Source organism: Bactrocera oleae, chromosome 4 (genome assembly GCF_042242935.1).
Source record: "Bactrocera oleae isolate idBacOlea1 chromosome 4, idBacOlea1, whole genome shotgun sequence".
Classification (NCBI taxonomy): domain Eukaryota; kingdom Metazoa; phylum Arthropoda; class Insecta; order Diptera; family Tephritidae; genus Bactrocera; species Bactrocera oleae.
Window position 1 is genome coordinate 13,265,662 of NC_091538.1, and position 72,089 is coordinate 13,337,750.

At 31.6% G+C, this 72,089-nt stretch overlaps 4 protein-coding genes and 1 long non-coding RNA gene across 9 annotated transcripts in view; 2 read left to right on the forward strand and 3 right to left on the reverse strand.

Moving 5' to 3' along the window:
* LOC106614431 (alpha-amylase-related protein) overlaps positions 1–945 on the reverse strand; it is a 6,252-nt gene extending 5,307 nt beyond the window's left edge. The window contains exons 1-2 of the mRNA XM_014230180.3: positions 509–945; positions 1–435 (exon numbers count right to left, since the gene is read on the reverse strand). The exon at positions 1–435 is cut by the window's left edge and continues 72 nt beyond it. Coding sequence (XP_014085655.2) covers positions 1–435; positions 509–808 — 735 coding nt within the window. The 5' untranslated portion in view covers positions 809–945. The remainder of the gene's footprint in view (positions 436–508) is intronic.
* An 11,839-nt stretch (positions 946–12,784) lies between these two features.
* LOC106614488 (tol-Pal system protein TolA) lies at positions 12,785–56,421 on the reverse strand. 5 transcript variants are annotated; one of them, XM_036375228.2, is made up of 6 exons: positions 56,251–56,421; positions 56,003–56,181; positions 15,645–15,827; positions 15,261–15,451; positions 14,422–14,631; positions 12,785–14,360 (listed from the first exon to the last, which is right to left on the reverse strand). In XM_036375228.2, exons 2-6 carry the CDS (start codon positions 56,019–56,021, stop codon positions 14,274–14,276), a joined length of 690 nt encoding a protein of 229 aa, XP_036231121.1. In that variant the 5' UTR covers positions 56,022–56,181; positions 56,251–56,421; the 3' UTR covers positions 12,785–14,273. The 5 variants fall into 5 exon arrangements, with proteins under 5 accessions (XP_036231121.1, XP_014085746.1, XP_069963900.1 ...); XM_014230271.3 differs by having other exon boundaries at positions 56,003–56,421; XM_070107799.1 differs by lacking the exons at positions 56,003–56,181; positions 56,251–56,421 and adding an exon at positions 45,173–45,245.
* Positions 26,454–27,799, forward strand: LOC138856951 (uncharacterized). The gene is made up of 2 exons (XR_011395912.1): positions 26,454–26,579; positions 26,655–27,799. It is a non-coding gene; the product is annotated as an uncharacterized lncRNA (long non-coding RNA).
* On the forward strand, positions 36,503–37,468 carry LOC106614429 (uncharacterized). The gene is made up of 3 exons (XM_014230178.3): positions 36,503–36,626; positions 36,683–36,780; positions 36,854–37,468. Exons 1-3 carry the CDS (start codon positions 36,548–36,550, stop codon positions 37,217–37,219), a joined length of 543 nt encoding a protein of 180 aa, XP_014085653.1. The 5' UTR covers positions 36,503–36,547; the 3' UTR covers positions 37,220–37,468.
* A 10,399-nt stretch (positions 56,422–66,820) lies between the features above and the next one.
* dila (centrosomal protein dilatory) overlaps positions 66,821–72,089 on the reverse strand; it is a 6,991-nt gene continuing 1,722 nt past the window's right edge. Inside the window, exons 3-14 of the mRNA XM_014230190.3 lie at positions 71,993–72,089; positions 70,390–71,930; positions 70,205–70,331; positions 69,986–70,123; positions 69,674–69,911; positions 69,424–69,606; positions 69,139–69,356; positions 68,855–69,080; positions 68,579–68,790; positions 68,353–68,524; positions 67,359–67,480; positions 66,821–67,295 (exon numbers count right to left, since the gene is read on the reverse strand). The exon at positions 71,993–72,089 is cut by the window's right edge and continues 151 nt beyond it. Coding sequence (XP_014085665.2) covers positions 67,163–67,295; positions 67,359–67,480; positions 68,353–68,524; positions 68,579–68,790; positions 68,855–69,080; positions 69,139–69,356; positions 69,424–69,606; positions 69,674–69,911; positions 69,986–70,123; positions 70,205–70,331; positions 70,390–71,930; positions 71,993–72,089 — 3,407 coding nt within the window. The 3' untranslated portion in view covers positions 66,821–67,162. The remainder of the gene's footprint in view (positions 67,296–67,358; positions 67,481–68,352; positions 68,525–68,578; positions 68,791–68,854; positions 69,081–69,138; positions 69,357–69,423; positions 69,607–69,673; positions 69,912–69,985; positions 70,124–70,204; positions 70,332–70,389; positions 71,931–71,992) is intronic.

Genomic DNA, 72,089 nt, shown 5'->3' on the forward strand with positions numbered 1-72,089 from the left:
ATTCAGAAAATCCGTCAAATTTGCGCGTACATCCAGACGATAATGATTCAGATCGGGCCAACCATTCAGCTCGCAATTGCGCACTACATGCGCATCCAGATAATTCGTCAACGTACATGGTTTATGAAAGTGACGACTAGAAAATGACAACGCAGTAAATTCATACGAACTGGCATTGGCAGTCGAACCGGCAAAACCCTCAAGCAACTGCTGACCACTAGCTGTCGCCTCATTGTAAGCGCCTGCCATATGATTGAGCACTACATCGACATAGACGCGCACACCGGCGGCATTACAAGCTTGTGTCATTTGTTGAAACTCCGCTTCGCCGCCAGAGCGCGACACAATTTGTAATGAGACCGATTGATAGCGTTCCCACCACGGTTGCTGCAGAGACTCAGAACGCACAACCAAATGCTCCGCAACGGGAGAAACCTGTAAGTGCACGCGAGGCATTAGCGGCATACAGTAAACCTAATAGGAATAATAAATTGAAAGCGCGCCACACCTGTACACCCGCATAACCATGCGGACCCAAAAACTGTTCACACTCGGTCGCTATATCGGCGAACTTCCATTCGAAGAGTTGCACAATTCCCGTGCGATTTGGCAAAAAATACGTCTGCGTGTGATCCTGCAGCGGTTGAGCTGGCTGCTCAAACTGTAGCTTACTGCTGCCACCATCCGCCGTATCTACAGCTATAGCAACGCACACGCTGAAGCGCTGCAGCATAAATGCCGCCAGCAATAGAGCGGCGGTGGGCATTCGCGCGCTCAGAACGCGTTGCGCGTTACATTCCACATGCATTGCGTTCGCTTTGCACTCTTACGGCGTGGGGAAAGTGAAATTATTTTTATTGCAAACGGAAATTGTTGTGCGTGACGCGTTGCACTAAAGCGCGCTGTTACCGCGTTTCAACTTCCGCTTGACTGACCGCGCTGAATGAGTCCACTGACGACACTGACCGTACGCTGTGACTTTAGGCCACTCGCTTGGTGTGCGCCACCCGTAACGCGAAGTGTCATTTTTTTTCACGCGCATTGTCTGATTGTCATCAGCGCGCAATACACCGCTTGTTGTTGCTTTTATGCATGGTTTCTGCAGTTATAATCCATTGGCTGCACGCAAATGCACAACATTTAGATTGACAATCGCGGCGCGACCCCAAACATTTCCTCTTTTACGCCGTTATTTCAAAATACTTGCGCTTAATGAATCAAAACATTGTAAACCTGCTTATAACCTCGTATAACCAACAACAAACATGGTTACTGGTTGCATGCAACGCCAGCGTATTCATTAAGCTTTTAAGCCAACCCGCGCCTGCTTCGCCTCACCGTTCCTACAACATACTCAACTCCTCTTGACAGTATCTAACTTTTGTGCTCCCCAACCGCTTTTGACGTGTGTGGCACGTAAAACCGCTTTTAACTTATCCGCTGTCGGCTGTCCACTTGTTTTCCGCTGCTCGTCAGTTCATTACTCATAACTTGGCAGTATTTATACAATTTTCTATTCCATCTAACTTGTGTGCAGTAATCTTATTTGTATTCGCCCCTCTCTCCAGCAATAATCGTGCTTGTTGCATGCCACATAATGTATGACTCTCCTGGTTTTTATTGGACTAACAACAAAAGTATACTAAGCACATACTAATCGCCATCGTTGTGGGACATTTTTAAATGTGAAATTGCAATTTATGTAGAAAATTTGAATAAATACTTAATGCAATTCCTGGGAGATTTCTGCGCCAAATTGGGTTATAATTGCGTTAGTGGAACTTGTTTGGAGCACTGTCATGAAACTGCGGTAAAATGTGTGCTTTTCGATGCTATGGAAAATGTAACAGTACATAAAGAGTTGTTCATTTTACAAGTGATTAATTTTATAGATTAGTATTTGATATTCTCATATTTTCTTAATTAATTTTTCATACAATATATTTAAATATTGTTGACTTCACTTAAAATACTTCTAAATAGGCAACACTATGAAGACCCACTTAACTACTTTCCAGCAAACAAATAAAGACAATTGGCACATTATTAAGTATTGTAACCCTATATCCCTTTCTCTCTCTCACTAATATCACTAATATAAATCAAATATAAAGTAGTGTAACTGTATCTTTCTCACTTATCCATATCACTACCTCTCTTTTTTCTACTCTCTCATTTCTTTCCTAAACCCTTTACTAAGTGTATTGACTATATATTTTATACCCTCCTCTGTTTTTTTATTTATCTTTTTTCTTCTCTCTACTTTATTTTTTTCCATATTTTCTATTATCTCTACTTTATATTTTGTTCCAACTTTCCTTTTCTAAACTCTGTCCTTCTTCTTTTCTTTATTTTTTTCTATACTCAATCTTTGCTTTTCTCTTTTCTTCCCCATCTTCATAATCCGCGCTAGAATATAAGCTCTGCTGTTGATGTTGCTCTTCGCCTTCTCCGCACTTCGGCTTCTCAATTTTGGCTTAACGGAAAGTAAATGATTGGATTTAAAAATACGGACGACGACGAACTGAGATGAGAAAGCATTTGAAAGTCCCGCAGGGTTTTAGGAGCCGTTCGCGTGATCGATGAATATCAAAGAAGATGGATCTACTGAAGAGCTGTATGAGCTTTACGGCGACATGGATATACAATAGTTAAGCGCATGTCATTCACATGGAAGATGAAGCTCCATGGCTGGAGAAGGAAAGCAACGGCGCCCTCGCGTCCAATGGAAGGACCAAATGGATTGTACAACTGGAGTGGCCTCGCAAAGAATGGAGGCAAATGGTGAAGTTTGTGTCTCGGCCCAGACCGACCCACGATTGTAGTGTCAAAGATAAGATAAATACGATTTTCTACATCTACTCAATAAGCGTCTCAGTAATCTAGCTGCAGATTTCGAGCTATGCAGAAATGCGAAGTCCGAAGTGCAGTTACAATATTACTAAACACACTTGATGATAACAGTTTACAGTCAGTTTGCGACTGTCATGTTAGCGGCTGTTTCTTGCTAATTTTGGATTGCTAAAACCGAAAATGATAATAAAAATTTCCTAACACGTGGGACTTTTGTGTTTTATCAAACCACCACCATCTACTAAAATGACCAAAAATATCTGTACGTGCTGGAACATTTTTAAACTTAAATTCGTAATCAGGACTCCTCAAGTACCCCACATGGCTCTTAGCACATCAGGTGCACATGTTTACATCAGATTTGTTGAGTAATGTAATCGCATCTCCGCGGAAAGAACAAATTATGTAGAGAATAGTTCTTTTGCGACCATCCCTACAAAGAAAACAGGTAGCTCAGCCACAATAGTTCCACATTTCAGCAAGAGCTTTTAGACAAAGCCAGATGTATCAAGTGTGAATTCTCTTTATGCTGACAGATTTTCCTGAAGATAAGCAATCGACCAGAAATACAAGAAGTAACATAAAAATTCGGAAGGCTATGTGAAGAAGCAATCATTTTAATTTTATTGAGAAATATGGTGGATTCTATTGGTTCTTCATTTATATAGAAATGTCTAGTACAACTAGCGGCAAACTCCTTTTTCTTCTTTGAATAATGACAGCAACATATATATTGCCGCAAATCCTAAGGCCCATTGGGTATCACAAAATGGTTTTATATAATTTGCAATAGTATAATTGTAGTATAATATAGAATACTATATCGTACTCGTTTAGTAGTTATTATCAAAGCGCATTTACCTCTGGAGAAGTACAAAATAAGCTTAGTTTAGGAACCTGCCATAAACATTGACATCTCAAACATTTAATTGTATCTTATTTATTCATTTTCAACTTTGCATTTGAGAGATTCTCTGCTGATGGTACGTATACGCACTGTTGAACAGTTGCCCACCTACAAGTCAAGTATATAATATTGCTTAAAAGAGCTCAAATCGATCTGAAACTTTGCATACAACTTTTTCTCCCAAAGAAGCTACAGATTTATTGAAACGTTAATATCGGCTCACTATAACATATACCTGCCATACAAACCGGACGATCAAAATAATGTCCTTGTATTGGAAACTTTTTTATTTGACAAAATATCTTCACGAAAATTGGCATGGATTATTTGTTTCAGACAGCAGTACAATCTTTGAACCAATTATTTAGATTGGAAAACTGTATCGTAGGGTTGCCCTACAAACTGAACGATCCAAATCCACTGCTTCTGTGGAAAACTTATTTATTTGACGAGATATCTTTCTGAAATTTGGTATGCATTATTATCCAAGCCAACGCTATAATCTCCATAAATACTACTTAGATCGAGCCACTATTGTATATAGCTGCCATACAAACTGATCTATCAAAATCGAGATAAGATCTGTTTATCCCCTTTTAGCTTTAAGAACATGTATTCAATATTTACATCAAAAGTGATTTGATTATAAAATCAAATGGAGTTTTAGCTGAAATATTCATAAATTTAAATTTTTGAGTAACTAAACAATTTCGTGAGCACATAAAAGCATACCAAACATGCTAACAAAAATATACGAGTATTGAACAGGAATCTACTTTATAGAGAACGCACACACACACATCAGCGCTTGAGAATTTACGTTGGCTAAATCACAATATTATAACTTCTCTACAGAAACACCGTGTGTGCCTGTGTATATATATGTGTGTAGTTGCAAGGCTGTTTGTGTGCGCTGCAGCATTGTTTCAGTTTCAGCAACACCTAGCGATTAATTAAAATAACTTGTTTATCAACGAGTATTAATCGGAATTGCACATGTCGCCGGGCATTAGTTGCGGTTCGTTCGTTCGCTCGCTGGCTCGTCTCGCCACGTTCGTTTCGTTTCAATTCGCTTTATGGCCGGGCCGCTGGTAGCTGCCTGCACTGCCATTATTCACTCGAGGCGCTTTCATGCGAAAATAACGAGTGAAAACTACAACAAAATCAAATGGCAAACAACAACAACACGCAGCACAATGGCAAGGATAACAATAAAAACAAAAATATTGTGTATAAATAAACCGTATACTACAACTGAGTCATGCAACAGCGAATCTGGATAAAAGTTATTTTATGGATATATGATATACAGGCGCCGTTTGTATGTATGCACCCCCTACGTGATCTACGTGAGTTTGTATTGTATGTATTTGTATTGTATGACCAATGCTCGTAACCCTGGGACGCGTGTCAAGCTTAACCGGAAAGGCGTTTCAATAGCAGTAACAAGCATCACCTTTTGGCTGTACAACAAGTGGGCGTTGAATGTTGAGGGGTTGTCGTATGGTGGACTCAATTACGAGGAATTTTATTTAGGACCATTAAAGAAATTAAAAGAAACCTTAATTTCAAGTACGCAATGTAAGGTCTTGTGATTAATAATATAAATGCGTAAAGATTTACAATATTTTTTAACTACTGCAGACACCTTTTATAGCAAAAGTGCGTGCTATTCAGGTTTTAGGCACCCAGCAGAAGTTATTGCCTTAAATGATTTTATACAATTACTTGATCTCAAGCGTTTCTAAAGAGCAGTTACAACTAGAACCTGTGTGTTTTCATAGACTTATCTGAATAATGAGTGGCTCTTAGGGTAAGGGACCGTTGTAACGATAATATTAACTTAGCAACATTTTGCGATTGTTTTTGTTATGTCTGGAGAATATTTTCCAGATTCCGAAACTATAGATCATAGGTTATAGGTTACAGATTATTGATTATTGATTATAGATTATAGATTATAAATTATAGATTATAGATGATAGATTATAGATTATAGATTATAGATTATGAATTAAAAAGAATAGGTTATAGTTTATAGAATATATATTATAGATTATAGATTATAGATTATAGATTATAGATTATAGATTATAGATTATAGATTATAGATTATAGATTATAGATTATAGATTATAGATTATAGATTATAGATTATAGATTATAGATTATAGATTATAGATTATAGATTATAGATTATAGATTATAGATTATAGATTATAGATTATAGATTATAGATTATAGATTATAGATTATAGATTATAGATTATAGATTATAGATTATAGATTATAGATTATAGATTATAGATTATAGATTATAGATTATAGATTATAGATTATAGATTATAGATTATAGATTATAGATTATAGATTATAGATTATAGATTATAGATTATAGATTATAGATTATAGATTATAGATTATAGATTATAGATTATAGATTATAGATTATAGATTATAGATTATAGATTATAGATTATAGATTATAGATTATAGATTATAGATTATAGATTATAGATTATAGATTATAGATTATAGATTATAGATTATAGATTATAGATTATAGATTATAGATTATAGTTTATAGATTATAGATTATAGATTATAGATTATAGATTATAGATTATAGATTATAGATTATAGATTATAGATTATAGATTATAGATTATAGATTATAGATTATAGATTATAGATTATAGATTATAGATTATAGATTATAGATTATAGATTATAGATTATAGGTTATAGATTATAGATTATAGATTATAGATTATAGATTATAGATTATAGATTATAGATTAGATTATAGATTATAGTTTATAGATTATAGATTATAGATTATAGATTATAGATTATAGATTATAGATTATAGATTATAGATTATAGATTATAGATTATAGATTATATATTATAGATTGTAGATTATAGATTGAGGACTATAGATAATAAATTATAGATTATAGAAGGTATTTTCAAGGAGCTTTGTCTTGTGTTCCAAGAACAGTAAAAAGTAGTTGGTGACCAGATACATATGTCAGAATTTGAGAAAGCGGAAACAGTTCGAAGTTCATGCAGGTGCCTTCTAATGGAAATAATATGAACTAAGCCAGTTGCATAATTCTATCTGAAGTTCCTATTAGACGTTTGACTGAGTTATCCTACCTACTTGCATATTGTCTCTCGATATAGTCTAATAAATGGCGATGAGGTTAAGAGGTTGGAATGATTTTCCAAGGTAAAATTATGTTTACATATTTGCTATTGTCTACCCGAGGGGTGACTACCATTCGAAAGGAAATGTTTGTTGTGGATCTAAAATTTTTTAGAACCTAGACTACAAGTATTACCTGACGGCGACCGCCATATTCTCATTCCTATTCAAAAATGCAACACTGCAACCTAATATGAAAATCTCAATTAGAAAGTGTAGTTTTTTTTTAAATTATATATTGTACTAAATATGCTTTATCTCTTGAATTTATCAATTTTTGATCTTGTTAAAATCCATAATACTGATTGTCTAAATAATGGTTGCCTCTTTTTTCTTATGTAATTTTTTTTTTAGTTAAACGATATTTTAGGTAGTTTTAATGAAAGGAATCCCTTTATAAACACTTCACTCGTGTATAATACATGTATGTAGTTATATATAATCATTCATAAATCAGATCCTTAACGATTTTAATGTAGTTGAAAGCGATTTTTAACGCGTTTAAAGACCATTAATGCTATTAAAAGTGTTACAACAAAAGCAATAATAATGGATTAACATGAAGTGAGCAGCGCGTGGCAATAAATTACAATTTTATAAGCTAAAAGGCGAAAACGTAACAAAAGTGCAACAAAGAAATGAAAACAAAACCATTACAATAAAAGAAACAACACATACACACACCGAAACACAACGAAACTCACCGAAACCACACCGCAAATCGCTGACAATATCGCTTAAGTTGGTGTCGGCGGCGGAACGAAAGTTGCCTGGAGCGCGCTCGCTGTGCTCACGCAATTCAGAGGCGTGCATTGATAGCGTGCGTTTATTTACGTATGGATTTATATAAATATATATATATTTATGTGTGTACGTGTGTGTGTGTGTGCGTTCGGTTGCCCATATTTCACAATTCGCTTGATTTATACAACACATTTACCCGCCTTCGCTGATGTACTAAGGACTCCAATGGCTGCTTTCATACACTTCCAATCATCAAAGCTTCGCTGCCACTCTCCAAAGGGCACAATTTTAAATTCTTTTTTACAACGTTAGTTGAACTTTCATTTCATGTTTACATATGTATTCAACATAAATACTTGAATGTGTCTGTTCATCCGCATGTTATGTGTCATGTAAAAATATGTTATCAGATTAAAAGTACTAATTAAAATGTTCAACTTTTATAAATGTTGGGAAATTATTCAAAAAATGCGCAATGCAAGCGCCTTCTGACCTGTATACCAAGGTCTTGCCAATGCACACACACATAGACTCAAATTTACATACATACATATGTATGTACTTATGTGATTTCATCGGATTTGGCACGGTACTCGCCTGCAAGGACACATGTGAAATATATTAGCAGCAAACTAATGACCTTAAAATAATATTTCAAAAAAATATCCAGAACAAGAGAAATGATATTGAAATGATGTCAGTGGACAAAGACAAATATTAATAGGTATCATGCAATGCGCAGTAGCCTTGACAGAGGCAATTAAAAGTATGCTAGTGAATATTTTAGTATACTTAGCGTTTGATGAATATCATAGAATGACAAGTCAGTACTTAATTACATATTATAATATATAATTCAAACAAAATATTAAATAGCACAAAATATATCGAGTGTTATCGATTAACTGATATCGATAGCTGAAAACGATAATCGTCTATAATTTTTATTAATGATACATCATTTATATGTATAAAGACAGTTCATAAATGTTGAGTTAATCGATCATCGATTACAAATTGTAAATTATCGATTATAATTTATAAATTATGAAATGCGTAAATGTTGAATTTATGAATTACTAATTCTTAATGATCGATTCTCGTTTATGTATTATAGATTGTAGATAATAGATTATATATTACAGTTTATAAATTATAGATTATAGATTAAAAATTATATATTATAGATATTATTATAGATTATAGACTATAGATTATAGATTATAGATTATAGATTATAGATTATAGATATAGATTATAAATAATAGATTATAGATAAAGATTAAAAATTATAAATTATAGGTTATAAATTATTGATTATAGATTATAGATATAGATTTTAGATATAGATTATAGATTATAGATTATAGATATAGATTATAGATTATAGATTATAGATTATAGATTATAGATTATAGATTATAGATTATAGATTATAGATTATAGATTATAGATTATAGATTATAGATTATAGATTATAGATTATAGATTATAGATTATAGATTATAGATTACAGATTATAGATTATAGATTATAGATTATATGTTATAGATTATAGATTATAGATTATAGATTATAGATTATAGATTATATATTATAGATTATAAATTATAGATTATAGATTATAGATAAAACATTATATATTATAGATAACAGATTATAGATTATGGATTATAGACTATAGATTATAGATTATAGATTATAGATTATAGATTATAGATTATAGATTATAGATTATAGATTATAGATTATAGATTATAGGTTATAGATTATAGATTATAGATTATAGATTATAGATTATAGATTATAGATTATAGATTATAGATTATAGATTAAAGATTACAGATTAAAGATTATAGATTATAGATTATAGATATAGATTACGAATAATAGATTATATATATAGATTACAGATTATAAAATATAGATTATAGATTAAAGATTATAGATTATAGATTATAGATATTGATTATGAATAATAGATTATATATATAGATTATAGATTATAGATTATAGATATAGATTATAGATATAGATTATAGATTATATATTATAGATTATAGATTATAGATTATAGATTGTAGATTATAGATTATAAATTATTGATTATAGATTATAGATTATAGATTATAGATTATAGATTATAGATTATAGATTATAGATTATAGATTATGGATTATAGATTATAGATTTTAGATTATAGATTATAGATTATAGATTATAGATTATAGATTATAGATTATAGATTATAGATTATGGATTATAGATTATAGATTTTAGATTATAGATTATAGATTATAGATTATAAATTATCGATTATATATTATAGACTTGCTCTTCTGTCCGAACATGAAAAAGTCACTCCGTGGACAAATTTGGTGTCGAATAAGGCCTTTTTGGTAGACCTCTAAGAAATCTAAGTATTTGTGAAACGGGTTCAAGAAGTTGAAGCATTACCGGTTCAAGTGTATCGAACTAAAATGACAATATGTTGAGAATATATGGTAATTTTAACAAGCAGCACATTTTTCATTTTTAGAAAAACTACCTAGCGGACCTCCCTCATATGCTCCTCTCAAAAATTAAAACCACATGCTTCACACAACTTCCTACTGTAAAGTTTTTTCATTTAGTTGCCATCAAACGATGCAACAGAAGCACCAATAAAACCAATAGAGAACATGTGGGAAGTGAGCGCCACAGTGCTGAGATGACAGTGAAGAGTAATTAAACTGCCAATGAGATGAAAAGTCAATGCATCCGATGCAGCTGATATTTATTTACGTCACTTGAACTGTCTTACCTAGCAACTACTTTGAAACTTATTTTTCACCTAAAAGTAGACTAAAGCAAATAAGGTTCAATGGAGGCAGTAATTTACTGCACAGTAGTGCAGCATACTATCGGGGTGAGTGGTCTGAGGCGCTTTGATTTATTAGATTGTGTGCTGATAATATATTTTAGACTTTACTTTAAAAAGATAAAATAAGTGATATTAGAAAAAAGAAACTAAATGAGAAATAGCAAAGCTTTTATTAAAAATGTTTATTGGGTAAGTGAAAAGTACTAAAAAATAATTTCAACCGCGCTCAGATGTATACTTTGTGTTTACTACTTGATCACTTCTTGCTTGAAAATTATTTTATTCTAAGTGTCTTTTTTTAACCGTCCATTTTCCAATTGCAAACCATTTTCATTTTGGTTCGCAGCTCATTCGCACCTTTCGCCTTGTGTCGTATATTTCTTAACGGAATTAAAAACGAAAAAAATAATAAAATTTCTAAACTGCTGCACAAACAAGATTTCAATTTTAGATAGCAATTGATAAGCGATTATTAGATGTCAATGCCATAACACCAACACTATCACCACTTGCTGGTATTTTATTTGCCCTGCAACGCCTATAACTATGCAATACGCAAGCATTGAATATGAAAAGAGTTAGAAAGGCTATGATATGCATACGCTCTACTTATAGATACAGTGGCGGTGCGAATAGTAGTGAATGCGTTAAGAAAATATATATTTTTAGAACCACAAATTTTATAAGAATATTTATAATAAAACAGCTAGAGTTTCAAAACGGATAATTCGGGCACCGATCGTTATATTCACTTCCGTTCACACCAATTTACTTTCCTTAAACATAAATAATAGAAAATGGTGCTGGAACTATCTCCGTCGTAGATTTTAGACACTTCATGGGATGAATAAAGGAAGTTCATGAGGAACATAACCATTGAATGTAGCACTAGCTACACAATTAAGATACCTCGTCTCTCAGAAATTGTGCTAATGACGATAAGACATTTCTAAATTGGAACTTCTCTCCAAATTAAAGATACAGATTCATTTCCTGCTTGTTGCAGGAACTTTACGAGATATTGAAATTCAAAGAGTATCCCTGAACTTTAACTCTCATATGGCAGTTTTGACCCAGACCAATCTCCAGATTAATTTAGTTTCCAATCCTAGAGTTAACATGCTCATCATATTATATTTTGTCAAGTTGAACTGTGTCTTAATTATGTGCGACGGTTCGTCGTAATTGGCTCAACTGATACGGTCACACTCTCAAGGGTTCCTCCAGATCAGCTCAATCAGTTGTCTATTATGTTTATGTCAATAGCATTTTAATTAGCACGTTTTTTTATTGATTTGTTACTCGAAATTTTCTAAAATAGAAAAATGTGGATCGTTTACCATATATGATGGTTAAACGGTCAATGGCAAATTATCAGTGGACAAAAAGCTGTACAAGGGCATCCAATGTTATATATGTAAGATTCTTAAACAGATTTTTAAACATTGAATTCTTTATTTAACATTGTTAGAATGATCTGATTTGGTTCAAATATGAATCGTTTTGTTCGATAACTTTTTGTCATTTTGAAAATAAATTTGCCACAGCAAAAAAAATTTCGACAGTCGAATTTCACAAACTTCTCTTGATGCGAACTTTTCACTAGCTAAATCCTAAAATGTCTTAGCGTTGTCCTGAGGAAACACTAATCCGTTTCTACTGGACAAAGCTGGTCGCTTCTAGGCGATTGCTTCGTTCAGATGGTACAATTGATGACAGTACATATTCGAATGAAGTGATTGGCCGTAGGAGTATCCTTAGCAGATGCTTATATGGCCATTCCACCTAAAACATAGCAAAGCCTTCCTGACCATTAATCCGCGCTTGGACACAGTTTGCGCCGACTCACCGTGATTCGACGCCGGCCGTTGTCATTTGACGTTGCCATAAGTGAACCACTTTTTATCAACAGCAACCATTCGCTTCAGAATTGGTCGATTTGTTGCGATTGAAGACATTGACGGCGCTAGACATAACATTCTTATACATCAAAAGGATACAAACCTGCAAGCTACTAATATGGCACCTAGTACTCATAGTAAATAAAAATGGAGTCCCTGCACCAAAGTGACAACTTCCCGTTAACTTAGTGCTTAAAATTGTGGCCTACTTGTGAAACGAACGCTCATGCTAGCGTCGCGAAAATCACTTAAAATGTTAGCGCGTCGCAATTTCGAAATAGTCAAACTATATTAGACGATTCATATTTCTTTTTTTGGTTTTTAGAGTTTTATCGATTTATTTTTTTTAATAATTTTTCACATTTACAATATTAATGGCTCTTTTATATTTAATTTTACATTTAAAATATATTCTTGCTTTTAATATCATTTTATGCTCTGTGTTCACTGTTGTTTATATATATATATATATATATATATTTTTTTTTTTTTTTTATACAAAAGAAATTCGTAAATATATATAATGTACAAAATAAACTATATACTAGCAGAATTTTACAAGAACGAAGAAAAAAGAAAATGAATTGGAAGGCAAAGTTACGACTGTGTGCGTGCGTGTGCGGAGATTGAAGTTGTGATCCGCTATATTTAAGCGCTAGTTGCTGCTCTGAATTTACTTGTTGTATTTGCTTAAGCAATTTTTTATACCAAAGCGCTTGGCTTTATTCGAGTAATTTCACTTTGTTCGAGCATTCATTTAGGTTTTGAGATTCAAAGCGGTTTATGTGCAAATATTTCACATGAAATTCATTTTCGAAAATAAATTTTGAAATACTATTTTTGAAACACTAGTTTTTGCTGGTTTTCTTATAGTAAAATACGAAAATATTAAAATATCTTTATGCTTTAGCTTAAAAAATAGATATTAATTTTTTTGTTTTGCTTCCAAATTATTCAGTTTTTAAAATTATTATTCTTTTTTTTTGAAAATATTTAGTTTTGAATTTTTTTTTTGCAAAATATTTGAGTTCGAATCGTCGTTCGTTTTTTTTAATATTAATCGACCTACACACATATATGGTATATGGACAGCTTAGCTTTCACATTTAAAATTTCAAATTTTTTCATAATTATTTTTAACTTTTTTTTTTGAATTGCTAATTAAAGAGCAGTGCTTGTTGTATTTATGTATATATATAATTCCCATTTTTTAATGTTACCAAGTTGAATATATGCGTTTACTCACTATATTGTTTACATTTTATATTTTTTTGTTTTTGTAAATAGTTTAATGTCATCTTTTCTGTTCCTGTTCACTAGTTTCATAACTGTAAATATGTATTTTCCATATATTTAACTATGTAGGCATTTTTAAAAGTTTCTTTCGATTTTACGATCACAAAACTGGCACTTGTTACATCATTTTCATCTTTTTTACGCAAAATTTCAGAATATCCTTCAGGCTGCGCGCTCTTCAACACTCAAGCTTCGCAAAATTCTAAGTATTTAAGCGCGTTCTTTAACAAATTTTACTTGAGCTTGATATTTCTGTGTAAACTTGTATTTAACTTTGTTATATAGTGCTTGCTTGTAAGTAGCGGTCATTCTTCTTAAATATATACGATAATATTTTCTTCATTTTCTTTCTTCTGCTTAATTAAAAACTGCCACATATTACAAATTATATAACTAAACTTCTAACGGCTTCTATCCAATGCTCGTACCACCAACTTGTTCGCTCCGCGCTCCTTCCTGCTTGCCGACGTATAAAAAATAAATTGCTTACGCTCCGCTCTACTTGCCGATGTGGAGCTTGCCGAGCAGATTGGCAGCCTGATTACCGGCTGACTCCTGTGCGTTCACAGCGCCATCATGGAGGGTCTGTAAGAGTATACGTTTTATAAGTTTTGTATCACTAAGCTCAAGGCGCATTTCTTCATACCTTCTCCAAATCCTCGCGCTTATGACTGACAAATTGGTTGGCTTCGTTCATCTTCTGGTCGACCGTTTGGCTGGTCTGCTTTACAGCGCCATCGATAGCTTGCTCGGCTTCCTTCATTTTCGTTTCGACTGTTTGTTCGGCAGCCTTGACACTCTTGTTGATCGCATCGTTAGCGGCCTTTTTGGTCTGATCGACGGCGTTGGCAGCAGCCTGAGAGAGGGAGAGAGAGAGAGATAGAGAGAAAATGTAGTGTTTTATTAAAACTGAAGTCGTAAATATTTTAACGTTTTTCAGTACTTATTTTTAGCCTTTGTTTTAAAGAAATTGTTCTGAATTATGTACTAAAAGTTAAGCCATATTTTTTGTACTAAAACCGTTTTTAACCGTGCTTAAAACTTAGACATTCAACCATTTTTGGAAAAACTGAGTACTAAAATCTAATATTACGAATTTAGTACTAGAAAATTTAGTGGCATAATTTTTATTACTAAAAAAGTGGTACGAACAAAATAGTACAATACAAAAATTCAAATATATTAAATTCAGTAATAGAAACGTTAATGAGTAAAGCTTTAGTACTTAAAAATTAATAAGTACAAAATTAGTACTAAAATATTAATAATAATAAAAATTAATTTAAATATATAGTTCCTAGAAAAGCAAGTAGCAAACATTTGAATACCAAAAAAATTTCGTACTAGAAATTCAATACTCTAGATATAGTACTAAAAAAATGAGAATTTGTTTTATTAAAAATATAGCAATACAAACTTACTAAATATTAAATACTAAAAAATTACTAAAAGTTTAAATATATTTACCCAAAAAACCCCACTTACCTTTTGTGAAGCCTCAGCCACGTTGGCGGCCACTTGCTTTGCATTTGCGGCCACAGCATTGGCTTGTTGCACAGTGTTATCGATGGCGTGTTTAGAGTTGTCAACGGCGGCCTGAGCTTGGCTTACGCCAGCATTAACGGCCTGGCCGGCCTTTTGAGCTTCAGCAGCGGCCAAATCGGCGGCTTCCTTGGCTATAAAAAAAGAATGGAATTAAAGGAATTTTCCAGATATTGCCTAAGGATAAAAAAGCTTTCGGAAGCTTAATTAGTTTTCAGAAACCGGTAAAAAGTATTAAAACCTCTTAAATGCCTTTGAATCTTCCTTTAGTCATCGTTTTCATGACTATTTTTTACAGACTTCTTCGTCATTAGTTGTACTACTCACCAGCACTAGCCGCCAAGTTCTCCGCTTCACTCTTAGTCTGTTGCACCGATTGTCCTACAGCCTTAGCCTGGTCCTCAGCCATTTTGGCAGCATTGTCAGCTTTCTCCTTGGCCAATTTCTCAACATCTTCCTTCTTGCGACTGAAAAGATTGGCGGTCTTGTCGCCCAAACTCTTGAGGGATGCTAAAAAGTTATTAAGGAAATAAATTTAAATTATATTTTTGTTTACAAAAATTTAAATCTAGTTTCTAATCTAATGGTTTATACAAGTATGCTTAGTTTTTTATTTTTAGGGGTACTAAAGCTCTTTAAATAGTGCAAGAATATGAACATTCGACGAATTTCAAAATCACTACTAAGAGTAACACGAGTATACTTAGAACTAGGAAAAAAAAATTTTAAATTCATAATTGTAAAAATTTACAGTTGCGTATTTTTTTGAAAATTATAGGCCAAGTTATATTAACTCATTGTACTAAAATGTTTATAAAAATTAATACAAACTTTTTTAGTACTTTGAATACATAATTTCGTAGTTAGTACTAAAAATGTTTAACGCTCAGTCTTCCAGTACCTATAATGTTTCTCTTCTACAATAAAAGATATAAATTAGAAAAAACAAGGTCGTCTACCTACAGTACTAGAAATGTGTACTAAATTTTTTTTATTACTTTTATTAAATTAATGACTAAATTTCCAAACATTTAACGTTAAGTACTAAATTTTAGATTTTTTCGCATATTTTACTGAATTTAAACTCTTTTTATTTTTTAAAAAGCGACTTTGGAAGCCAGCCATTATTGTGCTAAAAAATTAACAAACAATAATTGAATATTCATAGTAAATTGCTGCTACTATATATTTGTACTAAAACTGTTTTCAAGATACTATTGAACCATACAAAACTCATTATTAATTTTAAATATATATAATGTTATTATCTGGAATTTTTGTACTAAAAAAAATTAATATATATTTATTATATAGTAAAATACTCACAAGTTCTATTTCATACAAAACATAAATGACGGTGATTGCAAATTAAAAAAATTTAGTACTAAGAACTTTCAAATCTGTCTCTACAATTATTAAAATAAACAATTACTTAATTATTTAAATTATTTGGCAATGCTGGATGTTTGTAATAAACATATTTATGTACTAAAAATAGCGTAATACTTTTTTTTTTTGAGAAAAGCATTAGAAACACAATACGGAAAAGAGTGAAGAAAATTGTACTAAAAATAGCATAAATTCCAAGACAAATGGATATAGTGTAGACTAGTAGTACTAAAAACAGCATAAGTTCCAAGACAAAACGAAATATATATGAACGCTCATACAAACCACCAATTTTTCTACAAACATCTCATATATACTTCATCCAACTTTTAGTACTCCAGATATTTCATATTAACCTAAACTTAGTATTAAAATGTGTATATAAAAAAAATTTTTTAGAACATGCGTACTAAAAAGTTTAGAAAAGGAAATTTCGAATTTCAAAACTAAGTTCAGAAACACCGAATGCAAATGACCAGCAAAAACCAATAAAAAATGCGAAAAAATTTTAGTAAATTTGTACTAAAAAATGTATGAAGTGAATTTGGGAATCTTAAAGCTAACTTCAGTAGCACCGAACGCAAATGACAAGCAAAAATCAGTAAAATATATGAAAACATTACTTTTTGGTAATATTTCTAGGGTATTTAACATATTGAAAGTATTATCCCCATTAATTATATGCTCATCGAAGCCTTCTTATTATCGCAGCGTTCTCATGTCCGGTTTTATTTGTTATTTATTTGAGCACATAATTTATATTTATTTTCGCCGCGCTAGTGGTCTTTTGAGCATTTTTTAATCTTATAACTATTATCCTTCAATAACGGCATTGAGTCATCACTTAGAAAAATGTTGTGCGCACGCTCAGTAGTGACGTTGCTAGAAAATTATACACTCGACCTTCTGTACTTTTTTATGCTCACTCACTAGAGTTAAAAATCGATAATTGAGAAAGGCAAGGCGATCAACAGTTTGCGTGAAAAATATAGGCACTAAAATTAATTTCTATATTTTTTTCTTTTCTTTTATATGTTCAAAGTTAATAATTTTTTAGTATAATAAAATTATTAGTTTATTTTGTATTTATACAAATTCAAATAATTTAATATTTTTTTGTTTTTAATTTATATAAAATTTTTTTCAATTTAAGTGCAAGTTAAAAAATATAAAAATGAATATTTTTTATTTTAATTTTATTTTTTATATTTTAATGTTTAAATATTTTTTCTATAATTCATTTTTAATATTTGCTCATTTAGAATTAAAAAAAAAGGTTGAATTAAAAACTTCACTGTTTTCTAATTTTTTTCCCAACTTTTTTGTTTTTACGCTCTTATAACATTTTATTTACCCGTACAACCGCTGAAAGCCATTTTTCACTACTTTGACGTATTCTTTACAGCAATAAATCACAAAACTTCGTCACTATATAGTATAAAATATAATACAGTTATGTATGGAGAATTTCACGGAATTCCTTTAACGTCCTCAATGACCGAACCAACTTCGATAGCGGTTAAACGCGAACTAAATCGTTGCTTTCTAACTTGATTTGCCACAACAATGGGGAAACAAGGCGAAACTTGATTCTAAATGCTTACTTAGTTACTACATGCTATGCTGTGGCTACCACAACGACGCAAAGGTGGAGCGCGGTTAAATTACAATTTTTTTGTTACTTTTATATATATTTTTTTTTCGCTACTTTTATATGTGTTTTCAATATACATATGTACATAATATGTTTGTCTATTATATGAAATGGCAATTTAGCGCACCAATGAGACGGACGATGCGCGCTGGAGCATGAGAGATTGACTTAATTAGCTAAGAAATGTGGCGACGACACAGACGCACGAACACAACGCGTTGCATTAAAGGAGACGACAGGTTATCTTTGGGCGAACAATTAAGTAAATAACAGGCAATGTCAAGAGTCGTGTAATAAGTCAAATAATTCATAAAAAAAATATAAACTTAAAACTTATCTAAAATCGAAATCAGAAAATAATTACTTTTAAAATTAATATTTTATAAAAAAGAAGCTTAATGTTGTTGTAAGCAACAAAGTTAGGTAATTTGTATTTGAATTTCCGCTTGAGTAATAAACAAACCGTAATGCGATATGAAATGCAAAAAAAAATCTGTTTTTTTTTTCTACTTGAAGTAATAAAAAACAAATAAAAAAAAAACAAAACACGTCATATTATAATTCATTCGATAAATTTTTATATAATTTTGAATTGACAAATGTAAAAATGTATACTATTTATAAAAAAATACTTCAACTAAAAAAAATTAAAACAATTTATAATAATAATTAAAACAATTTATTTTTTAAATAAATGTTTAAAATAATTTTTAATATAAAAAATTTAAACATAAGTTCAAATTTAAACTCACTAAAAATGAATAAGTTTTAAAAATTAATTTAAAAAATTAATAAGTTTAAAAAGTTAATTTCACAAACTAATAACATTTAAAAATGTATTTAAAAAATTAATAACTTTTAAAAATTACATATTAATAAAAAAATATAGTTATAATTAAAAAATATATTTTTATTAAATTGTATTTAAGTTTTTTTAATTAAAATGAATTTCGAAAAATAAATTATTGCATAATTTAATTAAAAAATTTAATTTAAATATATATTTAAACAATTAAGTTTAAAAGTCATATAATTATATAAAATATTAAAAAATATGTTTTAAAAATTTTATTTACAGCTAATTTAATTTTTGTCACTTAAAAAAATTTATTTATTTTTTCAACGTTGAGAGCGTAAATCTATGTATATACTTTCAAGTCCGAGGGCAAGAAATTTGTATAAAATATGTTGTAAATACATAATATAAGAATAACTTTCAACATGGCGTATGAGAAGCTTTTTTTGTAAATTCCTGAGACGTAAAAACTTGTTGTATTTACAGTGATCTTCGAGAAAATGAAAATTTGTTTGTATTTCTAAGAAGGATTATTTTGATAAATTATGAAAAATCTCCGACTCTAACACATTCATCATTAAAAATGCGAACTACACACTATTTCTTTATTAAAATTTTATAGTTTACATATTATCATATATGGTCGAAAACTGCTTTGAAAAAAATTTCCTCTGAAGTAAATTCCTTCGGTCTAAACTTTTCAACTGATTTTCAAAGCAAAACTCTCCTGAGAATGCTGCAAAAGGACAATATAGTTATAGTGGAAAGTATGAAGGAAAAATTAGCCTAGTATTATAAACTGTGTTCGATTCACTATTTCTCTTAACGATATCTTTGCTGGCTTGTCCCTTGCCAAAATAATTCGAGTGTAAAAGCAACAATAAAGTTATCCTACCGAATTTATACAAGAAAGTATACTACAAGGCTTTGAGCACATTTAAGAATGGGTTTAACATTGTGAATGACTCACATGACAAATTACTTTCAAAATTTTATTATTTGATTTATTATTAATTTTCAAAACTTAAGGCTAAAGAAATATAAAAAATTACCCTCTTGGGCAACGAATTTTGGTTACACCGAAAAAATTATGTCTGCAGCAAAAGAGAAGACTTGCAACTTTATACCAGATTTTATAGTTCCAGTTTTAATATTGCTTATGTTGGTTACTTAGAATGGTATAAATCAGTATAAGACTCCCAACTCTATACCAGACTTTTTATGTTGTATAACCGGTTGCTATTACCGTTATATTTTTTATGCTAGTAAATCAAAGTGCTATAAACCAGTATAAGACTTGCAACATTATACCAGATTTTTAAATTGGTATAACCGGTTCCTACCATTATTATATTTGCTTATGCCGGTTAATAATACTGGTATAAAACAGTATTAGACTTTAAACTTTATACCAGACATTTAAAGTGGTATAACCGCTTGCTATTACCGTTATATTTGCTTAGGCCCGCCAATTAGACTGGCATAAAATAGTTTTTGTACGAATTATCAGTCTTGAGAGCTACATATGTATAAGTATACAATTTCTTTATTAGCGGTTTACCAAAGAATCAGCCCCAAACTGTACATACTATATGATTTCCCTGCAAAGCGCCATTCATCAAAAAAGCATAAATCACAGTACTCACAAGCAATGCATTATACAAGCTGACGCAAATTTGTCACATCAAACGCTTGAAAACAAAAATAACACAAGATTTGAAGAATCGTACATACACCATTTATTGTGGCCCACAAATTTACTTAAGCGGAAGCGCAACTCATCAACGCCCATCAACTTGAACGCCCACTTATATGCATTAACTACTTTGATTGCAGTAAATTAAATTGACGCGCCGAGCCATGCATGCCGCAGAGAGAACAATGCGTCACAAGAAAGCGGCAGCTGCAGAGGATAAGACGAAAAGAAATGCAAAAAAAACAAATCAGGAAAAATACTACAGTAAATTAAAATAAAGGCGAACAAATTCCAAAAAAGCGAAAATAAATACAATAATTGCAATTGCGTCGCATTTTTGTAAAGTTAAGTCTAAAAATAACACACCGTGGAGAGGCGCGGAGGAGACCGGGAGGCGGCATAGAATAAGCTTTGCGGTCGTGCAAATACATACTTATATAGACGAATGCATTCAGCGGCGATTGAACAAGATTTTTGTGGCGGCAAAAAGCCTTAGACTGCAGCGAGGTGTGTAGAAAAATGCGCTGCGGCGAAGGCAAAAATGCCGCTGCGCCCGAATGGCAACGCTGCACACAAACGGCTGAATGAACTCATGCGTGCGGGCGCTATTGTTATAGACTGGCGTATAGAAGCTGTATGACTGAAGTCAGCATTTAATTGTAGCGCAGTAAAAATATAAATTAAAATACTTTTCTCTTTCTAAATTTATTGCACCCGCACATACGTACACATACATCAGTATGTACATACAGTTACAAATATTATATATATGAATATGTATAAATTGCCTGATCCAGCGTGTTAACAAAGCAAATTATAGGCATTAACTCAACCTTTTCGCATTTGAATGTTTAAATAAGTAAGGAGGTGTGAAGCACGGTTACCGCCGAATACATGGGCATAGGGAAACGTACTAAACCGGTTTCCGACCTTTTTTACTCCACACCACGATATTGTCAACAAAAGATGCATACTTCTTTTCATTATATTAAATTATCTCAATAAATTGGCCGATGTATCCGATATAAAAATAGCTACAGGTTTAAAGCTTCTCCAAAACAGTATCTGTGGGCTTGAGAAGGTATACTCCGATTTCGACAAGTTTTAGATAAAAACTGTCATATCTTAAACGCACTTTTTCTGCTAAATTCTATTCCAATATTGTCACTGAAGCTTAACCTCCCATAAAATAAAAAAAGTATGGAATTTTATATTGTGCTGCATGAGAAGTAGGCGTGTCTATTGACCGATTTCGACCAATTTGAAATCTTTATATTCTGATGCCAATACTTAGTTATGTAGGAATTTTACTACAAATTGGACGGGTAGTCGCAGAGATCGTTATACAAACTAAAGCAAGAAGTAGCGAGAATATAAAAATCGCATGCAACAACCGCTGCTTATTTTGACATTTCGTTTATGCTAATTTCAAAGATGACGTTTTCCTGTTGCCATTATAGCTGTCATCCAGCTGTCATTAAGCACTAAGTTAGCCGCTGACGCATAACCTTAAGCTCTCTCTAATTTAAATATAGCTATATACTTATACTAGATAATATGCAAATATATATGTATATAAGTCTATGTGTATAATATTTTCGCGAATTTCTCGCCACTTTTTGCGTCTAATAAACCGACACATGCCCGTTAATGCCAGCAGAGTATAGGAAATTCTTGCGGTATGATGTCATTTTAGCTCCAACTCGCGGCCACACAGCCGCCCAGCTGTTCGACGTTTTGTTTATAAACGCACACAGACACTAGCTCATGCTTTACGAATGGCACGAATGGCGTTGGAACACGTACGAGCGCCCGCCGGCTGGGTACAAGTCGTTTGTGTGGTTTTTTGTATCTTTGAAATTGTTTTTTTTTTTTTAAACGTAAATATATTTTCGTATGTTTGAGTGTACAGTTGTGAGTTTAAAATTTGTTTATGCGCCGTATTTTGTGCCAAATTTCAGCGTTAATATATTTTTCGCACGAGTTTAAGCCTTTAATTGTGTCAGTGGGGAATATAAATATTCGACATTTTTCGCGGCAAAGTGACAGCCGCAATACCTATATATATATAATATATACCTATATATGCATGTATATATTGACTACATATCTCTTCGAAAATGTCAGATGAATGGCGGAAATTGCAGAGTGTTCAAATATTTTGGAAAATCTGCCATAAATTAGACTTTTGTAAATTTTTTAATTACTTTCTTTTCTGAATTTCTGAATTCAGAACATAATTTGAGTACATATATACATAATATATATATATATATATAAATATATACGTACCTATATATTCAATATATAAATATACAAACTTACATATGTTTCTAATAAGAAGCCGCTGTAGCTTACACTTTTCTACTTAAGCAGGTACCAAATTTTCAAAGATACAGTGTACACCAAAATTACTTGAACATTTGAATCTGTAGATACGATATGGAATAAAAGTTAATGAACAAGAACGAAAGATACAAGATTGTAAAACAAACCGAACTGTCAAACTTACATAGCAATAGTAGACAACGATTTCTTTCTATACATTCATGACGTCATAAATTCATGTAAATTTCTGTCAAACACACTCCAAAAGAGTAACGGTTCGAAACTGTCGCAAAAGTGTTTTTATACTTGGATGGAAGTATTCTAAGCAACAAGCGCAAGTTATAATAAAACTGTGTACATTTCCGCATGCAACAAAAGACAGTAAGTATGTAGCATAAGCGAGTAGAAAAGCTTTGAAAGAGGTGAATCGAACACACAGTTTGCAAATAACAAATACGCTGGACGAGTTCAATGGAAATAAATTATAAGAAGTGATAGAATTAATGAAGTAGTCACTGTCTTAGGATCAATAATACATTGGTTAATTTTCTTTACCAGTAAATTGTTGATGAACGTTCTGAGCTGTAACAAAGCCAACAAGAAAGTGACGGATCAAAATATATCCTAACGACTTTTTCATTTCTTTTTAAGAACGTCGCAGTTCAAGAAACTATATGAAGTATCAAAATTATATATCAAGTCACGCTTAAAGTTCGTTAAAAGCGTTGACGTCCTGTATGACGAATTTATCAGCTCAAATTAAACTGAACCTCCATCCTGGCATTACTAAGAACCAGTAGGCGTGATACCCGGCCAGTATAAGCTAACCTAATCTTTGAGATCTCGTTTTCTAAAGTAAAGTAAGCGAATACGTTTGTTATTTTCTTGCATCTCTTGAGCTCATCCAGAAAAACATATGTTTAGTACTTACCAGATTTTGTTTGCAATAATAAGATTCACCCAAATCTCATTTGTGATGTCAACAAAAAACACACCTCAAAAAGTTCTTAGTTATTTCTGATTCAGATTTTTTAAGTTTCGGTTCCAGCACAGTTTTTGAATAAATTGTTTTTTTAATTCATACAAAAAAATAAATAATTTCTTAATACAACTTTATAACATTTCCATGAATGTTTAGCTGTCATAAAACAGCACAACAATGAAACAAGTAGGATAATGATATAAAACATAAACAATAGAATAACAAATAAACAACAATATAAAGACAACGCTTATATACAGCTTTCTACTAAATAAAGCATTTTAATGCGAAAAAATTAAAACGCAATAACCGAAAGCGACCAAAGCAAGCCGACTCTAGTAACGCTAAAAGTTTATGCGAGAGAACATTAAAAATACACGATTGAAAAATAAAAATAGCTATGAATTAGTTAATCAAAGAACTAAAAATAGAAAGTCAGAAATCATTCAACATTTGTTAAAAAGTCAAAAGACAAATGGCAATAACGCATTCAAGATTTTGAAAGTCAAACATTTTCAAACAAAAAAATCTTTGCAATCTCTAGGAACAGCGATTAAACATTGAAAAGAAAAATAACAACGCGTGGTCATTGGTAGCATCCGAACCGGCTTACACAGCCGGCAAAGCCATAAAGATAAAAGCAATAAAAAAATCTACTTTATAAATATGCGCGTGGGATAAAACTTGTTCTGGTTGGCAGAATACTGGCCTAAGGCAATTTTGTAAACAAAGAAAGAAATGTCTGCGAAGAGAACGAGTGTAACGAGTTAATGACTAGTGACTGATCTACAAGCTTACATCGACCTGACAACGCGCTTACTCTTTTAGCCATATTGCAAGAAAGTCGCGATTAGTTTGGTAGTTTAGGAAAAGAGAAAGAGCAGATTTTCTCGAACGAGTATGTGCGTTAAGATATTGTTTTACCTATGAAGAGTAGCTGTTTAATTCGAGACATATTTGTTTCAACTTTTTATAGTGTTGTTGACACGAATTTATAGTGACGCGGATTGTTTGCAAAAAAAATAGGAATGACAAGTTGCCAAAAACAGGTTGAGAGGTTGGTAAAAACTCACAAAAAGAGACACAATGTCATTGGCAAAAAACGGGTTGATAGATTGGTAAAAACTTAAAAAAATAGATACAATGTTGACATATAAAAAGTACATTAAAAAATATTTTTAAAAAAGTTGCACCTGTTATACATTTTTTAATAAAAACATTTAAAAAATAAGTTAAATAATATTATTCGACTATCAAACTAAACAATTTAAAATATATGTTTGCAAATATCTTTGAACAGAATCACTAAGCGTAGGTTTAAAATTATTCTGAAAAATATTGCCACCTGTTTAAATTTTTTTATTTAAACAAATTGATGAAATAAGTGAAATTTTAAAATTTTGATTTTAAATTGCGCAAATTAAAAATTTAATTCGACGACATTTCAAGAAGAAGAAAAGGGTTGCCAACTGTTTAGAACTTTTAATCCGAAACATTTATAAAATTAAAAAACACTGACATATGATTATGAAAAAAATGTGGTTTTCGATATCATATAGTTCAACATATTTTTGAGTAGCGTTGCCAACTGTTTCAAATTAGCTATTACAACATATAAGGCACTTTAAACTAGACAGACCTAGCTAAAATTTGTGACGGTAATAAATTTTGAAAAGATTATCAGTGAAAACGTAAGTTTTCTCAAAAGGAGTTGCCAACTTGGCATTTATTTCTCTTAAAATATACATATGTAAATGCGCATTTAGAACAAGGTACAGCAATATCTGGACAAGAACAATGTGTTGTATTTTAAGATCTGAAGAAGTAAGGTTACGTTGCCTAGAACTGCTAGAGACGCCTGTCCATTGTGATGCCCAGAACTTTTAAGCATGGCTCAAGAAGACCGTCGTATATCAACAAGAGCCTACCCATCACCAAATATTTTGAGGCGGCTAATAACAATTCCAGCCAATTCGCCGGGTTCGTAAAAATATGGCAACCGATATGTTTCAACCTTAGTCCGGAGAAAGCTGTTGCTCTGCTATGGGAGTGAATGCATACCTTCCTAAAAGAAGCCGCACACCACAGTGGTCTGGCAGTCTGGAACAAGAGTTGATTAATGGCTCCCGACAGAAGACTACCGCTTCAATGTTTCCCTTCAGGAAGATCATTAATTGCTGCTTTGAGTCCAAAATTTAGTATGCTAAGAAAGAGCATTACAAAGAGGCTTCACTAAGTACTTAACAAAGATGTGCCTAAAACTCTTTGCAGCACTATGTAGTTATAAGATCATAAATATCTAAGTGCTTATTATTATCTCACATCGATATCTTGCTTCGTTTCCCGGTATGTATTTTCACATATTCGTCACTAGCTCGCTGTCAGGCGAGCATATCCAACACCAACTAGTGCCCTAGGTAAGTTAACCCAACACTGTCGTTTATTATTTAGCCGTTTTACTACTTTATTCATTTATTTACGTTCTATCACAGCCACAACAAAAACAAAAACAAAGTGAGAATGACAAAAACACAAACAAAATCAACCAACCATGCAAGTCATTTGCATTCACCGAACAAATTAATTTGCTAAACAAGAATGCATGCGAATCAATGAAGTTGTTGTTATTGTTATTGTTATTGTTTTTGGTTTTGTTGTTGTTGTGCTCGCAAACAAAGTAAATAGCATACAAACGAGGAGTTAACAAAGCAAATGTTAGTAACACTAGTAGAGTCTGACGCAGCTCGGCAGAGCGCCAACAGTGTGCGGCAATAGTATGTGCACAAATGGAAATACATATACACTTATGTATTTCTATAGATGTGCATCGATATAAACCACAAGCATGTAAAACCTCAAAACAATTTTCAACACTTGAACCAACTTCAAAGCTCAGGCTGCGCTTTTTCTCACCGTCACAACTGGAGAAGGTCTCATTCCCGGCTGGAATATAGAACAGCAGCAAAAACACGTGGCTACAAATTTACTATACATATATGTATATGTATATAAACATATATATACTCTTAACTACATTACTTGAGATTATACTAAAATAAAATTAACTGCTGTTGCGACTTGTGCAACTTGTACGAAACCCCTTGTCACTGCTCATTACATACAAATACATTACTCTTCCTCTTTTTGCTCGAGCGAAACGGAGTGTGGCTTGTCTGTCTTGCAATTTGAGCATGAGACTGTCTAACCAAACAAAAATTTGTCCAACAACCCATCAGTTGTTTTTAAGTCCGGAAAAAAAATAATGACTATTAGGGTGATACTTAATTAACGAATTAAAAAAATTTTAAGCGAAATAAATAAATTTTGATATATTATACTGCACATGCGAAATCATATACTTATGAGGGTGTTACTTAATTGTCTTAAGCCTGCGACGCTGACCGCAACCAAAGTTATACAAGGTATATTTTAAAAAAATTGGTTCAGTATCGAAAAAGTTTATGTTAATCCGAATTTTAGATGCTGTACTATGTGCTTTAAGTGTATAAAAATGCAGCCGAAGTTATACAAGATATTTTTGATCACCTTAATATTGAGTTTCCAGTAAGAGAATCAACTTTTTTTTTAAATTTGTAATTTTATAAATTATTCTCCGAACTTTAATGCCACCTTCAAATTTTTAGAACGTATTTTCGACTTAAGTACTATCTATTTTGGTTATAGAAATAAAAATTTTCAATTTTTAAGAACCACCCTAATATACAAACAGGCTTGTATGTATCGTTATCCGTACATTTTCACTTCGCCGAGTGCAAGCACACCTCTGGCATTGTGTCGCACATTTCAAGGGCACAAGTCAGGCGAGTTGCTGGCAGCAGTCGCCGCTTGTTGCTGCTCAGATTACAAAACCTCACTCTAAGCCAACACCGTAACTCAACAACTACAGTGAGTAGAGGTGTGCGCTAATTTATCTGCAATCGTACATACATACGTACATACTCGGATGTACATGAGTTAAAATGTATGTATGTACATATGTATGTATGTTATTGCATTTGTTTGTGAGAACACGCGCAACGAGTCATGCATGCTTTTACAAAAGAGTCATTTGTACGGAATTGTGGTAAAATTCATCTCGCCAGCGCCACATCATTCACCTATTCGGGGTTTGATTTACATACTGGATCTTTTATATACATATATACATAAGTATAAACACATTTATGCATATGTATATGTACTCTGTAGTTAAGTGTATCTGTGCTTTATTTGCATGCAAATGAGTTATCTATAACACAGTCGCATGTTAATGTCTTTATTGTTGTTGCATGTACAAGTATATCTGTTATATTTCCACCTATTATTCAATACCTTTTGTTTTTGTTTTTATTTTTGTTTACTACCGTAAATTTATAAACTACGTCGTATTTATTTGCACAGCAATAACTGAATTTCGGTTTGTAAATATTTGCATAGACAATTAAAAAAACATTGCCTGTGATTAATGTATGTACATATGTGCGTATGTATATTTGCATAAACCTATATTTACAAACCTATAGTCTGAGCGGGTATATGTAGCTCTTTATAGAGTCAATCGTTTGTTGAGTTAGGTCTGACTCAACTAAAGCCACTACAAATAGTATTGCATTAGTGTCTAACCGAAACCGAAATCGAAACCGAAATACAGGCAATCGAATACTAATTTAATATATATTATATTAGAAACATTTTTTTTTTCATAAATTATGCATTATTTCATGCTTAAGTTATGCATATTCTAATATAAAAATTCAAAATTTTAAATATCTTAATTTTTTTACATCAATATTTTGAACGGGATTTAAAAAATCTTAAAAATTTAAACTTTCAATATTTTTTACAAAATTTGCTTGAATATGATTTTAAAAAAAATTTTAAATTCAAACATTTAATAATTTTTACAAAATTTGCTTGATTATAATAATAAAAAAATTGGAAAACTTTAATATTTTAAGTATATACATAAATATAATATAAAGTATGATATTAAACTTTTAATATATTTTACAAAATTTGCTTGTATATGATTAAAAAAATATTCAAAATTTAAAGATTTCATATATTTCACAAAATTTGCATGAATATGATTGAACAAAGTTTTTGAAAATTTAAAATTTTAAGATAAGATAAACTTTTAAGATTTTAAAAAATTTTCTTGAATTGAAAAAAATTTTCTATAATTAAAAAATTTTTGGAAATTTAAAGTTTTTATATTTTTTACAAAACTTGCTTGAACATAATTAAAAAGAAAAATCTCGAAAATTTTAATTTTCTAAATTTTGTAAAAAAAATTGTCTGCATATAATAAAAAAAAATCTTGAAAATTTTACCTCTTAATATTTTTACAAAATTTGTTTGAATATGATTAAAAAAAAAATTTGGAATTTAAACTTCTAATATTTTTTTTACAAAATTATCTTGAACATAATTAAAAAAAATCTCGAAAATTTAAATTTTCTAAACTTTGTAAAAAATTTACTTGAATATAAAAAATTTTTTTTTTGAAATTTAAAACTTTTAATATTTTTTACAAAATTTGCTTGAAAATTATTACAAAAAACTCTCGGAATTCAAATTTTCTTTAATATACTTAAAAAATATTGAAAATTTAAACTTTTGATATTTTTTCTATAAAATTTGCTGAATGAATAAATAAAATATTGAAAATTAAAACTTTTAATATTTTTAGTTTTTAAAATTTTCATTGAGTATATTAATTCTACCTTTTCTCCAGAATATTTGAAAAAAATCTTAAAAGTTTTAAAAAAATTCCGTAAGATTTATTGAATAAAAGGTACATAATATTGTAATTCACAAAAGAAAACTGATATACAAGCTGTACTTTCCAAATATAACCTAAAACTTTTTTTTCAATTTTTGTTTCTTAAAGTTTTATGTTTTTTTCCTTTAAGTCTTTTTTTTTGTATCCTTTTTATTAACATACTTGTATATATATGTACATACATATTTTTTAGAAGAATTCAACTAAAATCTATTAAGAAATAAATATTTCTCCTCTGTTAATGCCAAAAAATTATTTATTCTCTCAAACAAGGGCTAAAATGATACACACGGGTAGAAAACGTAGAGCTAGATAAAATTTTCTTTATCAAATTTAGAAGATAAGAAAGCGTTATATTTAAAATTTTACACAAATATTTTAAATAAAGAAGAGACAATAAAGAACCATTTCCAAGACTTTGTAAAAAGGGCGACGATACGGACAAAATGTTCAGTTTTTCGGAGGTACTTATTAAAGATATTCAAAATCAATCAATATAATGATCGACAGCGGCTGATTTTAAAAATATTTATACTGAATACATAAAAGAATTTTAGAGTACTAAACCTCAGTACTCTCAAGTACAAAAAGGCTTTGAGATCTTGCAATTTTAAATGTTTCGAAAATACTTAAGATCACTCAAAAGAAAACTCGAAAGGTACTAGAAATTATTTAAAAATTGTCAGCACTTAGCATAACTCGTAGTAAGAACTGCTGTACCAAGCCTCACTTTTACTCAATACCGATTTTAAGTATCCAGTACCAATTGCCATATATAAAATTAACTTCTGTTTTAACAATCGGTTACATAACCTATCAATTGCGTGGTTTATGACCTTTTTGCTTTTCAGCGTGAAAAATTAGAACATCAATATTGATATTACTATAAAGATATATTCTAACAAGCACGAAATAGGATCATATCTGATTGAACCCTAGCAGAGAGGAGGGGGCACTATCGTTGCTAATGCAGTAAAAAGATATATTTTCTTCTGCTGTTTTTCATTTTTCATTTGAAAATTTTAAATTATTCGTCAAATTTTAGTTTCTTCTTATACTACATGTATATAGTATATATATGTATGTACCATATATACATATGTATGTGTATATAAACGAGTATACGAGGAATATGGTTGGGCAAATAACATTTGTATACCTTGTACTAATAACTCGATTACTTTTCCATAAAATAACGAATTACATCGGTGAACTCAACACAAACAAAAATAACACCAATAACAATAGCAAAAGTTACTAACAAAACAACTTTTTACAACCCATTCAAAATCATCTAATGACGTGATTCCATCAGCAGAAACGAAACAAAAAAAAACAGCTGCTGACCCAATACCAGTGAACATATCGTATAGGAACAAAAAAAAATTAAAACAGAAACAAATGTAATAATAATGAGGGTTAGTCTTCGCTTAACAACATAGTCTAACATGTCCTTGACAAGGTTTTTTTGTCCAAAATAAATTCGAGCAATAAACACGAACACGAAATCTCATTCTTTGGCAGAGACGCAGTAAATTCAGAGGAAATGTAAAATGAGTAGTTTTTACAGTACAGAGTGGTCATTAAAGTTATATTAGCAACGAAAAGGAGAATACACAGAAACCTGAGCTAAGCAAAAATCGCAAAAACAACCAATCAATAAGTCAAGTACACATTGCTAGACAAGGTACCGAAGGCAAAAGGCCACAACAAAAAACTCTTATTGCTATAAAAAACATATAAAAGTAGTAATTTGTGTGAGCGGGAAAGGGCGAGTGTAAAAAAAATACAGATGTTTCCAGTCGGGCTAGCATTACATAAAAAAATATTCGAACACTTTGACCGGCTCGCGTGTCAAGGACAAATGAGTGGTTCACACGACATGGCGCTGTGTCTATGCTGTCATTTAATCGTAGCTGCTGCTTTTTCTTCTTTTCCACTCAGCACATATATGTACGAGTATATGTACATATATCGCCTACTTTTAGCGCCATTGTCTGAGGTCATTTCAATTATTTTATTAAATACTAAATGTCCGACAAGTAGCCGCACGCAAAAGCAACCATCGTTTTGGCGACTAGAGCTCGCTGGCAGGCAACACACATACAACTTAATTATTTATTAGTTGTAAACGCTAAATAATTCAGTGGTAAGAGAAATTAAACACGAAATGTACATAGATTACTATAATATTGATTTGACTGGGGTGGAATGCTATCAAACAGACCATTGACTTGTTGAACGAACGTAATGCACCAAGTGGTTGACCCAAGAGCGCAATTTAATATTCTTGGAAATCTAATTGATTTGAGCGCGGTGTTCTTGCTGAAGCGGTCATACCATCTGATGATTACATTTTATATAAGGTTGGCGTAAAAAGTACCTTCTTCTGCATGACTCTTTCTCCAGGCTGTTTATAACCTTTGTATAGTGGGCTGGTTCATCTTGACAAAAAAAAATGTTTAACGCTGCTTCTCTACAGCAAATAAAATTGTGTGAACATTGTATGGCCGATAATTTATCAAACAACTTATCTACAGCCAATATATAGAAGAGACGGTATATTTTTCTCGAAAAATATTGTGAATTAATGTATACGTTTGATCTTAGTATTCAAACCTTATTTATGAAAGAGAGATAAAGAGAGAACGCTAATACTTATGAAATGTTCTATGTTGTAGAACAAGCTCTGTCGATCCCTTTAACATATATATTCAATGTTTGACGCTTGGCCAATAATCTTATAATACTATTCTAAAGAGAGGTTAAGTGTTAACGTTTATCCAGTTTAGATTCTACATATATAACTGTATTTAGGCTAAGGAGGGTTTATAACTCTTTATAGTAATTAATATAATATTTTCAATGAATACCACATTTCTATAAAAAATTAACTTTTAGAGTTTTTTAACAAACTCGAGTTTACTTATCATTTTCTTATTTAGCATTAAAAATATTTATAACCGCAAAAAAGCCAAAAATATTATTTAACTCACGTTAAACCCTAACCTTAAACTCGAGTTTATGACAAAAATTTTCCAAACTTTCCCGAACTTTCAGTAACTAAAACACTCACTTTAAATACTACCCTTAAACTCGAGTTTATAACAATTATTTGTTCTACTTCACACTTTCTGTTATTAAATAAATAAGGATTGTTGTTTAAGTCTTTAATAAAGATTTTTGTGAATTTTTTTTCGGGAATCATTTTTGATAAAACAAATCTCTAAAAGATTTATGAAAAATTGTGAGTTGGAAACAATCACAGTTTAAGTTCAGAGAAGTAGACTTACAACTCTTTGTCTTGGAATGAAAGTTCAATGTATTAAAGGATCAACTATGGACTAACTTGAAACATTTGCGACATCGAGACGACAGCAATCGAGAAACATTAGATATCTGATTACAGACTCGTTTACATAGCTTCGGCCTAAATAACTCTAACTCAAGAAAAAGAAGAAGAAGCTGCAGCAAAAACAACTTTGGAAATACTCGAAAATGCCTCTACGCTCAACAAAATTTTCTTATTTCCAAAAAAGTTGCTTGGCTGTCACTGATCAAAAACCGGCACACTCAAGTGTTTAAATTAAACGAAGAACGCTTGCCAAATAAAATCGTGTATTTCTCCGCCGTCTATTTGCTCACAATTCAGTGAAAGTGTTTTCCCTGGTATTTTTAGTTTATTACGAAATTCATTTGGAACTAAGCCAATGTGATAATCAATAAAAACATAAAGTGCGAACACATGTAAAAGCTCGAAATAAAATCGAATACACTAAACACGAAAGAGTAATATTCAGAGCTCCAAACCAATAAAGAAAGCTGTCGCCACGGAGTCGCTGACATCTGATTAAATGCGTTAAAGCAAAGACGTAAGTCTGATTGTCACAAAAGGAGCCGGCATACAGCCGAAAGGTTGGCAAAGCCGAGCAGATTTCAACAAATACAAAAGTGTGAAAGGTTTGACAGTAAGCCGGATGGTGAATGATGTCACCACAGCTGTCAAAGGAATGTGATTGAAGGCGTCGATTTGGCTATCTAAAACACTAATCGAAAATTGTGGGTTGTTGATGTGAAAACTGGTGAAAGAGAAGCACGACAAATGGGAAATACTCAGTGGATATAATGTTCATGCTGCATAATATGTAAATAACTGTATATACCATACATAAGTCATGTGCTCTTTACATGTAATGAGTTTACGATTATAACTCAAAAAATCAATACTAAACGATAGAATTGCGTGTCATAAGAATCCATTTAAAATGGTCTCTAAAATGTGTAGGAGTTACATATTTTTACAGTGTATTAGGTCTCTAAATTTAGTTAGTATCAAAAACTTCGTTAGATCTGTATAAAATAATACAGATAAACAAGCTTGAATTCTTAAGCACTTTTGGATTTGTCATCAAGTACGCTAAAAAGTCAAAATATTGTAGTCTTTTACAATATTTGTCTAAAAACCCAGTAAAAATGTGGTAAGTTAAGGTTCTGAAAACTAACACTATAACAAATTTTAAAACTATAATCAGTTCCAATAGGACCTAACTTTCTAGACTCGCCCTTTAGCCAGTACTCTTGCATTATCTAGTATATCAGATCGCACAAAAACAACACTTTAATCTGTGAATGTTGAAAGTGCTCGAAAAGAGGCTAAATCTCTGTGATAACCGATAGAGACACAAATAATACAGCAAATTTACTATAACCCTGATTTGTATAATTGGCAAATGAAATTCTTCCAATATAATAGAGGTCTGTTGTGTTGACAAAGTGGAAAAATTGTTAAATTTTTAAAATTTTAAATAAAGCTTTTTACCACAAAATTCTGAAACTTTAAAAAATTTTAAAACTTTTTTTTTTGGAAATTTTCACCATGATGAATTTTCACCGGTTCAACTCTTCGATTTCAGGCAAAAATATGTATTTTTTTCGACAATTAAGTATATTGACCGGATGGATCTAAGTTTACTCACATGTATATCCGGGCTTGGACTGTAAGCTCAACAACATCCCTTCAAAAGTATACCTTGGAACAATAGCAACAATGTTTTGACTCTGTGAATAGATTTAGATGGGTGCGATTAAATTTGTCAATAATTTCTATAGTTGGCTATGAATCCCGTTTTGGCTGCAATGCACTAAATGTATGCCATTTAGAGTCAATTCAATTGGTATACCGCTTAAACGGAAGTGAGCTTTGATGAAACAGCACTCTGTAGTCTTTCGTGAGAACAATGTCAATAGTTTCTTCTTACTCTCAAAGCAACAACATATATAAGAATACTCTTAAAAATTGTTATAAATCATATTTTCATTAGATACGCCCCACTCACCCTCCAAACTACTAAATACAATGCGATTCCATTCATTTTACTCGTCTAATTCTGCTTACAAACGAGGCATTCCTAAAATCTTATTAATTAAATAACTTGAATGCATCTGTCATTGTCGACAATACATTCCTGCAGCGAATTCCTCTCATCAAACGTCACGCGTTACACATCGCATAATAACTCACTCATACAAACAGAGTTTATAAAGGCATTATGACTTATAAATATAACTATATGTAGAGATATTTAAGCAAATTCTGCACTCAATGCCCACAAAGTGCATTCAATTGCCGCAATGCCACTCACTCAATTTGCTCAATTTCGTTGCGCACGACCAAGTTGAAGTTCAAGAAATTTCGGTTGCATATCAACGGCAGTGGAGGTACTCAAATTGATTTGTAAGGCAGCAGGCATTTATACAATGATTGCATACATTTCTTCAGTTATTTGTATAAGTGTGCGTAATTAATTGTTAATGCCACTTTAATTGAATTAGTTGTAGGGTAGATTGTTATTACAGTTATATTTATTACACTCATATAATATTTCAAATGTATGTGTGAGTGCATGTATTAAGGTAGACATTTAGTGAAGGTTAGAGTAGGTCAAATGTAATAAATAACTGTTTTTAATTAGTTATTGCTTGTCGCTTTGGTTTGGGATGGCTCAATCGCCATATTACGATCTTTCCGAAGCGGAAATTTGCACTTTAGCGACAGAAAAAATACGCAGGAAAACCAAATCTCGTTTAAAACCTTTCGCTGGCAATTATCTATAAAAGTTTATTGTAGCACCTCCACATACTTCTTTCAAAATAAATCAGAGATTGAGACAAATTCTAGGTTCAATGACTATTCCTCAAGTTAGAGAACTATACAGTAGTAGAACGCACAGAGAATCGACTCGTTCCCAATCCACTGATAGCGCGACAGCCTTTTCTTGCCAACCCAAACGCTTTAGGGTTACCTGCGATTCCTTTGTGACCTGTCACCCATAATAGTCTTACCACAAAGTGACTTAATGCCATGGATAGCGAGGACAGGCCTTCTTTAAGCAGTGTTGAACGCCCGGTTAGTCAAGCGAAAAGATCCACAAAAATGTGTTCAATGTGAGTCAATCCATTTGCGATGGAATTAGGTAAGTAAGTAAGTACATAAATGTAGAACATATTAACGTTACTAAAGTAATTTGTAACACAAATTTGACATGCCTTATTTGCAATTAGCTCTAAGCTCAAATCTTTTCAAAACATCTTACGGCAGCCATGTCCGCACGTTTGAAGTTTAAACATCTTATCTGCTGCCTAATACTTTTGCCGTTATTACTGCTATCCGTTCCCATAGGTAAGCGAATAAGATCAAAAATATTCAAGCTTAATAAAGTAATAAACTTTTTGCAGATCACCAATTGTTGGGCAGAAGCTGTGGGCGCGCTCAAGGTGAAGCGCGTTATTTTATACCCTTTCGTGGCAGTTGTTTTCACATACCCAAAAAATCGGTGAGTTGACCTGACACCTGACGTTTAGCCAAGTTTTACACCATAGTAGTGACATATTCACTTAATTATTTAGATGAACTGGTTTACGGGCTTGCGCTATTGCTTACTAAATGATCTCACTTTAGCTACTCTGGATGAGCACGAAAAAATGGTGTTGATCACACGGCATTGCCTACGTAATAGCATGCTTCAAGAGTATTGGTTTGGCGCTACGGATCTGGGTATTCCTAATGCGTTTTGGTATATTAGTAACGGTTTGCCAGTACGGTATGGACCAAAAAAGTCATTGGAGGTGGAATCTACAGAGCACTGCCTCAAATTGAATGTTCACGCAAATTCAACAAGTATCGCGAAAGATTCATGCCTCTCCGTGCACCCTGTAATTTGTGAGCGAATGGAGAGTGGCACATATTTAAGAAAATCTAATCAACTTTTGTAAAAAGCGTATTTTAAAAGACGTTTCGATTTAACAAACATTTTGAAAGTATTGGAGAGGCATTGGCAGAGGTGGCGCTTGAACTAATTTTTGACAATTTGTCTTTATATGAAGCTAAATTGTTTGATTTAAGTGATTTGTTAGTGTTTAATTATTTTAAAGAAACCTTAAAGACTTGCCGTTTGTTGGCTGAACGGCTATTTTTATGTAGCGCTTTCGATGACCTTCTTATTAAAAAAGATTTAAAATTAATGGTTAATCCTTGTAATCGAAAACCTGAGCCGAGTGCTGGTTGGGCGAGTAAACATTTTGTGGCGGCCCCAAAAGTATGAAAGAGATTATCGAAAGATCTTTTATTTGAATCTAACTAGATGGAAGCTCGAATTATTTTTCTATTCTTTTTTGCATCAGAAAATAATCGTGCATAAATGAGTTTTGCCTTCAAGAAGAGAGCTCAAAATACAATATATATTCTGATTTTCTTAATTATAATACGATCTCGGAAAAACAAGCTAGCATAAATTAAAGAGCTCGAGAAATGGATCGAAGAAATCAGTTGATATTAGATCGATGACTACCAAAAACTAGATCCATATATTGTACCGTTCGTGGTAGTTATCCTATATAAATTCGCTAATATTAAAAGTTCATGCTTAAACTCAGAAAATAAAGCTCACACAAGAGAGCTTCCAGTTTCGCGATATTTCGAAGCAATATTTCCGAAATAATTCGGTACCCGTAAGATTTTAGGTCTGACATCTTTTTCAAAAATCAAAATTTTGCAAAATATTTCTTTACAAAAATATTAAATCGAGTCGCAGCAAATTATTAAGGCAAGCCGTAGCATTTAAAGTGTGGTCACGGAAATGCAGGTAAAAGAACTCACCAGAAAATAAAGTAGTAATATTTAAGAAATTTATTATTTAATCCAATACACAACCGCAAAACTATTCACAAAACAATTTCATTAACATGAAAATATAAAAACATAATTTGCTGAAAATTAGTACCCAGAAAAAAATATTTTTATTTACAACCAACGAAATTAAAACGCTTTATTGCTTTATTGCTTTGTTTAATTTTTTATATTTAAAATTTTTAACCGTCATATGCACGTCAGATTAATATCATTGCAATCATTTGTGCGAAATGACTTAAATGAAGTCAGCGCGTTGACAAACAGTGCATAAATGTACAAAGGCGCCCATTCATCAGCTTACACTTTGTGGCCGAGTGATTGCGGTCGATTAAAAAAAATACGAATTGCTCGTACCGATTATGATTACTTCATACAAAAGTAGGTATGTATGTGAGTATAACAACCAAATTGATATCTCAAAAAGAATTTGAAGAAGAAAAATACAGCAATTTGATGATGCCACATATTTATTCATTATAAAAATATGTGTAGGTCACATTCAATTCACCGCTAATAAAATGCCCTCTACTGCTGCAGTAATTCTGGTCTTCTTCGTTGATAAAGTCTAAAAAAAGAATCTCTCTAGAAAATCTTCGAACAAAAACTAGTAATTGACAAAATTTAATTTTTTTTTTCGTACTCGTTTTGCTACTTAATATTTAGAAGAGAGTATCCACATTCTCTCTAACTGAAATCCTAAAACTACTACTTTACTATGTTCTTAATGGTCCCTCATATAATATAATATATCAGTCAGGAATCGAAGATAACTCTCCAAGAGTGCATTTAAGACTTTCTGGTTGCTCGAGTTATGTTGGAAACTAAGCAAAAAGCCTTCCTAAAGTGTTCTATTTGAGTATATTCTCTTTAATATTCAGAAAAAATGTATATTCAATTTATGGGTTATATCTTATATGTATGTAAATATATGCATATGTACAACAAAAGCATGCGCTTAAATGCATAAAACAGTTTTTCATCATTTAAATATTTTCAAGTATGATTGCTTGCATAAACAGGAAATTCATATGCTATATCGAAGTACATCCGGTAAATAATTAACTTTTACTATTGATTCGTATGCCACATTTTTGGGCATGATGTTGCTATAATATTTCCATGGTACTTTCTTTACAAAGTTTACCCATAAATAATTTTCGTCTATAAACAAACATCTAGAGGAATGCAAGAAAAATGCAGAGCAGCTGCATTGCTTTGCGGCAAAGAAATTTATTATTCATTTATTTTTTGCTTTTATTGCTTCTAATTATTAATCACATTCCATTCAATTGGCAGCCACACCTAAAATTCAAAGGAAATACAAAATATTTTTTGGATGAATAAGCATCTTTGAGCAAATATACATACATACAAAATTATGCATATAAAATATTTTCATAATTTCCAGATATGAAATATAAGTGTGTTGGTTGCTAACTTGTAGAGAAGCGGTGACCCAAGAATGAGAGTTTGAGTATTTTGAAGAGTGTTCGCAGGCATAAATGGAGATCTAAAAAGGTTTATATAAATATTTATTAAAAATTATAAGCTAAGCCATTTGCTAAATCACTTATATACACTCGAGTATATCAGTATATTTGGTGTTTAACATTATACACTGCTCAAAAGCATGGCATTTGAAAAAAAAAAAATTTAACTCTCCTTCAACACCACTATTTCGGTGCTTTACTCTATTATTTATGCTGAATGCACTAAAAATAAACCATAAACGCCAGTTAACTGCCACTTTAGTATTAAAGACTGCTTAAAAACTGCCGAAACTATTTTTGCTACTTTTGCTTTAACTCGCCTTAATTGAGGTTTAACATTAAACACCGCTCAAAAACACGGAGTTTAACAAAAAAAATCATTTAACTCGCCTTTTAGCAACAACCTTTTGACATTTTATTCTATTTCATATGTTAAATGCATTTCTTAAACACTACATTGGAAATACTAAACAGCTGTTTGTAAACACAAAATCCTAAACACGAGTTTAGGGCGCATATTAATGCGCTATTCTAATACCGTCTTAAAGTTCTTATAAGGAAAGAGCTTCTTCTAGTTGCTTTAAGAATACAAACAATCGTTAAACTCGTGAATTTATCGAGAATTTAAAATTATTGTTCAGCAGAAAATATTATTGAACATTATTTGTAACTGAAATACTTTAAGATTGGTCTTTTTAAGCAGTTAATTTGATAAAATTTGTATTTTTGAATTGCCGCTTATTCCATCGATTCGCCTTCCGTGTCGTATTTTCATTTTCGAATTGCATTGAGTTCATTGAACTCGCGCCACCTCCATTGTAGTATTAACTTTGCCTGTCCGCTTTGCTTGTGTGCCCAATTTTTACATGTCACTCACAAGCGCACATATACCCCCGCCACACCCTTTTTAATAAAAAAAACATAAGCAAAAGGCAAGTAATGCCGACCCACATGCTCTGCGACTTGCAACAGCCGCCGCCTCTATTAACGACGGTCGCGACGCTTCGCAGTTCACCGTCAGCTATTTGTAGCTTCACAGCACTACAACAACTCGCAGCCTCTTTTTGTTATCTTCTGCTCAATCGCTGTGGCAAGTCGCTGCATCACATATGTTAGTTTATGTACGTATATCGAACTTGATTCTTCAAGCCCATCCGTCACCGCCCCCCAGCACTGCAAAGCACTGTTGCTTAAGTAATTTTCTCGGCTGCTTAATTAGAGAATCTAAAATCTGTGTCGCCTTAATTGTTGTAATTTACAATTCCTTTTATTTTTTATTTTTATTTATTTTTTTTTCTGTTTTCTGTTAATTCGTTGGCTCTGTTTTATTTCCGCCACTCTGGCATTGTTAATTTTTCTTCACTTTGTGTTTTATTGTTGTTGTGTTGAATGCAACACTAACTGTATATTTTCAATGATAATTTATTTGTTGTCTTTGTTTTGTGTTGTTGCCTATATTTCTTTATTTCCTCTCCACTCAGTTGCGCGTGAGTTGCATTTATTTGCTTTAGATTACCTTAATTCACCCGATTTTTTGGTTCAAAAAGTAAATAATTTTCACTTTCTCTATTTTTGGCTCATTATTTGCTATAATTTATTTTCTTGTGTGTAAATAATCCACATTAATTCAGTATTTGGCAAGTGTTACTTAATTAAATTTCCTTTTTCCAAATAAAAAAATGTGAGGTTCAATGACCAGGATAATATATATATTTTTTATGAAGCGTTTTCGGGTTTACTCATATATAAGCAACTGTTAACTTTCGAATCAGAAAGAATGCCAATTCTCAAGTCCCTTCAGATATTAAAGGAACTGATAAAGCATTCTATGTAAGTAATTATCTTCTGAATAATTTTATTAAATTTTTTTTAATTACTTGACAATAAAAAAGTTCTCGCCTGATTAAGGGAAATTTTGACAAAGATCAATTATTATTCGCACAAATTATTATGCAACACGCTCTATAAATCATAAATCGGGGAAGTAGACGTCGTGCACCATAAGTATAAAACTACAAAATGGAACTACTCAGAAATAAAATTCAAACGGTTATCTCATCGCTAATAAAATTACCAGTTATAATTTTAGGAAAGAAAATTTATTGTAAAGTGTAGTTTTTGAGAAATAAATGAGCATATACTTTCTTTTTAGCATAAGGTAACCCACAATAAAATATATTTCATCTAACGCTTAGTCCACAGAACCACTCCAACCACTGCACTATATAGATTACTCAACCTACCATCAATTGACATTGCAGTGGAAAGCTCTACAGTAAAATCAGCTGTAAGACTCGCGGCGTTAGATGAATTCTTCAGACGGTTGGTGGATAAACTAGACCACATATCCTACGCTTTATTTGAAAGAGAAGGTTTTAAATCATCTACACACACTGACCTAAAATGGATTATGAAGTGGGCACTGGAATATATTGCTCGGTGCTGGCTCTTAAGCGACCTTTCAAGCTTTCGGAATACTTCAGTATCTTCCAGGCGGAAGTCTATATAATATAATCAATTTACGAGTATACATCGAAAGTCAGATGACAGTTGAGGCAATAATCTCACATCGCAATACGTCCGAGAATGTACTTAAAAGCAGGGAGGCAGTAGATGTAGTGTCTACCGAAAAGCGGCTGCATATATACGAGTGCTAGGTTCCAGGCCACAAAGGAATTCCGGGAAACGAAATAGCTGATAAGATTGTACAGTACAGGAAATACGTAAGTCGTTAAATTTTTTCGAAATTTCCGAAAGGGCTGACAGACGGATTAGGGTAAGATGAAATGATAATGGAATAATGTGCAAAAGCCCTTAAGAAATACAGGGATGTTTTTTACTCACACGATCTCGAAAGAACTGCAGAACTGTTGTTGGTGCAAGCCGAATGAGCATTAGTACCGACGAGACATGCAGAAAGTGCAGGGAAGTAGTAGTCCAGTATCAAGTGAGAGTAATGCTGGACCACCTCCTTTGCTTCAGATTGAGTCCAGCCTTATCTAGAACTCATCTTTATCTAGGAGCTTCGTAGTTCAAAGACTAGATGAAGTATCAAAACAATCACAAATTAAACTAAACCTTCATAGCGTGTTACTAAGGACCAGTAGATCTATGTGTGGCTTTAAGTCACACTTTTCTAATAAAGGTATTTAACTCCTCAGACTCGTTGTTTAACGAGCTCATCTCATCAAGGAACCCTGCACTTGATAAATAATTATTCAAAAATTTTAACTTTCATACATATACTTGTGTTTAAATGGTTATATAAATTTGTAATATATTTTTTTATTAACTGATAGCTTTATAAACTCGAGTTTATTGTAGATTTTGGTACTCAGCTATAAACAACACTCACGGGCAACAAATTTGCTATACAATTTTCTTTAACTCGCCTTAAACTCCACTTTTATTGGTGTTTATGAAAATGCCATATCATTTTTCAAACGAAATTTGGCAACGAATAGCAAATTATCATAAACTCAGAGTTTCAAAAGCACTCATATATAACATAACCTATACTACAAGTATTATATACCTGTAATATATATATAAAATTGAATTTCTAATAATTAAAATATGTAATTTTATTTTATATTTTTGCAAAATAAGCTTTCAAAATATTTTATAACTGCAAATATTTATTTAACTTTTTTGGTTCTACTACACAATCGCAATTTCTAAAGTAAATATTTTCGATGACCTCAGCCAATCTGAACAACTACAACCACCCATTCTAAATGACTCATACAAATGATTATCTAATATATTAGGGCTACAAATTGTCTTAATCTTGCAAATATTTTTAAGTGCATAATGCTATATTTAAACGTTTTTTTCTTTGAAATGTGTAGAATATAGTAAAACTAAATATTTTTTTGTATAAAAAGTCAAGCAAAACTTGAACTCGAAAGTGATAAGCGCGTAACTCATGCCGCTTGAAGTAGATAATGCGACTTGTGGGTAGACTCTAGATTTGGTTTTTGACTAAAATTTTTAAGCAAATAGTTACTTTATTATTGATTTTTTTTTATTATAAACCTTTAGATTAATAGGTGGCCAAACAAATTTTGAGAAACTGGTTTATGTTTGGGATAAAACCAATTATACTACTCAGCATGTCTGTATCTAAAAATACATTTATATATAAACATTTGAAAGAGTTTAAACATATGCACTCATATTTTTAAATTGATTTATAACTAGCTAATTTTTTGTTTTTGTAAAACCCTTAAACTCGCTGTCATTGTGATTTATTGTTGATTTTATAGCCGCAATTTTTCAGCAATTTTTTTTGTACGCCGAATTTACATGGCATACAAGTATATATAATATAATATAATATTATATCACGCCTTTCAAACTTCTTACTGCTTTTAAAGTATATTTTTATAGATTTTTTTATATACGCCAAATCATGGGCAACTTAAAATATTTTTCTATTTATATACACTTGGATTTTTTTTTCGCGGCACGTTTACGTGTTAAGAATCGTTCCAAGCAATAAGAAAGTCGAGAATTTTCATGCAAAGAATAAAAGCATCATGGAAGTCAAATGTGTTCATTTTAACTTAAAAAAATTTTATGGGCTCAGATGCTTTAAAAGCTTACAGCTTCGTAAGATAGACATAAAGCCGCCAATTTTAAAAATGTTGTCCACGGATATAGTTACGAATATATATCTGCAAGATCATACTGTCCGATTCGTATTTAGAACTTATTTCTAGTCAAGTTTCAACAAGAAGGTACTTAAACCAGAGAACTTAAAACAAAAAGTTCTCTGCTTAAACCATAAAACCATATACAAGTATTTAGTAGACGAACCGAACGTTTGACCGGCTACCACAAGCTTTTGAGCTTAAACGCACACCTCCAAGATTTGACTGGGCAGAGTTCCCCAAACTCTACTGTGTTGGTTTGAGAATTGGCATAACTACTCAGAAAATACCGGATTCAGCTCCAGCTTTCAAACAACTTGAAAAATATATTTCAAAAGCTTTAGAGCTTCGATAAGTTATGACAGATCGCCGAGTGCAAATATATTCTCAAAAACTCACTGCGTCGTTTAGAAAATAAGTAACACAACACTAACCAGAACTTTCTTTGAAATTCGGTTCGATATATGTACCATATTTATCCCACTTTAGCAAGCAATAGCCGATCCTGAAGCTGCGAAAAACTTCTCAAGAAATCTATTATCCGTACCGAGGTTTTGTATTAAGACACTAAGCAAAAAGTTCTCTCTCCGTTCGCTGAAGTACTCTTACTATCATATGTATGTTTTGTGCATATTATGATCCTTTAAGAAGTACGTCTACTACTTTCTTCAGTCACAAATTTCACGCTTCTTCAAATATTAGTTACCAAAACTGCTGAATTTAATCAAAAGTTTCACTGAATGAAAGCTATGTAGCTGTGCAAATGTGTTCTCTTCGTGTTAAATGCATGAATGCTTAGAACAAACTAGTTATGTGTGAAGAGAGTATAATTTTCAAAATGATTTCAAAGATAGATTAATGTTGAAGAAAGTGTGTTATAAAGGGTACTTACATTTCGAGCTGTCTGCGTGTTTGAAACATTTCAGCAGCGAAAAATTAAAGAAATTCATTTAATGTTATTTAGTTATTAGAAAGAAATTATTAGAAAGAGAATATCAGAAAGAGAATATTAAAGAAAGAGAGAGCATAAAGAGATTTTAAAAATTGTGAAGAATACTATGAATTCATGAGTACTCATGTGGTCAGATAAATGTCTCATTCAACAATTGGATGTATGAAAATCGCAACAAATTCGGTAGTTTTGTGTTAATTTGAAGCATTTCCTATAATATTTTTCTAGGTACATTTAAGTGACCGCAGGTGTAAATATATAGTTTTATATGAAATCAACTTGATGCATTATATCATAAACTACTAAAATCTTAATTATATCTTATACGCTTAAATTCTTTCAAAAAATCTTGCTATAATTTTAAGCTATAAAATTTATGGCAATGAGCGATATATCATTAATAAAAATATGGAAAACGTTTAAAGTGTAAGTAGTTTGGGCTTGAGATTTTTGATGGTTCTTTTTTTTTGCGACGATTTTTGCGACTGACGAACGGTTGTGGTTCTATAAAGGAGTATGTTGGTGTAAAATGGCAGTATAATATAATTTTAAAATATAAAACTAGAATATCAAAATTTTTATGATGCACTGCGTGTGTAGTGACGTGTTAAGAAATGTTTCAGCACTTAAGCTATTATAGCGTATCTATGAACTGATACGTGGCTTAGCTCTGTACGTGCAGTTTGTGCGTTGTACGTTTACTTGTGGAGGGCAGTGTACGTTTTATGAGCGTGTTTTTATGACAGTGAATTTTCTTCTTTTTTTTCTTTGATTTCACTACATTTCTTTTTGTATTTTATTCTATTAAAGAACAGCGTATACGTGTATTGTATGTGGTATATACATATTTTATAAAGTTGTTTGAATGTAATAAATGGTTAAATATTTAAGGAAATTAAAAATTAATGATATAACATACAATTCAATAAAAAATTTTTTGAATTAAAAAAATTTTTAAATCAAAAAATTGCTTTCATATTTTCTTATTAGCTAAAAAGTATTTTCTACATGAAACACAAAATTATAATTATTTTTTATTATTTTATAAACAACTATTTTCATATATTTAGTGAACATTTAATTAGCGCTGATAATAAAAATAAGTACTATCCTTATGAAGATTATTATTATAACAAAACATATTAAAAATTATTATATAATATCTTTATAACTGTTGTTTACTTATGCATTTATTTATTTACTTAATTTTTAATTTATTTATTTATTTATTAATTAATTATTATTTATTATTAATTTATTTAATTGATTATATATTTATTTAATAATAGTTTTTATCATTTTTTTTTTTTTTTGTTATAAAACATTACTTTATTAAATTAACAGATTTTAATAATTTTGTTACTTACATTATTAATTTCAAATTTTGTTATTTTTTTAGTTTTTGGGTAATGGAAATATTTTTTTTTATAGTGTTAATATAATATATATTCAATTGCCTTCAATATGAAAATTATTCTTACTTTTTTTTAATATATTTACAAGGCATTACAAATAAAAAATCGAAATATAAAAAAAATTGTGTTTTTCAATTTATTTTGAATTTTAATTTGCATCGATATTATGGTAATGGTTTTTTATAAAATTAAAAAAAAAAAAGTATATGCAAAATTACAAATTAAAAAATAAAAATTATATATTGTAATTTTTAATTTATTTTGCATTTTTAATTTGTAAAGGTATATTGATAATGATTTTTTTACAATTAAAAAAAATGTATATAAAAAATAAAAAATTAAAAAATAGCAATTATATAATTTTTAATTTAGTTTTAAATTTAAATTGTATGGGTATATTGGTTGATTATTGATTTTTTTATACAATTGATTTGTAGATATTTTTTATTTTTTAATTTTAATGATATGATTGTTTTCTTAGTATTTTTGATAACTTCACACATTGTTCTTATGATTTATTTACATTTTTAGTTACATTTTTTTGTAAATTTGTTTACTTGATATATTATTTGCTTAAGAAAATGACGATATAAAATATAAAAAAGTCTCTTTGTTGATTGAATTTATTTATTTAATATATAAATATATATACACTAAAAAACTAATTTATTATTTGAGTTTATAAATTTTTTTAATCTGTTAGGTAAAATATAATGTTGATATTTTATTTTTACTACTTCTGTACAAAAAAAAAATATTTGTATAATATAAAATTTTTTTATTTTTATTTGTTTTTTCATTTTCATTTTTTAGTATTTTCATTTTCATTTTTAAGTATTTTCTTTATAGATAATTTTATTTTAATCATTTAAAAAACTAGAAAAATTTTTTGGAATATAATTATTATATGTTTTTTTTTGTTTAATTTTTTTTTTTTTTTTAATTTAGTAATTATCTTTTCATAGAAAATTTTATTTTTAAATGGAAATAAATAAAATGGTGTTGTAATTGAACTAGTTTTTTTTTGTTCATTTACTTTTTATTTTTATTTTAAGTTTTTTTATAGAAAAATATATTTTTAAGCTTTTAAAAAATATAGTAAAACATTTTCCTCACTCAACAAGTTGTAAATTAATTATAAAAATTCATGGAATGCAAAACCCACTCATAGAAAAAACAGTTTTACATACAGAAGCGCTTACAGCATATATATTTATATATACATATATATAGGCACAATAAACAAACATAAATAAATTGATATTTCTCACACCGCAGCCACGAGCCACATTCAATTTACATACAATTGTTTCATAATTTCCAATTTTTTGATTTCAATTTCACAAGCAGAAATGCCACGCCCTAGACATTATATTACACATATACGTAAATTTATAAAAAACTGCAAATGTAATTTTTGCTGGTGAGCTTGGAAGTTATTATGCTGAGCATTTTCACTTTTTCCATTTTCTGCTAAAAATTTTAAAATTTTTCCAAAACGCTTTTGATATTTTTAATTTCTAATTTCACTTACACATAAATACATACAAACATTTTCGAGCATGCATGTTGGAATTTAGCAAAACAATTGTGGATGAACAATTACAAAAACAAAAATATGCTAAAACAATAACGCGTGCTAATTATTTGTGCGCAAAATGAATTTTCTACAAATGGATGCGTGTGCGGAATTTATAACAGCAAAAATTAATTTTATTTTCTGTAATAAAATTGGCAAGCAATTTAAAGAAAAAAATGTGATATACAAATATTTCTTTAAAAATATAATTTTTGTTAACTTTCACATATTTTTTTCTGTTCTCTTTTACTCAAACCCAACAAATAATTAAATATTATTGCTAATAATTTTTTGTTTAAAAAATTATACATATTAAATAGATACTTTATTTTTTGATAATTTTAGCTTTGAAATTTTATTTTCGCTGTATTTTATGCAATCTCAATAGATATGAAAATTGTATGAAAAAAAATTAAATTTTAAATACATATTTTACTTTTTAACTCGTGTTTAGGACAAATTTTTTTTCAAAAAGTTGTTCATATAAAAATTATTGCTTTACTTTATACATTTTCCACACACAAGCATACATTTTAAAAACACATCTAAAATTTCATTAAAATTTTACAATTTTGTGATTTCCATATGCGAGTCTCCACACTTGGACCATATTCCAAATTGCTCGAAATATGAAACAATATTTTAAATATTTTGGCCTTACACTCATTTTCAAAACCAACACACGAGCCCTCATACGCAAACAGTGCAAAGATCATACGTTGCTAAGCACGCGCAAACCTTGAAATTTATATATATATATATATACTTACAATAAATATTTATAAATATGTGTACTTATCTATAAATACACGTATCATTTATATTCCTCAGTGATTTTATTGCTTGGGTGTAGCGTAAAACTTGAAAACTTGTTGGGAAAATGCTGTTACTTTTAATATTGACTTTTTAGCGAAAAATATCAAAATATTAGTTTATGTGAACAACTAGTTACTGCATATATAGTTTTCTTTTATATAATTCATATAATCCTACATTATACGTTTTAAAATTGACTCATATATTTCTCTAAACCTTTTCTTATCTAATTCGTCGTCCGAGTAGGTTATGAACTGCGCTAAAAATGTGGCGTGAAACACGGCTAAATTCACAATTTATTTGATCGCAGTTTGTAACTTAATAAGATTCTGTTCAAATATTTGTAAATATTTTCTTACATAAGTACTCAGTAAGTAAGTATTCTAGGATTAACAAATATTTTCACAGAACCGCTAAGGCACTAACAGCAAGGAACTGGACCAATTAGACAGGGTATAGAAGAAAACTCAAAAAGAGAGCAACTGAAGATCAAACAGGCTTAAAGGTAAAATATAAACTATTAAGTCAGATATATTTGTGTGCTAACTAACTGATCGCCAATAGTCGATTCACTAAAAAAAAACTTCTAAAAAGATGTTTCTTTTGAAATTGCTAGCTCTTGTTAGAAAGAATTTTCCTATTACAGTTAGTGAAGAAACGACAAATACTAATTTTATTAGACAGAGAGTAATGCGAATATTATATAAATATGGTATTGTATAACCTGAACTTCATATGAGAAGACTTTTTCATCTTCTATTTGTCAAAACTCTGCCTCAGCTGTTTAAAGACTCTCTCTCTCTCACTCTGTTTTCTCTCGAACAAAACAGCATTTTACAGTTTTATTAATAGCCAAATTATAGCCGGTAATTTTTTTAGGTTAGATTGCATACCTTTAACGACATGCTACATTGTGTCAAAAAAAGTAAAATTTTTATGAACTCTGAAAATGGTGCTGAAAGAGACCCAACTGCGTTAAAATAATATTTTGAAATTTTAAATGGAAAAAATATTTTACTTGGTGGAGGAGATTATCAACTGGCAATGAAATACTACCAAAGGTAATCATAAAAGTGAGAGGAAAAATATTCATAACGTCTTTTTAAAGTGAGAACAAAAGGAAAAGTAAAAATTCACACAAGAGAGAGAGCAAAAAAATTCAAAAATTCTGAAGGCGAAGAATTGTTGTACATAAAACAAAACCCAGCATATATTTACTAGAATTTTGGTGTAAATTTGTTCTTTGTTTCTTTAGCAATTATTTTAAAGATCTACTAATCTCGCGCACTACATTTACTCGTGCCTTTAAATTCCTTTACATATCTAAGCTTAAAAGAACTACACGTACAAGAACACTTGGATGAAATAAAATTTTGAAATGCATTTAAAAATTGAAAAATTGCTTTCAAAGCGTCATTAATGCGCATTAAGTGCCTGCGGGTGTGGCAATCGGCATTGTACTGTATATGTACATATATGTATGTGTGCGAGTGTTTTTTGTACATAAACATACACTTAGCTACTAAAAAAAAAGGTTTTCATCTTGCGCTTTCTAACACAAGATCCATAAAAAGCAATTGAATAGCAATTTAAAAACCACAGGCAGACATGAGCACATGCACACAGATACATACATACACACACATACTACCGACATGCTTAAATACATACAGCCATAGATATTTATATTCCATGCAATAATACCGTCTACCAACTAGGGTCACATGCACCGAAGGCACTGTTTGTGGTCGCCGCATCGCTGTTGATGACAAAATTAAATAATTATTATTAATTCTAACATCACTCAATTGAGAACGTGGCCACTCGCTGGCGAAAGAGCACACGAGTTGTATTTTTAATGCGATTAAATTGAATTGTGACAATAAGCCGGCACTGTCATGATACCACAGCGTAATTTATTACACAAGAGTATGGAATTGTTCGACTAACGGCGTTCCGAAAGCTAGAGAATAAGATACTTATATTAACGAGAGAAGAGTAGATAAAAATTAATATTGTTCAAAACCACAGAGTAGGGTGCATACAACCCTGTATCTAACTCACTACGTGTGGAAGTATTATAGCTGGAGTCTGAACAGAGATATTATAACGAACTTTCGTTGGAAATTGGCCCATTATTATATGAAAAACGTATTTCTATTAAAGTTTCAAAATCCATGCCCATGTTTTATATCCTCCAGAAAATATAGATTTTTAAAATGCTAAAGTTAGTTTTTGTTGTATGAACCTCCTCACTCCTTACAAAACAAAAAACAAAATACTTTTTTGGAGGGGTAATAAAGACTGCATAGAGATGACATATCATAGGATTTATATATAATATACATGTATGTTATATAAGTTTACAGCCAATAATGCTGAAGTAAACAGACAATGAATGCCGGCGCTTTTCTAGGAGATATATTTGGGCAATCCCTTTAGCCTTATCAACATGAAGTCAAAAGATTCTAATATTCAAATAAGAAAATTCAAAGCTCTTCGAATTTATGGTAATGCAACCTCGGACAGTCAGTTTAGACACTCGATGTAAAAAACTGGAACCAGACTATGAGAGATTGTGAAATGTGAGCAAAAAAAAAGACTTGCGAGTAGTAACAATTGGCCTTAGTCTTCCCTAAGCGAGTTCTTACGAACAACTAACATCCTTACGAAACTATTATACTAAATAACAAGGAATTTTAGTATTCCTAGACTCTCTTCAAGACTCTTATTTACAACAGCAACAACAGCAAATATATTTTTATTCTTTGAAAACCAAAAATTTTGAAACCAAAATTAGCTACTTTGCACTTTCTTTTGTTGTAGAGTCTTGAATTTTTCTTAAAACTGTCTTACACTATTCAATATCACATTACAAAAATATCAATTACAAATTCACTATTCACATTCAACAACAACAACAATACCTTTTTTCTAAATTTTAAAAGTAATAGTTCTCGAATATTTCGAATGTGCCGTCATCTACGTTTATTTGTATTTTGTTGTTGTTTTACATTGTCCCCACAGCTGTCTTACAAAGTTAGAATTCTTTTAAATTCGATTTATTGTTGTTGTTGTTGTTTAAAATATTTTCTTGTACTGTTTTATAGCTTCTAACAACAACAGCAAAATATTATTATATAAGAACTATGAATTCATAAAAATAAGATTTAAACATATATATTTTTGGTGTTGTTTTTTAAAATCTTTTCAAAGTGATATTCAGCAACAGCAATATAAATATTTTTATAAACAAATAAGAATACATAAAAATAAGATTTGTGTGAACTGCCTTACGCCATTCAACAACAACCACAACTAAATATTTACTTTTATTAAAAAGCAGAATTCGTTAAAATTCGATTTATGTATACCCTTTTTATTTTGTTGTTGTGTTTTACATTTTTTTCCAACTTTCTTGTAGCAATGAACAACAACAACATTAACAAAAAAAAAATTTTTTATTAGAAAATAAGCGTTCATAAAATTGAGATTTATTTCAGTTTTTATTATGTAGTTGTTGTTCCAAATTTTTTTCACGGCTTTTTCACAACATTCAACAGCAACAATAATACTTTTTTTTATTAAAAAAAAGAATTTATAGAAATGAGAAGTATCAATGCCGTCATAATCGCTTTTATTGCGATTATCATATTATTTTTGTTGTTGTTGATTTTTTTCTCAAACTGTCTTACACCATTTATTACTCATACGAACTGCGGATCTCATTGAACATTCTCGTTTTATAGCTTGTTAGCATATTAACTTTATATTTCCATTTACTTTATACTAAATTTTTTCTACGTTTTTGTTATTGTTGTAACACCGTAAACCAATGAAGTCATACAATATAATATAACACACAAACAAACAACATACCAGCAAACAACAACCACAGCAACGGAAGTAGGCAAAATAATATTGCTACCGCTCTATTCGCCAGCTAGGAGGGGGCAGGGTTAAACGGCAGCTAATTCCACACTCATACACATACATATATACATATATAGCTATAAAGTACCATTATATACTATATATCTGTATATTTGTTGTTGTTGTTACTAAGCAGTTTGCTACCAATGATGACATAATACAATAAAGAATATGAGCGAAGCACGTCGTCTCCGGCGAAGTGAAATCAACTCCATGTCACGAAGGCGAGTGAAAGAGGAGTTGTGAGAGTGTGTGTGTGAGTGCCAATGAAAGTGTTGGCTGATGGCGCATCCTTGAAGCGGGCAAATAAAGTGGAACGTACAAAAACAACAAAAAACAAACAACAAAAACAAACAGCATTGAGTCGCAAAAGTAGCGAATTGCGGAAAATAACAACAACAACTCAACGTAAAAGAAGAAAACCCCACAAAAAACAACAAAAATGAAAGTGTGGCAAAAAAATTGTAAAGTGCAAGAAAAATGTGCAATGCGCCACATAACAAGGATTAAATGCAGCCTGGTGAGGTGCAGCATACACACACACACAAAACAAAATTTTTTCTAATATTTTTTTCAAGTTTTGCTACACACGCTTTCTTTGGCCATCAATTAGCCTTTCGCCAACAACTCTCCCACACCGGCCACCCTTCCACTTTTTTGTCGGTGTGTGGTGTGCCTGTATTAATGTGTCAAATACAAATTGACCGCGCCTGGTTGGCAACATGTTTCTTGTTGTATGTTGCTACTGCGTCCATATAATTGCATATTTCTCTCTCAATGTTTGTGTGTGTGTGCACGCCTTGTCTGATTTGTTTATATTAGTAAAAGTCCAAATCAACACGGTTGGGCAAAATTGTTGATGTTGTTATTGTTGTTGAAATGGATATGTTATACTGGCATGTGTGAGATGTTGCAGGTGATGATGGTGATGTTGCTGTTGGCCAATGCCTGTGTTCGATGACTAATGCATTTCGTAATATGCGTGCATACATTGTATATACATTTGTATGTATGTATGTATATTAAAATGTAAGTATGTATGTAAGGTGTAGGTGCTTGTATGTATATCCATAAATAATAAGCAATGTGTTTTTAAACTCAATTTGTGCAAACAAATTCTTGCTGTTTATAGAATTGGGAGACCTAATTATTCGTGTGAAAACAACTGAATATATTTTCAATACAAAAAAATATTAAAATGCATGAAAATTACTATAATTAAAAATTATACTCCTAATAAAATATTTATTTAGAATTAATTACGTATGCGAAACTTTTTTTATACATAAAAAAAATATTTTTTAATATATAGAAAAAAATGGTTTAACTGGTTCTTAAAATAATTACAGTTTTTGTTTATACTTTAGCAGAAATATGTATTTAAAAAAAATTTGACATTTTTTTAAATAAATATTTATTGTTTTAAATAATTTTTTAAAACATTTATTATTTCATATAATACTTATTTTTATTATATTATATAATATTTATTATAAAAAAATTATTTAAAAAAAAAAAACAAAAAAAACATTTTTTTCCAAATTTTCCTTCTATTCCATTTATTTAAAATAAATTGAATAATATTTTCAATTAAATATATTATAAACTTTTTTTATTCAAAAATAAAGTAACTAGTACGCAAAATTGCTTTTAAAATATTTTTTTTTATACTTTCAAGGTAAACAAAAAAATTTTTATTATAACATTTGATATTAGAATAGAATAATAAAAATACATTTTTTTAATTTTAGCACATTAAAATATAAATTTTGTTATTGTTAAAAAAAATTATTTATGTTAATTTATTAACATAGTAATTTATCTTTCAATTTCAAAAATATTTTATATATTATTTATCAAAATTAATGTTTATTATTTTTCAAAAATGGTTCATATAAATTTTTATAAATTGTATTATTATTAAGTTAAATTTATCGTTACTCAAAATAAAAAAATAAATTTTTAATATATTTTATATTTTTTTTATTTTAGTTGAGAAGAAAACAAATTTTTTAAATTGTGAAATTTAATATTGATTTATAAAAGTGTATGTGTTCGTAGTTGCTTTTAATAAACTTAACTTAATTTTTTAAATATTTGTTTTCTTATTATTTCAAAAAAAATTAGTTTCTTATTGTAACTCATATTATTTTTTCGGATAGTTATTATGATAACTATACATATTATATAATTTGTTATTTACATATTTATTATTATTAAATTTTTGTTTGTTTTATTTTTTAACTTTTACACTATTAAACATAAGACAAGATAATAAATAATTTAAATTCGCTGAAAGCCATATAATATTTTTAGTTGTGTGTTTTAAGTGCCAACATTTATTTGGAAAATATTATTTTATTTAGTATACTAATTATTAGAAATAAAAATATTATTATGGCTGTTATGATTATTATTTTCTAATATTTTTATTATTATATATTTTTCATACATATATTTAATTTAAATTGTTTACTATTATTGAAACAAGTTCACATTTATAAAAATTTTAATTTTCTTTTTTATTTTAATTTTTTTTTTTTTATTCTAATTAATTTCAATTTTATTTTACCAAAAAATTTGTATAATATTATAATTTTTTTTTAATGCATTTCACAATTTATTTGGTAAGTGAATTTTATTATATTATATACTTTTTTATATATAGGATATTATAATATATATATATAATATATTTAACTTTTTCTACAAATATTATAATTAATAATTTTTCTTAATACACACATGAATATTTTGTATTAATTTTTTTTTTTGCTGAAATTTTTGTTTTTTGATTAATTCCTCTCAATTTCATTTCATTGCAAAAATGCCCAATTTCAACAAAAAATATCGTAAAACACTTTAAAGCATGCACTTTGATTTATATTTTTACTAACTATTAGAACAAAAAAAAACAAAGTAGCCTCACTTTGCAATTTCAACGAATGTTACGCCTTAACTGCCTTAATTTAAAAATATTTTTACAAAAAAATATATATATTATTCATTTAACTATTCGCACATTACCTGTGAATGAGCTGAACATCTTGTTGTTGTTTTTGTTGTTGCGGCTGCAGTTAAAATTTCACAAAAATGCAAAAATATGTCTCGCTTTGATTTGCGCTGTTTCGCTTGCTAAAAATTCGTCGCAATTTATTGTGTGGGCGGTCTAGTTATATGGGCGTTCTTGTTTGTTTTTGTTGTTGCTGCAAAAGGAAATTGACTTTCCAAACACACGAATTTCGCAATATTTTAAATATGTAAAATAAATTTACCACACAAATATGCGTTTTAAAGAAAAGTGCACTTCTTTCGTTTTTTAATAAATTTTTCAAAATATTTGTTTTTGCTTTTATTTTACTTGAAATTTTCTCAACACGGGTATTCAATCGACACGTACTACGTTTGCAATTGCGTCCAGAGCCGTTGGCAGCATAAACACGATTGAAGACAATCGCTGGCTGTTGAAGAAGTTGCTGCTGCTGCTGTTGGTGCTGCCGACGCCACTGCCGCTGTGTATTGTTGACGGCAAAAGCAAAGGCAATAAAATAAGAACAGCAACAAACACAGCATGTGCACATTAATCAGAAAATACCAACAGCAAATATGTGCGTGTGTATGTATGTATGCATGAGTAGATATATGTATGTATGTGTGTGCCAAAGTGTTTTTGTAGGCAACCCAAGTGCCCACCACCAGCCACAGCGGCAGCCAGACGCTCGCTCGTGGTTTTTCGTTGCGGCGACTGCGTGCATTTTGTTGCTGTATCGGCATCTTTCGGATTAGCTTGTTGTTTTTGTAGTTAATATACTTGTATTTTATAATAAATTTGCTTTTGCGCATTGACTTTTATTTGTTGTGGAACGCATTGGCTTTGACGTCTCCAAAAAGCTGTCGTTCCCGATTTGTTTGTTGCTAAGCTATGCGTGCTTGGCAACTTTGTATTTGAATCACGTAGTGGTAACATACTAGCAACATGTTGCTGGGTTCCTAATATATGTATCATCTATACTCATCTAAATATTTTTATGTACAGGACGCATGAATATTGGTCAGAGGTTCAAAGAAATCCAGAAACGGTGCAAATTTAGGGCAGCAGTAAACTTTAGATACCGTTGTACAATTCTCACAATAAAATATTTCGAAATAAATATGCAATTGTGATTTAAAATTTTCGTAAAGTTTCCTTGTAAGAGGTTATACCTCGACGATTTTCGAAATAAGGCAGTTAACCTTGGGTATTGACCTACATTATTCAAAGCTTAACGAGTTTACTAACTTTCATTAAAACTATTCACATAATCGTTACCAGCGTGGTGTAGTAGTTATAGATGGGCGCTACCACTTCGTAGGGCCTGGGTTCTCCATTCCGGTTTCTGACCAATTCCAAAAAAAAGATCTTCCTAATATCCATTAGCACTCGGGAGGCAAAAGTAAATCAAAAGAGAGGATCCGAGATTTATATATGTGAGTAGAGCAGACGAGCAAACATCAGTAGAAACGACGTACGGAAAACAGATACGACTACTTATTATTTCTCTGTACATCATACGATGTTCCTATGGCTTTGTTTATAATTGATTTTATCTCTGATAATAAACTGAACTGTCTTAAAATATAGTTAATCACAAATGTGTGTCGTAAATAAAGAAAGAAAAGTAGAGTTGCCATTTGACATGGAAAGCAGTTAGAGGAAGGACTGAGAGATCAATCTACTCTGACACATCTATGGCAAAACTAAACTGTATGCGCCGTAGATCTTAAGTATATATACTTCAACAATTAGAAAAAATTTAAAAATTGCTGTAAATGCTTATTAATGGTCGGTTTTGTACTTCTTAATTTAATCTGGTTTATGTAAATTCTCTTTGTATACCATTCTTTAGGGTTTGCATGTCTGAGATCTCTCTTCGTAACTTCTATCGAAACTAATTCACATTCACTATTCGGAAGAAGGAATATATTCTAACCACGAACTGGAGTTTTCTATTGCTATTGCCAATTAATTATCTAATGTAATGTTCTGCCAAGAGAAACTAACTGTAACTCAACTACTTAAGAGCAAATCAAGCATAACACTCTCTTCTCTCTCACACTTCCGTTTTAACTAAACGAAGCTATCATGTGTCGCTTCCTCGGTTATGTAAAAATAAAATGTTTCTGTTTTTTAAAGACGTACGCTACAAGAGAAATTTTATTACACAAAACGTTAATATGAAAACGAACTTTCTTTACAAATAAGTGTCATAATCACATTTTAAATACATTACCCGAGGAGATAAGATGTACCTCGTGGTATTACTGTTTATTTATTTTTCATAAGCCAATTATTTGCGTTTATTTCTTGCCCTTCTTACCCTTCTTCTTGCCCTTTTTACCTTTCTTGACCGGTTTCTTGATCTTCATGCAGGCATCGATATCAGCCTCTTTCACCTGCACACTCTTATTGGGTTTGGGTGGTGGTTGCGTTATCGGTTGCCTGGGCAGTATTAGTTCCATTTGCATATATTCACGACGAGCGCAGGGTCCAGCACGCTTACCAACCTCCACCAAGTATTTTTCATATGGTATAGGATGTTTCACCATCTGTGGAGAGCGCAAGTATGCATAGGCCATGATTTCGGTTTATCTTCTAGATTCTTTGCTATATTGTCGTGGAAGTGGCTCTCGGCAAAGCACTTTTATTCACGCATAAATTAAATAGAAACTTTATAAAGAATTTATTAGGAAAATTTTGTACTACAATTTAGTATTATTATTAATTTTATTTAGCGTTTTGGACAACGTCTTTTGATTGTCTGCTTTTTTTTGTGTGTTTTGAAAAATGTCAAATGTTTTTTGAATGTAAGAAAAATAGAAAACACAAATGTAACATTTAGATTAGAGAAGAATTTATCGAAAATGTATCGGAGTTGCGATTAACAAACAGTCTATATAACATATAATGGAGAATTTTCGTATATCTCACATACTTGGCATCAATATATTGTATATAAAAAGCGTTTAGTTATGTAGCTTTAACTATTTACTAGCATTATCTGGAGAGAAATTCTAATAATTGAAACATCGAAATGAAGCTTTGCAAAATAGTTTTTTTTATGATATTTCATCCCAGTTTTAAAAATTGTCGAAATCGGCTCATAAATTTTCAAGATTCCATATATCGCGTATGCAAACCCCAGTACCTACAGCTGACTTTTTATCGATAATATCGGTTAATCTTGGAGATATATTATTGAAATTCAAACAGAATTTTTTCGTGATAATAATGAACTGTTGTGCCAAACCCTAACCTTTACATTTTCAATGTAAAAACTTTGAACTTCCGGTTAAATTAGCAATCAGTTATCGAAACTCTTGTGAAGAAAATTGTTAAAATCGGGTCAATGGCCTAGAACCAGTATGGTATAAGGATTTTCAAACTTTGGGTAGACTTTACTCAATTGGAGAGGTATCAAAAATCATCAAGGAAACTCAGAGAAGATCTGGTTTGTTAATTATATGTCGTAATAGACTCTCTTCTACTGCATTTAATGATTTTTGTATTTTTTTTATACTGACAAGCTTTATAAATGTATTATATTATTAATGTAATTATATTCTAAAAATTGCTTGGAATATGTTTTCGAGTGTACTTGAGTAATGTCAAAAGTTAATGCAATCAGTCCAGGTCTTCCCCTAGCACCTATATACTCAATAAAGATTTTCCAGCTTTCAAAGTCAGCTGATATAGTGGTATCAACTATCCGTCTCACTTTAAACCATATGAATGAAATTGATCTACTCATATAGTGGTCTAAACGTCATATCTCTACTATAAAATTTTCCGATTCTCGGATTTACTCTATCGTGATATATCCTTTGGTTGAGTTTATGTCCTATACATATGTATGTATATCTCCTTTTCTTTTGAGTAAATAAGTTTGATTTTAATATAAATATCTCGGACACGAAGCAAAATATAGTCGTGGAACTAAGTGAGCCTAAGAAGTGCGATACAAAATATTTTAGGGCGTGAAAATGCGATCTTCAAGTAGATTTTGAACGCGGCGATGAAGAGCGAGCACCTTTTGTTACCTGAATTATATATTTCTGATATTGAAATACTTTTTTTAGTGGCTGCAAGTGTAATATCGTCTCAAGGTCATGGGTAGAATATGAAAAGGAGCTCTCATATCGCTAACTTTATTGCTTAATTTCTAAAGTATTTTTTGTATTATCTAAGTAGCGCTATTTACCCTTAAATTTTGTGTTCATAAAAAACGGTAAATAAAAAGTATTGCATGCTCGGAGTACTGAAAAGTCAATATAAGGCCTGTTCATAAAGATGTGATTAGCATGGGTTGAATGCATAAATATAGCGAGTAAACACCAAGTTTATTATTTAATTTACACCTCAACATAGCTAACGAGCCTATTAACACTTTGAAGAAAAAAGGAAACTTGAAGAAAAAGAATTAAATAAAAGCCGAAAGCTGAAAGCAGTGATCGCATAGCCGTGAAAAGATCAACAGTCCGACATTTTACTCGCTGGTAGGTAACAACAAATTGTAACTGACAGCGGTCACAAACGACTTTAAAAAATAAAGAAACGAAAAGAAAAAACAAAAACAAAATATATATAAAAAAAACAAGCAATCATGCCGCATGCTACACTTAGCCGCAAGAAACTCGTTTCTGGTAGCGTTTGGCAACAAAATAAATAATAACAAGTTACACATGGTCGATATCCATAATAACTGTTTGCCAACGAAGAACATGAAGCTTAAAACTCAATGCTAGCAGAGCTGGTAACAAAAACAAAAAATAAAAATTGAAAAAATACATCTTGTGCGGCCGGCAAAGTACCGGAATATGCTTACCACATATGGTCGATTGATCGAAAAGTAGAAAATCAAAGAAAATAGAAGCAATACAACCATACTAGTTCGTAGCAAATAAACTTGAAAATGTAGCTGCAAATAGCCGGCTATTAAAATTCAATACATAAACACTATAGCCAAATGATTTCCTGTAAAAAAAGTTTACAAAACAACAACCAGAGACTAGCGGGCTCTTGCTAAGAACAATTTGCAGGCTAAATAGATACAAAAATAGCATACGAATATATAAACACAGAGTCGCTGAACGCCAGTGACGTCGTTAAGATGAATGGAAAGAGGAAACATAAATATAACACTCGAAAATACGAACCCACCTATGCTGCTACTTGAAATCTAGTTCGATTTGAATATCACATGTTTTTTAAATAAAAGCTCAAATTAAGTAAAGAGCTTTATGAAAGCTTATAACTGTTACTTTTAACGTTGCACTGACTCCATGTTTTGAGTTCATAGAACTCGTCATGTATATAACTACATACATGTGTATGTATGAATCTTAAGATCGTACGCAAAAAATGAAGTTAAAACCACTTTCTTCTCCAATTTTTATCCCATATGAAGTATTTTCGAAGTCACTGCTATTTTTGAATATTTTGAACACACATTTTTACTCGAACACAACAACTATAACGCTTCGAGCTTAAATCTATCATAACAAAAACGATTTTTGAGTTCTATTTGAACACCAAACGGTCGTGTGTTTGGCAAGTTAGATTCCCTATCCTTACAAATTTATGTTAGAAGCCAAATCAGGTCATACGCACGAGTTAAGTAATAATGCGGCTTTGACGCCATCTACTGGGTTTCCATTAACACATTTTCATAAAAATATCTTGAATATATCAAATCGATACAGTGGTTTCGAAGCCTTTAGTATAAGGTTTCATTTATTTAATTATATTAAGTTTGCCACGAAGTTTGTAACACCCAGAAGGAAACGGACCAGAAACACTATAAACTCTATATATGCATATAGGTATAATATAATATATATAATAAATATGACGTGCTGAGTCGATTTAGCCATATCCGTCTGCCCATCTGTCCGTATATACGCGACCTAGTCCCTTAGTTTTGAGATAACGATCTAAAATTTTGCACACGGACCCGCCGATATCGAACAACCATAGCATAAAGCTGCCGTACAAACTGACCGATCAAACTCAAGTCCTTGTATGGAAAACTTTTTTATTTGACAAGGTATCTTCACAAACTTTGGCATAGATGTTCAGATCGACCCCTATAGCATATAGCTGTCATATAAACTGACCAATCACAAGCTAGATAAAGATCTTTTTACACTCTTTTATGCTGTAAAAAATACACCTGTGAAGGATATTATAGCTTCGGTGCAGCCGAAATTAATGTTTTTTCTTGTTTTTTTACAATTTAAGTATTAATTTTAATATTTTAATTATTATTTATTTGTAATTGTTTATTCTACATTTTTATATTATTTTTATTCACATTTTTATATAATATTATTTTAAATATATATTATTTTTGACTTTAAATTTGTAGTTAGAAATTCGAACTGTGACCGAAACAATAAATAACACCAGATTCCATCAACCAGCAACAATGTTGCACGCAACATGCTGCCAAGCAACAAATCTACTGCCAAATGCATACACTCTCGCGCATTCCAAACGAACTGAGCAACAGGTTTGCGCTATTGTGGAACGCAAATTGTTGTTGCTCAAATGCGGCGCAGTAGTGAGTCATGCAAAAGTAAAACAACAACCAGACCACAAGAATATTAGAATTACAAATGAGCAGCTATAGAAGATGATGAAGAAGAGGCAACACCACATTTGCTACCAAAGAAAAGTACATATTGTGTACATGTATGTATGAATGTGTGTAAGTTGCTCATAAAAATAGCAACAATCAAAAAGTAGCCTAACGCCAGTGGCATTTCAACTTTGTTGTTAGCGCAGTAAAAATATTTTAAATGATATTACGCGAGGCGCATACTTTATTTTATTGGCACATACAGTCGCACATAAATATGTGTATGTATGTAAGACTTGCTATATACATACATATGTATTATTGCATCTGACTATACACCCTGTTGGAAAACGTAGTTATGAAATTGAAAGTTCTACAGGAAAGTTCCAGTCATCATTTAACTACTTTAATAGTATATTAGGGTGAGCCAAAACACTTTATATTTATTTTTTGGCAATTGTTTATTGAATAAATCTTAAAAACAATTAATTAAATATATTACGTTTGTAATATTTCTTTTATTCTATCCAATTGCATACCTCTATTTTCAACAGGTGGCAACCTTCACAACAATATTTTCAATTATAAACCTTTTTAAACCAATCTAATTTGATACATAGTTTTTTGAGATCTTTTGTAATATATTTCAAAAGATTTGATCAAACTATATTTTTTAAACAGGTGGCAAGCCTCCTACATTAAAATTTTTAACTGAAAGCTTTTTTTATATTTTCAGTTTAAAACCAATATTCTGCTATCTATTTTATTATATGCAATTTTCAATTATTATTATTGTTAGCAAGTGGCAACGCTTAAAAAAAATCACCGTTAGAAAGCCATCCTGTTTGGTTTGAGGTTCACATAGTAATATTGAATTTATTTAAATAATATTTACCCAATTACTCGCATAGTGGCAGATTTAAAAAAACTCAAAATTTTTTAGAATATTATGTTTGATCAACTATATAAAATTTATTTTGAACAGGTGGCAATATTCAAATATTTTTTTGTTTTAGAACATCCTAGTAATTGATTTCAAATAAAAACTCAAAAATAATTTTTAACAGTCACTATTATGGACGTGACGAAAATTTGTTGCGCAACTCAATTTCGTTGCGGTTGATGGATTTTACTACCTTTTATCTAAAGACATTAATAATTAATGAATAGTTTTACTATTGCCAGGCGCGCGGTATTGCTATCACATGTATGTATTTCCTACAGGGGTCTTACACTTACTTTACATATGAGCTATGTATGTGGATCCATAGTAGATTTGTGTGTTTGATAGACAATAATGAAATAGGTTTACATCAATTTCAATATCGTCGCAGTAAGTGCGGCGCCAATAGTTAATGCATAGTTTCGCAGCAGATATATTAACCCTGTGTACATACTTCCATATGTATGTGTCAGTGTTCAAGGCAAGTGAACAAAATGAAACTACTGTAAACACTTTCATTAAATATGGCAATACTAGATTAATCTAACATAAGGGAAAGTCTTTGGCGCGTAGTTTAATTTTCAACCCTCTTTTTCCAACAACAAAGTTTAACCTAGAAACAAACTGTGTTAAAACTTAAAGGCCAAAAACTCACCCCTATCCCAAGGGATGTGGGATTTGTTTGTGTTCTTCTTGTTTTCTGGAGTTTCCTGAGTATTCAAGTAGTTTTAATGCGCAGCTGAAAATTAAAAAAATTTTCTTGACTGTCTCAAATAAACCGCGATTGGAAAACTTTTGGTGTAGAATGTAAGAAAGAAACAGCTTATAACTACCTTAAGGGATTATCAGATTTGTGTATCTACCAGAAAATTCCCGAGCTAACTGTTAACAAACATATATCTACAGTGACATTCTAGACATTTGTATAGTTCACTCTCATCGCGCTCGGTCCCAAAATCTTTTCAAAACCTTTAGGAACATTACTAATTAAAAGTAATCATTATTCTCGTCAAAAAATATGGAAAGAGGAAGTAAAAAAATAAATGGAATTTATGACCAGAAACCGAATTATATATTCATCTGACGATGAAATCTACCTCAAACTCAAAAACTAGCCGATCAGATTTGGCCAAAAAATTATTTGAAAACATATAAGACCTGAAACTGAACTCCTACTAAAAGTGAAGTATCGGCAATGTCACATATTCGATCGTAAGCTTTTACTCTCGTATTCAATTTCAGAAATAAATATTTCTGTCAAATATGCATAGAAACCGATATGTTAACCGCAAAATTTAGTTAGAAGACCCTAACTTGGTATCAGCTGTAACTTGGCATTTTCCAGCAAAAATAAAATATATTTCTTAAAACATTTCAACACCATAGAGATCCTCAACATGTTTCTAAGTTTACGAAGCAGTGGTTGAGATTTCAATATTTGTTTGAGCACAATGTAATCCCCAGCATTTTGTCAATTATTACCGAGAACACTTTTGAATTCCACAAAGTTTTAATGAGTCTACCTATAATCTATGACAAAAATTTAAATGAAAGCATGTTTCAAGTCTTTATATCATGAAGTTGATATATAAGCAAACTTTTATTCTATAAAATATTTTCAAAACAACTATTATAAGTTGAATATTTTTTCAGCGCCTTCAAGTAGGTTTTTTACCCAAATTAGTTTTGTCGCCTAAATTTATATAGAAAATAACGCTGCCTATACCCACTGCTAATATTTTGCTCATCCCTGTAAATAAACTGTGTGGCACTCCCTTATCGGTAAATAATGTGCTTTAGAAACGTCGCTTAACGGTATTAGCCATAACTGTAAATTATATTGCGACCTTAGCCTACTTTCAGGCGCATCTAATATGACTTGTAATACACAGTGTGTTTGTAGTGTGGAGAAATGTGTGCAGAAATAATTTATATTCGTTAAATTAAATTTTTTTTATTTCAAATAATAATATTTTATAATTAACAAGTAAGGAAGGGCTAAGTTCGAATGTAACCGAACATTTTATACTCTCGCAAAGTCAAATAGTATACTCGTTTGAGATTTCTTTGTGGATTGGCTGATATTTTCGGTAGAAGGTCAACTATAGGCACTGGGGTCCACATATTTAGTACTTAGGGGCTTAAACAGTTTTGGTTCGATTTAGACAATTTTTGGCCACAAGGTGGCATACTTTAATCGCATTATTCACGCAAAGTTTTATCCCGATACAGTCATTGTTGCCTGATTTGCATAGTGGAAAGTGAAATAATCAGATGGAATTTAAAATGGTGTTATATGGAAAGTAGGCGTGGTTGTAGTCCGATTTCGCCCATTTTTGCACTGTGACATAGAAACATGAAAAGAACGTTATGCACCGAATTTGGTTGAAATCGGTTAAGCAGATCTCAAGATATGGGTTTTCACCTAAAAGTGGGCTGTGCCACGCCCACTGTCTAATTTTGAACGCGGTTCCTATAAAGTCATCTCATACCATCCCAGAGATAAAATTTAATGACTCTGGCGTGTTTAGTGCTTGATTTATCGCGCTTTTAGTAGTTTTTAACAGTACCGTTATATGGGGAGTGGGCGGAGTTGCCACCCGATTTCAACTATTTTCACACCGTCAATAGAAGTACTAAAAATATTTGCTTCCAGTGAATTTTGTTATTATAGCATTAGCGGTTTAGGAGATATGCACATTAAACCTATTAGAGGCGGGACCACGCCCACTTTTTTAAAAAAAATTTTAACTGCAGATGCCCCTCCCTAATGTGATCCTGTGTACCAAATAACAGTCTTGTATCTTATTGCGGAGCTTAGTTATGGCAAGTTATTTGTTTTTGATTAATGGCGTTTTGTGGGCGTGGCAGTGGTCCGATTACGCCCATCTGCAATACCAACCGTCTCACGGTACCATGAAACATGTCTACCAAGTTTCATAAAGATATCTCAATTTTTACTCAAGTTAGAGCTTGCACGGACGGACGGACAGACGGACAGACGGACGGACAGACGGACGGACGGACAGACAGTCACCCGGATTTCAACTCGTCTCTTCATCCTGATCATTTATATATATATAACCCTATATCTAACTCGATTAGTTTTAGGTGATACAAACAACCGTTAGGTGAACAAAACTATTATACTCTGTAGCAACAGGTTGCGAGAGTATAAAAATATAAATATTTATAAATAGAAATATATATGCTTTCGATATTAAATGAATTTTTTTTGTTAGATTTTTCCTACCATTCGATTCGATTTTATAAAATTTTAATAAATTATATTTTTTTTCGTATATTTTATTTAATAAAAAGCATAATCACATAAAATCATAATAAATGCATTCTCTTTGAGGACATTTAAAAAAATACGTTGAATTCGAGTTAACTGAATGGGTTACAAAACGTTGTTTTCATTAGATAATAAGAAACATTAACGTAATTAATATATACAAATTATATAAAACTCAATAATATAACAAATAATGTAAAATAATTGAAATGTTGATGACAATATAAAATCGGACGGCTTGCTTTGATAAATTTTTCAGCTTGCTGTATATCTAATGTTTGTTAAATAATATATTTATAAAGAATACATCCACTTTTAAATGTATGGCATCACTTCACACAATAATCCTTCCGCTGTTGCCTGATGACCGCCTCCAGCTTGAGACAGCGTTCACGCAGACTGCCATTTTCTTTCTGCAACAAGTCAATGGTGGCATCCTTCTTCTCTATCGCTTGTTGTACCCTTCAAAATAGAAGATGAAGTATTTAATTTGTATGGCCTAAAAATATCTAATCAACCACAAACCTCTTGTGTATCTTTTGTATTTCGGTATCGCGCTCCGATTTGATCACCGCCACCTCACTTTGTACTTCGTTGCGTAAATTATCACGAAGTTGATCGCGTTCGGCTAAGAAATCATTGCACATCTAGAAAATTAAAAGAAGAATAATTTTTAATTGTAATTATTGTATATTTATAAATATAATATATGAATTTCTTAAGACAAAATTCTGTGGGACTACGATTTATCTAAGCAAGGAGCAGTCTAACGAAGTCAGGAAAATCAAGCAACGGAGCACGCAGGTGGTGTACTCTCCGCACTTTCATCGTGAAATTGTCTCAACTAACAGAATTCGGGTATTCATAACTGGAACGGACCCGAATTTATATCCGAACAAGGTTTCACAACTCAGTACTCCTCAATATTATTTTGGAAGTCATTTTTGTCGCTACAGTAGAAACATTTCTTCAAAAGTAAAAACCATACTTTGAAATTCTCACGTTTCCTCAGAGTAAGTGGTAAGTCCCTGTTAACACCTTGGGAAGGATGACTACGATAACGACCCCAATTTTAGACCTTAAAGCAGTATTTTCCTTTTCTTAAATTAACAACAGTTTCCTCCAATAATTGCTCATTTTTACCTCATCAAAAATGGAATAGAAATATGCAGTCGAAACATTTTTAACAATGTAAGAATTCCAGATTACTAAGTTATTAATGTAGTCGCCGGGATAAACCAGATCAATAGTTTCGTTGAGGTTATGGCAATTTTAACAGAAAAGTGGAAGATCCCAAAAGTATGGATTATAACATAAATTGAGAAATAAGAATTCTCAAAAAAAAGCTGGTGGATATCAGTTAAGCATTTAGTCTAGACTCTATACAATGCTAATCGTTAAGTGACAATATCAGTTTTTGATAGAGAATAGAGAGAGCAGTTATTACCGGGAATGCTGATGATTATCACCCCAAAAACAATACAATATAGAACCTTCGCTAAATTTCCGCATTACTCACCTTCTTGCTATGCTCCAATTCCATTTTTAACTGCTTGATCTCCGCTTCGGAGTTGCGTACTTTGGCGTCAGCCTCCGCTAAAGAACTACGCGTATCTGTGTATTTCTCACGCAGTGAACGCTCTGCATTCTCAACTAACTGCAGGTCCTTTTCATACTTGTCTTTTAAACGACTATAAAAAAAGAGCAATAGAAATATTTTTTAACGCTCATACTCTTGCACTCACTTTAATTTGGCATCATGCTCTTCGGCATGTTTCAACGCCTCAGCATCCATGCGACTGACAATAGCATCGATTTGTCGGTCACGTTCGGCACGATAGTGTTGGCGAATCGCATTCTCCTTCTCAACTTGTGACACCTTGCATTCGTTCTCATAGTCACGCTTCCAAAGCTCAAAATCAGCTTCGTACTGTTTCTCAATAGTGTTGATGCGATTCTAACGGAATTTAAGATAGCTTAATAAGACTCTCCACTATCACTGAAATGTCAGTCAAGTTAACCTGATATTTCTCCTCTTGTTTGAACATCTTCTCCTGTAACTCGGCAACTGTTTGCTCTAACTCAATTTCTTTCTCGCGTTGTAGCTCCTGTCTACGCATTTGGAAGTCGGCATCTTTCATCTTTAGCTCATTCTGTAGGCGTATACGCTCAGCATTGAAATCTTCAACGAGTTTTTGTCGCTGCTCATCGAAACATTTACGCTCCTCCTCTAACTGACGCTCAAATCTGCAGAAAGTGTTAGTAGTTAGAATAAGTAAAATATAGGCAACCTCAAGTAGCTCACCTCTCGCGTATAGCCAGGCGTTCCTTCTCAATAATCGACTCACGATCTTGTGCACAGGACTCACGTATCGAATTCTCAATCTGTTCGTGTTTAAGACGCGCCTCTTCGAGCGAATCTAATAGCTGTTGCTGTTGTGCCTGCTTAAGTTCGTTTACTTCACGTTGATGATTGCAAGTCATCTTATTAATTTCCGCTTCTAAACCCTTCACAGTGAGCTCCTGTAAAGGAAGTAAAGAAAGTATATCAGCTAAAGCTCCAATATTGTGACTCATTACTTTGCAATACTTTGATCTTCTTTGTATTCTCGCGCACCCAACGCTCACGCCTAATCTTCTCGCCAGCCAAAGTTGTTTCCTTGACGCGCGCTACCTCCGTTTCTAATTTGTGTTCCCAAGCTTGATTTTGACTTTCTAAGCGGCGTGTTAGAGCAGCGACTTTCTCGCAAAGTGAGCCCTTATCCTTTAGTAACTGGGTGTGAAGAAAATAAAAATGTATAACACCTCTCGAAATTAATTTTTCCACTCCCACAACGCACCTGCTCTATAAAACCCTGATGCCGCTTTACAATCAACTCGTAATGTTTCTTCTGCTCACGCAAGCGATTCGCAGCAGTTGCTTTCTCAGTACGTATAGACTTCTGCTTCTCCGTACGCACTTTCATTACATGTTCCTTGGAGAGATAAACAGCATTGGCGAGTTCATTGGCACGCAAACTCAAAGCGATGACGCGACGTGCGAGCTGATGATTGGGCAGCATGAGTAGATCGGCTAGCCTAAGGTGGTAAATATATTATATATAGAAAGTTAGCGAATAAACACACTTAAATGTATAATTTTCAATACTTACTTCGGCACATCTTCAGCTATATCGGGTTCCACGACAAATTCGATTTCGGAGCGATTAGACTCCGGTATAGAACGACGTGTCTCGAGCAAAGTGCGATCACAACTGTCTTCAACGGTATCTAAGTAACTAAGGATGTCTCTAAGAACATGAAAACTTGATATAATATACTCAACCAAATTTCTCAACAGTGCAAATCGATAGACAGCGCTTCCAACTCACTTGTATTTATCCGGCGACTTGCTCGTCTCAGCAGTCTTCTCCTCACCTGACGCAGGCAAGGTCACCGTGTCTGCTGTTGTATTAAGCTTGAGCTCCAACTCATTAGCTGCCCTCTCCGCATAGTTATCTACAAGAAAGTGTTAAGTTGCAGTACTTCTCTCTACAAAGTTTACCAGAATGTTAACCTCTCTTTTTGTCTTCATCAATCTCTTTAATCACTGAGACGATCTCATCGTATGTGGATTCACCATCCGACTTGGTAGACACCTGCGATGCATTGTCGCCATCACGTTCATTTAAAATATCTGCTCTATGCTCGTCTTCGACCAAATCAGTAGCTGTAAATTTCTCAAAGTCGCCGTCTAAAGATTTATGCTTCGAAAGTATTTTACGCTGATTCATGCTCTCGCCATGCATAGACATCCAGCTATCGACTTTGTCCAGATTGAAGTCGGTCAAATTCGAGTCTTCACGCAGGCTGCCAAAACTCGTCGCTTTCTTCAGCTTAGCATTACCATTACTTTTGCTACTCGTTGGTTGATTCTTTGGCGCTGTTACCGATTTGTTTTCCTTGTTTTGTATTTGCTTTTCACCGGAGTTCGGTCGATTATTTTCCTTTTTCTTGATCATTAGTGGTGTGGTCGCAGCAACTTTCAAATAATTATTGATGACTGTATCGCTAGTAGGAGCATATGCGGCCTGCGACTTGAAATTATTTTCCAAATTATTATCCATTTTGTTGAGCTCATTGGCGTTGCTGCCAACTAGATTCTTTTTAGCGCCATTTTTTACATTTGTTGATGGTTTTGCTTCGGATAGGTTATTTGGTTTAACTGAGTAAACATTCGATCTGCTTGGTGACGCATACTTATCCAAGTATGTGGGCATTTCGAGCGTATTATTCGAGTTGTCATAGCTCCCAAATTTGCTTTTGTCCTCCTCGAGTATCTGCTTAACCACCGAGTTCTCCAACTGATCGCCGACGACACTTTTGTAGTCACGTATTACCTGCAGTTCTTCAGCTGCAATGGCAGTGTTTTTCTTCGGACCATCAGCCTTTAGATTAAAATCCATTTTATCGTCAATATCTGTTAGACTCGAACGTCGCAACATACGCTCAACGCTCAATTTGCAAGTCGGCGAGTCACAAGTACACTTGCCCTCGACACCAATGTCCTGTGTGCTGCTTGCCGTCGACGAACTGCGTGTGCTACACGAACAATTTTCCGATGGACACTTTGGATATTCATAGGTTTCGGCGAGTATGCCTTCGCCACCAGCAGCCGCGCCGAAATGCACTGACTTCTTAGCACCAGCCGAGGTGGAGAGCTCACCACACGATAAGGTTGGCGCAGCAAATTCCCGTTTGCTACTGCAGCTAACTGCAGCTGGCAATGTAACAGGTCCTGGTTCCGAAATGGAAGCATTGTTTGCAAAATCCTTTGTGGTTGCTGTAAATTCATGTGGCTTTTGTTTTTCATTTTCGCAATCGCTAAGGCTCAGATCTGCTTCATATAGCAAGCTCGCATTGGGCTTAGAGAAGGACACACGTCCCGGAAGATCGGGTTTGGCTTGCTTCTGCAGCATTGACGTATGTGCTGTAGTATTATTTGTATGCCAATAGTCAGTGGCACGTAGCGAAGTGGTAGAGGCTGTGGAACCAGCAGACTTTTCACGCGAATAACTCGAAACCGAATTGCCGCTCGACAAGCGCGAGGTTGAGGCGCTGCGATAGTATAAAGTTTAATATAAACTAGAATAGACGTATGGATTTTCAACAAATTATACCTCATTGTAAATCTATGGTTCTCTACACCCGCTGCTTGCGCTGTTCGGCACCTCTCACTCTCAACACTACTTGTCTCCGTTCCGCGCGTTCGCTTAT

Bases quoted from the DNA above. Each gene is read 5' to 3' on its own strand.
- LOC106614488 (XM_070107799.1), bottom strand. From the start codon at position 45,230: ATGAATTTCTTTAATTTTTCGCTGCTGAAATGTTTCAAACACGCAGAC. The intron at 15,452-15,644 runs GTGAGTAGTACA...CTTTTTTTATAG, and splicing joins GAACTTGGCGGCTAGTGCTG to CCAAGGAAGCCGCCGATTTG. The intron at 14,361-14,421 runs GTATGAAGAAAT...ATACTCTTACAG, and splicing joins AGCGCGAGGATTTGGAGAAG to ACCCTCCATGATGGCGCTGT.
- LOC106614429 (XM_014230178.3), top strand. From the start codon at position 36,548: ATGTCCGCACGTTTGAAGTTTAAACATCTTATCTGCTGCCTAATACTT. The intron at 36,627-36,682 runs GTAAGCGAATAA...AACTTTTTGCAG, and splicing joins ACTGCTATCCGTTCCCATAG to ATCACCAATTGTTGGGCAGA. The intron at 36,781-36,853 runs GTGAGTTGACCT...TTAATTATTTAG, and splicing joins TTCACATACCCAAAAAATCG to ATGAACTGGTTTACGGGCTT.